Source organism: Gigantopelta aegis, unplaced genomic scaffold (assembly GCF_016097555.1).
Source record: "Gigantopelta aegis isolate Gae_Host unplaced genomic scaffold, Gae_host_genome ctg4666_pilon_pilon:::debris, whole genome shotgun sequence".
NCBI classification, from domain to species: domain Eukaryota; kingdom Metazoa; phylum Mollusca; class Gastropoda; order Neomphalida; family Peltospiridae; genus Gigantopelta; species Gigantopelta aegis.
Window position 1 is genome coordinate 1 of NW_024533979.1, and position 52,964 is coordinate 52,964.

The window sequence follows — 52,964 nt, forward strand, 5'->3', positions numbered from 1 at the left end:
TAAATCAGGTAACAACATGACATTTCTACAACATAGCTGAGTATGTTGGATCAAATTAAAACAAAGATTCTTATATAACGGCATAGACATACAGGCTCCCATTTTTGTAGGGGAGCAGGCTTTTTGCCCAAATGAAAATGGCTGAATCTGAATAATAATATTTATTCATATTACCATTACTATTAAAAAAGCTATATAGGGTTGCAAACAAATAACTACACATTTATATAGATTACAACAAATTGTACGACTTTACGAAAACACGGCCGCATCGGAAACTGTCCCTAGATCTTACAGGGATGTTGTTGTGCAGTCTACACCGCCATGTGCGTCACAAAATACCCAGCGTGAACAGTCCAGCGAACGTGACAGGAGACCTACAGCGAAAAGACAGCGTGCTTCTTCTACACCAACATCGGATCACCATCACGCATCTGGACCATCGGATACCGGTGACAATGCAGTATAGGGACTCGCGGGGGGTGGTTTATCTGTACTATCTTGGAACGTGTGTAGGTCTTTAAATAACAAACTGCAAGATGTGGAATTTTTAGACATCATTTGTAAATACGATATTATTTGTTTATTTGAATGCTGGATAGATTCTAATGATATAACCATACCCAATTATATTACATGCAATATACCTAGAGAGCATGGCAAAGGAGGAGGAATAGTTATTTTCATCAGAGACTCTTTAAAAGATTGTTGTTTTTGTATTGAGAAGGTTTGCGACAGCATTGTTATACTGAAGCTTGTAGCTAATGTTTATGTTGGAAGAGATACTTATATTTTTATTAATTACATCCCCCCTATCAATAGTACATATTATAACAACAATGATGTTGATTTATTTCCAGTGCTTGAAGATAGTATAGCTAGATATATCGAGTTAGGTAACATTATAGCTATTGGTGACTTTAACAGTCGTACTGGGACTGGTTCTGACTTCATTGAAAATGATAGACTATCTGAATTCTCAGCACATATATTATCTAACGTTGTAGAATACATACCTGATGCTGATATCGTATCACGTTTCAATGAAGATAAAACAATAAATCAGTTCGGCAGGAAACTTTTATCTTTATGTAAAACTAGTGGTCTACGGATTTTAAATGGTAGACATTCTGGAGATAGAAACGGAAATATAACATTTTATAATGCTAATGGCTCTAGCCTTATAGATTATGTACTTATAAATGAATCTTGTTTTGAATTAATTGAACAGTTTGAGTCAGGTAACTTTAATTGTTTTTCGGACCATTCGCCAGTTTGTTTTACAATATACTACCCTGTTGTAGAAGAAATTAATTATGTACCAAATGTAAAAGAACAAACGCATTTTAGTGTAAAATGGAATGATGAAAATAACCAAGAGATTGTTCTCAAAATTGCGGAGCGTATGGATGCTTTATTAAATATATGTACCATAAAAGAAACCAGTCATGAAAATATAAATACATGTGTAGACAAATTTACAAATGAATTGAATAACATTATTTTACCTTATTGTTCCATTAAGACTTACAAAACTAGTACAACAGAGAAAAGATCATCTAAGACCAAACGTGAAGATAAACCTTGGTTTAACGAAGTTTTGAAACAACGATACAATGAATACAGAAAAGCCATACGAAATTTTAACGTTAACAAAACTAATGACAATCGCATTGAACTTATTCGGGTAAAAAAAATATACAAAAAATTAGAATATAAATTGAAAAAGAAATATAAATGCCAACAGGGTAACATGTTGAATTATTTAAGAAAATATAACCCTAAAACGTTTTACAAATATTTCCAAAAAAGAAAACAAAATAACAGATCGGAGTTGAGTAATGATGCATTTTTCAACCATTTTTCTAATCTGGCTGGTACCGAACCTACCACTAACCATGAAGTAGATGAGTTCTTATCGAGTTATGATACACACACTAGTCAAACATCATGTACTGCATTAGATCATGAATTTAATTACCTTGGTATTTTATTTTATTATAACGGAAAATTTAGTAGGACACAAAAAAGAGCAGCGGAACAAGGTCGTAAAGCTTTATTCTCAATTCATAACGTATGTAAAAATAATTATTTTAATATTGAAACAATGCTATCGGTATTTGATACGTATGTCAACAGTGTTCTTAGTTATTGATCGGAAGTATGGGGTTTCCACCCTGGCCAAGACGTTGAAAAGATTCATTTACAATTTTGTAAAAAGTTACTGGGTGTACGGAAAGGGACATGTAATGATTTTGTATATAGTGAATTAGGAAGATTTCCATTGTATATTATTAGAAAACTAAGAATTTTTAAATACTGGATCAAACTACGTAATACTAATAACTGCATATTAATGGCTATATATGAGGAAATAGATCAGCTTGATAACAATTGGTTAATGGATGTTAAACAGGAACTAAATGCACTTGGTTTAAATTATATATGGAGTCTAACGGAAGTTGATAATAATACTTACAGTGTAATTAAGAAAAGATTGTGTGATGTGTTCAAGCAACAATCTTACAATAGAATAACAGCAACGTCAAAAGGTAATTTGTATAAATATATATTAACTGAATTTAAATTGCAAAGTTATCTTACAAAACCGTTGGACGTTACACAATTGAAAGAAATTACAAAATTTAGACACTGCGCCCATAAATTAAATATAGAATTTGGTAGATACAGAAACATTGAAAGATCAGAAAGATTATGTACAGTATGTATTACAAATGAAGTAGAAGATGAGTACCATTTCATTCTACAATGTCCAAGATACAATGATATAAGAACACAATTTATAAAACAATATTATTATAAACGTCCAAGTGTTTTCAAGCTTATACAACTTTTAAGAACTGACAATAATAAAGATCTTAATAACCTTGGGAAATATTTACAACGGGCAAATAAGGTAAGAAATGAACTAGTGGAATAAAGACGTAATGCTAATAGTGATGTACAATGTAGTGCATCATACATGTGTATCCCGGTAGCACCTCAAGTGTTTAACAGTTTCTCTTATGTAATACCGACCTATATCTTTATGTGATATAAGTCAGCAGTACTGTGATACTTTGTATTATATATGTCTATAATGTTAAATCACTCTCCACCATTATCCTGTACATTATTGTGTACATATCTGTATAATATATTTATATAAATATTGTTTGTATGATGCTGATGAGTTGTAAAACTTAAGGCAATAAAAGGAACTTGAACTTGGAAAAAAAAAAAAAAATAGCGCTACTGTTGGTCATAAGAAGCCCCAACGCTGTACTTGTAGACTGCGTAACCACTTTAATAGTTATATGAAAATCAAACGAGTGTATTTATCTATAGTGTTTAAAACCATATCGCCACATTTAAAACAATAACAGTATCTAGATATAGATGGAGTTCGGAAATGTACAACTTGCGTCAGTGCAGTTGCAAATCAGATTAATTTTCAGCCAAAAGCACAATATCATCTGCATAAGTCACTAATCACATCAATATAACATCATTATCAATACGAACACCAGTTCTAATACCTTTTAAAGCAAGGGCTTGGCCATTTATGAACAGATTAAAATATGTTTAACGACACCCCAGCACAAAAATACACATTGGCTATATTAGGCGTCAAACAAAGGGACATATATGGATATATTTACATCAAGAATAAAATGCATATAATAATGTAAAACTACAGTGTAAAGAGCTGTGGGGAAATGCATAATACAATACAATACAAGCATCATTATAGGTATATTCTCAAATTCATGATAATTAAGGAGTGTCTGTTATTTCCTTTACGTTCATCGGGGTATGAACAACAACGAAAATATCATCCACATAGTGTATGCATCAGCGAAGCAGTTCGCACATAACTTTGAAAGTGATTTTTGTCTGTTCATAACCCTAAGAACGTAAGAGAAATAACAAACATACTTAGTAATAATAACATTAAAATATCATATTTTATTTTGAATTTGTTTTTGCTTCATAAATAATAACGCTCCATGATAAAAAAACAACCTAAAATAAAGTGATGTCATCAGATATCATGTTCACTGACCAAATTATATCATTATTTTCCAGGTAAATGAGACGTGTACAGACGACAGTGTACTCGAAACTAATTAATTGGACATAAACACGAAAACCAAGTTAATCAAATACGAATTCTAATACAACTGTCATATAAGCCTTTTTCCCTTTGGTTAATTTTCGTGATAAATTAGACAGTAGATTACGCTGTCATGGGCAAATTCTGTATAAGGAAGCCACAATGATGACCGCGTCTTATATATTCTCGGTCTACACTAATGGTTTTCTATTAATAGTGTTCCATATTTTTAATTCTATAGCCACGACATGCTACAGAGTGGATCCCATTTATGGTGTCCTGTATGCTGGAACGATGTCAGTGACACGTAAAGGAATAAAATGTCAGCAATGGTATCAACATAAGCCTCATAGACCAGTCGCGAAATATCTAAACGATGCTGCCTACTTTGTAGACAAAACTAGAGTTGGTGCATCAAATTATTGTCGAGGATTTATGACCTCGTCTTCACCACCCTGGTGTTACACAATGGATCCTGCAGTTCGTGTTGATATATGCCTGATAGAAAAATGTCAAGGTATTAATTAGGTCATATACAAAACTAAGAACAATGTGTCTAACTTACTTTCTGACCCTTTGTCTTGGCATCTTTATCTGTATCCATATATCCATCAATTAATTATTCATCTATCCATGCATCCACCCATTCACCTCCCACCCGCCAACATTCATTCATCCGTTCTCCCACCAATCCATTTATCCACACCCACCCATCCATGCATCCATCCATCACCATGCTTGCAAGCACGGAGGGCATGTCATTATAAATATACGGAATATGTTTAATTTTCTGGAAACAAATAGGTGATACACCATTGGCCATGTTTTAAAGGCATCTCCTTCAATAGTTTATAGTGATCACAATGTTGATAACAGAAATGTGTGTGAGCATCATGCGATTTGCATTGGAGTGTTCCAAGTAACATATTCTATAGTCATACTATTATTGTTTACGGGAATATCAAAACCAATGTTCTATGTTACATACAGATGAGACGTGCACATCCACTGAATTTGAATGTCCAGACGGCCGGTGTATCCCTCAACACTGGAAGTGTGACCAAACACCTGATTGTTCTGATGGATCAGACGAGCAAGGTTGCACAGGTCAGTCCAGGGAGTTGCTTTATTCTGAACCCTACTTGTTGATGCTGTAATGCATGAACCTGCAACTAGTCTGATATGGTTTGGGTGCATGGGTTTTCCTATAATATATACCCATGAATTTTGTACACCAGTCAAAGGGCATTTTTAATGATATAGTTTTCTATAAAGTATAGGTATAGATATAAATATTTGTTTTCTGCAGGTCGCATAAAATCACCAGAATGTGTTTTTTTTCTTATTCATGCACGATATATATTATGATTAAAAATTATACCAAAAGTAGATAATAGAAGTTACAAATTAAATTAAAGTATAGTTTATCACATATTAAAAGACTATATATATATTTTTTAAGTAACAAATGAATTTCAAAAACAATGAATGTCTTATGATATAAATAATATTCCTCACCCTTTGATTATGTTTTGGGGGTGTACAGGCCTTCATTGCATGACCCCATTAACGTTGAACGTCCAAGTTACATAATAATGTGTGACGTCACTCCAGGGCTTGACTAGCCAGAGTTTTGGAGACGTATCTGCTCTGGTACATGTTCGACCCCAAGCTGACACGATGGACCAGAAAACGAAATATCTGTGTATGAAACCATTACATTTTTTTTTCTTTTTTGTATTACCGATATGTGGATACTGTTTCAAATATTCTACAATAATAAATCATTGCGTCGTGTATGGATGCACAAACATTTCTGTGAAAGGTGCTAAAACTATAGCCTCCGCCCCACAGTGAACGCCCTTTTCATACTGTGCAATTTACTACACGTTATTTATTTCTGAGCTGAATGATTTGTAAATTGCACACAAAAATATATAGGGTTTTTTGGGGGGTTTTATTTTTTATTTTTATTTTTTTTCCTATTTCCAAAACACTTTAATTTACTTCTTACGTCAAACCAAACTAAAGTTATTTACACAAAAATTTTTTTTTTATAGAATGATGCAATCTTATTAAAATTACCTCTACTGGTAATAGTTATTAACCAGTGGATCTAATTGTAATGAGATTGTAGAATAATGGAAAGGACTAGCATTCACGAAATACCAATACAGGCAACAGGACATTCAATGTCACATTGTTTACATCGCGAGACTAACTTGCAAAAAACAAATTGACAATCGTAGCCCACAGGAAAGGTCCATACAAGTACGAACCTGCAGCGATAATATTTTAAACAAAGACTATGATCATCACTATAAATGTGAAGTGGACGTCATGGTTTTTAAAAAAAGCAACTAGAAATGCGAGTCGGCCTATTTCCAGCCCGGACCCCGAAAGTAACTCGGAGACTAAAACAGAACCCGTATGTTAATGCCGAGGTGTATATTGTTGATACACCCCAGCATTATGCATCTAAATATGTCAAGAAAAATAAATGTAGGACAATTGTTTTTTTTAGGAAAAATTACATATTTCTTCTTCGGGCCGTACATAACGAAATCTGTATTTACAGTCCGAGTAAGGAACCGTCTGTAAGTGAATACATATGGCATATACAATTATGGGATTTGGCATGAGGATACATCACAGTACGATGTATTTAAATATGTGAAAAAAGTGTAAATTTGTGTGGTCAAAAAGTAACGTTTGTTTTATTTAACGACATCACTAGAGCACATTGATTTTTTATCTTATCATTGGCTATTGGACGTCAAACATATGGTCATTCTGACACTGTTTTCAAGAGGAAACCCGCTATCGCCACATAGGCTACTCTTTTACGACAGGCAGCAAGGGATGTTTTATTTGCGCTTCCCACAGGCAGGATAGCACAAACCATGGCCTTTGTTGAACCAGTTATGGATCACTAGTCGGTGCAAGTGGTTTACATCTACCCATTGAGCCTTGCGAAGCACTCGCTCAGGATTTGGAGTCGGTATCTGGATTAAAAATCCCATGCCTCGATTGGGATCCGAACCCAGTACCTACCAGCCTGTAGACCGATGGCCTAACCACGACGCAACCGAGGCCGGTAATTTGTGTAGTTACATGCAAGTAATCCAGGCTTTTGCAAATTTGACCCAATATTGGTTTTCTTTAAATAAAAGAGCATTTACGAAAACGTAGATACAAATATACAAAAAATGAACAGGCGTGCAAATAATACCATGAAAATAAGGTTCTACTTGAGTGCTCGGCTCTCTGAAGTCAAAGAACTAGAGCCCCCCCCCCCCCCCCCCCCCCCCCCCCCCCCCCCCCCCCCCCCCCCCCCCCCCCCCCCCCCCCCCCCCCCCACACACACACACACTAGTGGACCTTTATTCCCCCATTCCATCCATAACACACGATGTATATAAAAGGTGATGGTGTGTGTCTGGGAAAATGTAACAAACATTCTCTGAAGATTGTGTTAAAATTACCAAATGTTTGATATCCAATTGCCGATAATTAATTATTAAAACATTTATCTTCCTTATTCTTTTTTTCCCTCAAGTATTATTCTAATTCACCATTAATATCTATTATGGGGTTTTGGGTGGACCAGTATTGATTTTATGTTAAAGTTAGTTCATGCAAATCGGACAGGTACATGCTTCGCACAATTATTGCACGTACGTTACACTATTTACCATCAATTAGTTAGGTTCAGTTACTTTATTAAATTTTGAATATGCAGTGAAGTTTATCACTGTTGTTCAGACTGTATGTAGAATTAGGAATTAATTATGTGAGTACTAACGATTCACAGAAATTTGATAATATGTCGATGACACTGGCTTTTCACTAATTCTGCATGTACGTCCATTACACGCCTTTGGACTACCATTCCACAATTCCTGTTAAGAAAACATAGTTATAAGTGGCCTAATATAAAACTCTAACTAATGGTTAAATGAAGTCATTAATAACATTTCCGATTTTGATTTACTGTCTTACAGTTTAGTACTGTATTCGTTCAATGTGTAAATCAGTCACACTGGGATTGCCTATGGTGGGAATGGCTGACAAATTATTGCACAAACATCTGGATGTACGAATGAATGAATGAATGAATGAATGAATGAATGTTTAACAGCACCCCAGCACGAAAAATGCATCAGCTATTTGGTGTCAAACTATGGTAATGTAAACAAATAAAGTGATGATCAACATCAATATAAAAATTCAAGAGTTAAACAACAACACAGTGGGCAAAAATACAAAGATCACAGATAGATACTGACTTTTACTCAAAATTTCAATTGCATCTCGAAGAATACAAGGGGATTTGTACTGTATTGGCCATTCTTAAAGAGAATGTTACACCCCTGCACCACGGTGTGGTTACAGCACGCGCAGGGGCTGGCTGTACGAGTTTCAACACTGTCTAACTGAATATTGTATATATTTGATTGTTTTCAGCTTGTTCGGCAGAAAAGACAGAATGCCAGAACACCGGTAAACTGCGGCAGTTTGAGACGGACTCTGGTCAGTGCTGTGATTGTCCACCAGGGCTTACTGGACCTCACTGTGAAGGTAATACTGTTCTCAAAACAAGTATCTATCTATGGTCCATTCAACGTATTTAACCTTATAACATTCGGCATGCATTAGCACCACTACTAATAGTAACAAAATACCTTCTTTTCTAAAGCTATCACAGATTTAGCAATGTTGTATTCACAACATACAATATCACTGCAAATATGTTTGCTTATACGGTGAACTCAATATACTGTCATGGAAGATATAACACCTTAATAATGACGATGTTCCTATTTATTCAGATTGCGATCCGTCAGAAGTTGTGTGCTATAACAATGGTACCCTGATATCACAACTGCAGGATGGCAACTGTCAATGTCAGTGTACCCATGAATACACTGGAGCCCGCTGTAAACAGTCAACTGGTAAATGTGCACACTACAATCTCTCTTTACTGCATGTTTGTATTAACTAGAGTAGATTTTGCTATTTTCTTTCAAGAAATTGAGCGTACGTTTTATGAAACAATGATACACTTATTTAAATCTTATTTAAGTGTTTGTTTAACTTTAAAAAAAAAACCTAAACAAAATTGTCAGTGACTATGTTGTGCTACTTTTCGGTAAATGTTAGTTCTATTATGTTATATTTAATTACCGATGGTCAAATTTAAAATAACAATGACCTGTTTTACTGCACTCATGGTATGGTAATAATTTTTTTTTTTTTAGATACATAGCAGTTTACGATAACACAGAGTAAGGTGTACTTTAAACTGTACATTTTAAGGTTTATTGGATAAACATGTTTTAATTTTTACGACAAAATAGTTATCTCAGCCGGGTCTGTATCTCTGCACAGCATATAGTCGAAGGGACATTTTGACAAAATCGTGATTTCATACATCACGTATCACTGAAAACAATAATTATACCAGGTATTTAAAGCACAGTTTAAAATTTCATATCAAGTATTATTCCTTCTACTCTTGTTGATTACATTTAGTTAATTTTAATATAAATGCCTTGACATTGTTATCATCTCTTTTCTTTGTTATATTTCATGTGAAATTTTGTTGTGTGAAGTTTCATAGAATGTTAACTTACATGTATGTACAATGGGTAAAAGTAGTAATTTGTCTTGGTATAATAATGACCGTGACCATTCGCCTTTTCAATGGCAAATTATGTACTGCAATTGATAATTAGTTTTTGTTTTATTTTATAGAAAATGGAAGTTCTACAGAAAAATTTCATGCCACGGTATTCCCAAAATTGGAAAGATGTCTTACTGACCCTATTGATATCACTATGATTGTAGATGGGAACATTCTGAAGGGCTCAACACCAAACAAGAATGAAATTGTGCGCTCAATAGAGAAACTACTATCTTACTTTGGTAATGACCGAGTTGGGTTGTTAACCTTTCATACTAACAAGGTTATACAAATCAATAACAACGTGTATACTACTGACATAGCATTCATTCAATCTCTGCAAAGAGTGAAAATTGAAAGTGGCAATTTCACCTTAGCAGATGCTCTAGGTGAAACTCTAACAACACAAATGACACTGACCAATGGGAGGAGACTAAATGGAATAGATATTGTTATAGTTATAGCCTTCGATTTAGAGAAAACGGAATTTGATTTGGCAGCTAGCAAAGCTCGTGTCCTTCATGAAAATAGTATCCGTGTCATTGCCATACCATTACATAATGGCACAGATTATACACAGGTTGCTGGGGACAAAGAAAACGTGTTACAGTTTGATATGCTGCGAGACAGGACAATACCCGCGTTTGGACAAACAACTGCACTTTTAATTTGCAAAGGTTTGTATTTACAATAATTGTCTTTTTTTACATACTATTTAGGATACTATAAATGTAGTATGTTAGGGGTGATGTAAACCTGAAACACTGAAGAATCACGCCTCAGTAGGACACAGACTAGTGTCTGTCATGGGAATGTTATCTTTACGTTCTGTTCCTACCGGGAGGTGTGTGTGTGTGGGGGGGGGGGGGGGGGGGGCGTATTGTAACTAAAACTGTTTGCTACATATGTACATACTGCACATCTCTCATTTACTTGCCTTTGATTACCTTTCATTTAGTTGTAATTGCGGAAGTGTTCCTGAGCTATACCATATAATAGTAATAATAATAATAATAATAATAATAATAATAATAATATTAAAGTAAACAAAACAAAACAGCTTCTTTACTTTTTGAAGTGTTACTGAGGTACTACTACTACGGTTACCACTAATAATATTACAACTACTACTGCTAGTATTACTACTAATACTACTACTACCACGACTACAACAACTATTACTACTAGTACGGCAACTACCACAACTCTAACAATAACCATCACCATCATCATCACTAACATGTTTTCTCAAATTATCAAATACAAAAGCAGCAACATTCCAAAAAATAAATCAACATTTTATTTCCATATGTCTGTGACTGTCAAAAACATTTTACTGCAATTGGTTTAGTTTGTGATTCAACGTGGACTTTCTACAAAGGCCACTGCTACAGACTTTATGCAGCAGAGGAAGGGGAGACATCGACCAATGTTTATGGTTACAATGGTATTCACTGGATGCATGCACGAAAGAAATGTTCTGAACAGAGCAGCCATCTTGTATCCATCAGTGATGCAATGGAAGAGACATTTCTGATAAAGAATATTATAAAGATAGAAGGCGACATTCACATTGGTGAGTAAACATGAAATACTAGTTTCTGCTTTTCTCGAATAACAGTATATGGGGAATGTCAAAAAATAATTGCGTGTTCCATCAATAACATGTCTTATCAGACATACATGCAATATTGACGTCTCACTGACAGCTTGGTGAACACGTCCAAGTGTGTGCACGAAATCGTCATTGAAAAGAGTTTCGCAAATGACATATGGGTAATTTTGATTTTATTATCACGGCACAGTCGCGAAAATATAAAATAAAAGCCCGATCGTGAATTATTTTAGTCGCGAAAATATTTGCATATACGGAAGTCAGATATTTAGGTTTAGGTTAGTCATTTTAGAAGCCAGTTTTCAGTTTTCAAATATCCATAGTTTATACAGAGGCCTTGACCTTAAGTTTTTTCAGTGGTAGCCCACCGGGCTACCAGGTTATAATATCTAGTAGCCCTTAGTAAAAATTGGTAGCCCCACAAAATTCTTTAAAAGAAAAGAGAAAAATGAAAAATAATTTATTTTTATTTAAACGTTTTAGGGTGGGTTTTTGTAAATTATGAGCAAATGGACAAAACAAAACAACCGACTTGTTTGGTACGATTCCAGAAATACACAATAGTATTTATTATTATTATTATTATTATTATTATTATTTATTGTTTTAGGCCTGAAAAAAAACTTAAGGTCAAGGCCTGTGTAACACTATTGGTCAGATAAATTTAATCTAAGGCATATGCATGTAGTATTATAATTCTTACATATACAGAAACAAAGAATGAATAAATGAATGTTTAAGACACTCCAGCACGAAAAATATATTGGCTATTGGGTATAAAAACTAAGGTAAATAAAAAAATTAGAGGGGGACACGGGCTGTATTGTAACTAAAATTGTGTCCTGCATCTGTACATTCTGTGTATCTCTCATTTAATTGCCTTTGGTTGCCTTTCATTAATTTGTACTTGCTGAAGTGTTTCTGAGCTATACCATATAATAATAATAATAATAATAATAATGATAATAATAATAATAATACAGTAAACAAAACAAAACAAAACCGCTTATTTACTTGTTGAAGTGTTACTGAGGTACTACTACTAATATGTCTACCACTAATAATAGTAAATTTAAAAAAATGAAGTGATGAACAAAATCGATATAAAAATTCAACAGTTAAATTAAATCACAGTGTAAAAACATGTGCTCAGAAATAAAGTTTAAAAGAAATTTAAATATATTTTCCAACTAAAACGTATTTACGAACCTTGCACTTGCACAGTTATCTTCCATCAGTACATGGTTTGACTTTAATGTTATGTTACCACCCTCTGTGGCGTCGTGGTAGGCCATCGGTCTACAGGCTGGTAGGTACTGGGTTCGGATCCCAGTCGAGGCATGGGATTTTTAATCCAGATACTGACTCCAAACCCTGAGTGAGTGCTCCGCAAGGCTCAATAGGTAGGTGTAAACCACTTGCATCGACCAGTGATCCATAAATGGTTCAACAAAGGCCATGGTTTGTGCTATCCTGCCTGTGGGAAGCGCAAATAAAAGATCCCTTGCTGCTAATCGGAAGAGTAGCCCATGTAGTGGCGACAGCGGGTTTCCTCTCAAAATATGTGTGGTCCTTAACCATATATCTGACGCCATATAACCGTAAAATAATGCGTTGAGTGCGTCGTTAAATAAAACATTTCTTTCTTTCTTTACTATTATGTCATCACCATTCACGAATCTACCAATCAGGTTCTTGTAAATTGATCTCTGACAACTATGGGATATTGCTGGGTGGGTGGTGTATTTGCTACCACAATTCGCACACAGTGTTCTCTATAATCGATATGTTTTCGAATAAATGACATTCATTTCTGTCTTTTTGCGTTTTTATATATTGTAGGGCTCCAGCGATCTGGCAACACTTTTCCGAAACATTATCAAGGCATGTATAGGTGGACTGACGGAAAACCACCAACTTTTCTGAAATGGTAAGGATTTGTAAGATTTTTCTAAAGAAGATACATTGATTATATTTTACGACATTGATTATTAACTGAACAACATTGAAAACGCACCACCCAAAAATGTTTGGATTTCGAAAAGTATACCTGAGCAATAAATATGTTCGTTGTGAACAGCAATAGATGGATGATTGATAATGACAACAAAAAAGGATGCACAATCATTGATTAGTTTTAATTCATCTACGTATGAAAGACACGTGGGGTCACAATGAAAAGTCAATAGCGCGTATGACAACCATCTGCAGCAACACAAGCCATGCATCATCTTCTCATCGACCCGATAAGTCTGCGAATAGCTTTTTGGGGGATAGCATTCCACTCCTGCTGTAGGGCGTTTTTCCGTTCTCTAGGGTTATTCATTTGTGGATGACGTGAGGTGGTAAACCCAAATGCTCTAGTGGTGCCGTTAAACTACCACTTCTAAGGACTGCCCGACGCGAGGTAGTGTATTTAATTTTAGCGCGCTGAATGATGAATGGTTATCACTGTTTACATCCGGCAAGTGTTGGTATCTTGTGTTGTCAGTCTCTGGCAGAAAGACGAAATGATTGAAATAGGTATAAAAAGGAATTCTCGTTCTACACTATCTGATAGCGCATTCACAAGATTATTATGAACTGACCTATTTCGTCGCTTCATCCCGCGAACACACCCACACCCACACATATATATGGTTTAAATGACAGGCTTTGCCAATGTCTCGGTAGCTCAGTCGTTAGCGTAGTCGACTTGAGCGTGAAAGGTACGTCGTTCATATCTCATGTGGTAGAAATTTTTTTTCTATTATTATTTTTTAAATTAGTTTATTTATTTATTTATTTATTTATTTGTTTGTTTTTATTTTATTTATTTATTTGTTTATTTATTTATTATGTTCAAGCAGAACCCAATACAAGCATCCTCTAATAACCCTGTGTGGACGGGACGTAGCTCAGTGTTCCCTTGATGTGCAGTAGGTCTGGGATCGATCCCCGTCGGTGGGCCCATTGGGCTATATCCAGCCAGTGCTCCACAACTGGACAACGACCGTGGTATGTGCTATCCTGCCTGTGAGAAGCGCAACTAAATGATCCCTTGCTGCTAATCGGAAGAGTAGCCCATGTAGTGGCGACAGCGGGTTTTCTCTCAAAATCTGTGTGGTCCTTAACCATATGTCCGTATAACCGTAAATAAAATGTGTTGAGTGCATCGTTAAATAAAACATTTCTTTCTTTCCTCAATCAATATCTGTGTGGTCCTTAACCATATGTCCGTATAACCGTAAATAAAATGTGTTGAGTAAATAAAACATTTCCTTCCTCGTAAAATAAAGATTAATTGAATACAAATATTTATTTTTAGTATTTTCTTTTAGCCATAGGGAAAGAAAGACATATTTGTCTCGAAGAAAGGAATGTTTGTTAAGAAGAAAGGCATATGCGTTAAGGAGAAGAAAGGAATATTTGTTAAGGAGAAGAAAGGAATATTTGTTAAGGAGAAGAAAGGGATGTTTGTTAAGGGAAGAAAGGAATGTGTGTGTGTGTGTGTGTGTGTGTGTGTGTGTGTGTGTGTGTGTGTGTGTGTGTGTGTGTGAAACATCCCCAACCCACTGCTTTGAAGAAAGAACGCGTGACTGCAACTCAACCCTCCAACCTAACCTATGATCTTTTAACTGTATTTTAAACACAAGTATTTCCCTAGAGTACAAGCCTTTTTACAGGGCTTTTTAATTACCAAATGGGTAAATACAGTGGTCGATCTAGGATCGATCCCCGTCGGTGGCCCATTAAGCTATAGCCAACCAGTGTATTATGTCTGGTATATCAAAGGTCGTGGTATGTTCTGTCTTGTACACACAGCTCTTGCTACTATAAAGTAGCGGTAGAAATATCCAATCACAAATCTAGTCACAGAGTAAAAAACACAAAAAACAAACGCAATGGTTTGGTTTTTCATCTTTTTATTTCTAAATTACAATCACTGGTCTATCTAGAGACAACTACAAATGAAATGGACACACATTGGGTTACATCGAGAGGCCTTAATGGCGACATGCGAATAATATGAGTGTTCATTTCTCTTCATCATCGTCGTCCTCCTCATCGTCGGTATCGTCGTCGTCTTGTTCATCCAAATATCCGCCGATCCATGAACGATACTGATTTAATTTAGAACGAATCTGTGGTCTCACATCTTTGTCTGGCTTCACAAACTGTAAAATTTTCCTGGTGTTCGGACCTTTGTCAAAGTAATGCATATATGTCAGAAAGCGAGAGTACGTGTCTTTAAATAACTTCCATTGCAATGTCTTCATGTTTCTTTCAATGGCATCTTGGGACATGTTTTTTTCTTCGTAGCGTTTCCTCTTGCTTTGGAGATAGTCACGATTGATGTCGAATTCACGTTCCACCATGAGACGAATGCCTTCGTTTTCCAGGTCGGGCGACGGCTCTCCATTTCCCTTTTCGCACGTTTTCACGTGTCGCTGCAAGTCGCTTCCGTCTTTAAAGACCAGACCACACGTATCGCAAGACTGCATCCTCTTGACTTTTTTCAGATAGGGTTCTACCTCATCATCTTCTTCTTCGTCGTCACTTTCGTAGGCGGGTATGCCTGGTAGTTTTCTCTTGAATGCGCCCCTTTGCATAATTTGCAGGTAGAGCTCTTTCTTCGACAGTTGTTGCACGTCTTCTGAGACATTCGCCGTTACGCTCGTGCTTTTATACCATTCGGACGGCCCCGTCTCTAAACCATTAGGCCGAAGACGCCAATGTTCGGGTGTGGTCGGTTTCAAGTCCACCAAGAGATGTCCGTAGGGCCTGTGGGTAGCTTCCTCAAACTGATGCATGAAATGACTAGTGTTTTCCGGATACATCTGCCGTGCCAAAGTCAGAACTTGCTGCTTGTCGATGGGGTTGTTGAACAGCGCTAGATAATGGCAGTTTCTTCTCTGTGTCGGGACCTTGCTGTGATACAGGTTCTGGTTGATAGCGATGACGGATAAGTTTCTGTGATGACTTCCTGCTGTGAACAGGTCGGTGATCCTTGAGTCTTTATTAGCCATACACATCAGGTCGTCCAACACAATGAGATTTCTGACTCTGGGATCCAAATAACGATCCTTTTCCAAATTCTCAGGTATACCTTGAACAAATTTCACTCGAGCAACCTTTTTGATCATATCATAGAGGGGTTGCCATCGTTTGTAGAGCCAGATGACGCGCTGGGAAGGCGGCTGGATTTTACCATCTCTCAACAATTTGTATACCAAATATGTCTTTCCACACGACGTGGGTCCCGACACGATCATGGTGAAGGGATGTAGCAATCTTAGGGGATGCTGCTGCTGCTGTGGTGGTGCTTGTGGTGGTGGCTGTTGCTGTGGTGGTGGTGGTGGTGGTGGTGGCTGCTGCTGCTGTGGTGGTGGTGGTGGTGGCTGCTGCTGTGGTGGTGGTGGTGGTGGTGGTGGTGGTGGTGGTGGTGGTGGTGGCTGCTGCTGTGGTGGTGGTGGTGGTGGTGGTGATGGTGGTGGTGGTGGCTACTGCTGTGGTGGTGGTGGTGGTGGTGGTGGTAGACCTTTAGCATGTTTTTGTTGAAAATGTCTTAACATGGCGTCTCTCCTCGAGAATGTGATACCACATTCTGAACATGCGCTCTGCATGACGACTCTAAATGAAATGACGATATCTGACCCACATAGTTCCTTTTATAGCTTATTTAGAAATGCTTCTGCAGTTTCGGGGCTTTCCAACCTGTACCACTTTGTTGTTGTTGTTGTTGTTTCCGTTTCAGATCGGCTTTGGCTGGCTCTACCACTTGTTGTGTTGGGGAGACCATGACGACTTTGGGTGTCGGGGACTTGTTCTGTTCCTCTTTTTCTTTTTTCCACGTGGGATCGTAGAGTTCTAGACATCGATCCACACTGTACATGATCTGACTTTTCACACCACGTTGCACTGGAAAATGAGGTTGAAGTTTACCTTCTGCCTGCAGTTTATAGAAACGGGTCCACTTATCCACGTCGGGTACATATAACTTGTACTGGTCTGACATGTTGCTCCTCTGAAAGTTCTACCTCAAATGACGAGTTTTCCAAAACTATTTCACTTATATACCTTATGACGCATAAAGATATGGTACAGGAATGTTTGAATGTGTGTGATACGTATGGCCAGTGTCCCTCCTCCCAAGCACAAATCTCATCGTGCGAGCTCCCAAAAAACATTGTTACCAAAATATTACCCTTTACCAGTGTTACTACCATAGGGACACGTCCAGAGACTCATGGACCCAGAACATAAATAAGAAAGCAAAACCTGTTATTCACGGTTATATTCACAACATACAACATGAAAACATAGCACACAAGTGTCTAAAACATTTAATGTCTGAACAGGTTGTTCACATAAGGATATCTTGGAGAGAGTCTGTAATGTTCCATCACTGGGTCGTCTGTCTTCTTCCATCGGTAGACGCGAAGTCCGCAACAGTAACAGGTGATGGCATCGTGGTCTCCCGTGTAGTAGAAACCGGCCTTGGCAAGTTCTTTTGGTTTTTGACGTAATTGTATGGGCCATCGAGCATACGTCAGCATCCGGGCATAGAAATGTCTCATTTCGGGACGATGACAGAACACGTAACGTCTCGAATAGCAATCTTCCTCACAGGCAGCATCTGTTTCACAGGCAGCATCCGTCTGATCTGTGGGTTCATCCACGAGTTCGCCATCTTCAGTTCCAACCCCAATGTCACGTGTAGCATCCGTTTGATCCGTATAATGAATACTCTTCTTCTCCTCATCTTGTTTGGTAGTCACTCTTTTGATTGTATGTCTTTCTGAACATTTGCAGACCAAGACGTCGTCCTCGTCGCTACTGCTGCTGCTACTAACACTGCTCGAATATCGGATTATCCTGATGTCATTTTCTTCGTACCAGAATATCTTCAAACTCCAAAGCAAAAATAGATCTCGTTCACAGAACTTTCGGCAAGTGAATGACGCTACTAACAAAACATCCCTTTTTATATCTAAATACGAGCCTACATAGGTCAAGACCAGTCGTAAGTAGGCCAAGGACAATAGTCTGGGGGACAGTCCAAGGGCACAACGGAACAAGTCTAAGTAGGTCAGGGCATGACTCATACCAAGGCCAGACACCTGCCAAGTATGCCAAGGGCGGTCCATGACTCACACCAAGGCCAGACACCTGCCAAGTGTGCCAAGGTCGTTCTTTCTTCAAAGCAATGGGCTGGGGATGTTTCACACACACACACACACACACACACACACACACACACACACACACACACACACACACACACATTCCTTTCTTCCCTTAACAAACATCCCTTTCTTCTCCTTAACAAATATTCCTTTCTTCTCCTTAATGCATATGCCTTTCTTCTTAACAAACATTCCTTTCTTCGAGACAAATATGTCTTTCTTTCCCTATGACTAAAAGAAAATACTAAAAATAAATATTTGTATTCAATTAATCTTTATTTTACGAGGAAGGAAATGTTTTATTTACTCAACACATTTTATTTACGGTTATACGGACATATGGTTAAGGACCACACAGATTTTGAGAGAAAACCCGCTGTCGCCACTACATGGGCTACTCTTCCGATTAGCAGCAAGGGATCTTTTAGTTGCGCTTCCCACAGGCAGGATAGCACATACCACGGTCGTTGTCCAGTTGTGGAGCACTGGCTGGATATAGCCCAATGGGCCCACCGACGGGGATCGATCCCAGACCTACCGCACATCAAGGGAACACTGAGCTATGTCCCGTCCACACAGGGTTATTAGAGGATGCTTGTATTGGGTTCTGCTTGAACATAATAAATAAATAAATAAACAAATAAATAAATAAATAAAATAAAAACAAACAAATAAATAAATAAATAAATAAATAAATAAATAAATAAACTAATTTAAAAAATAATAATAGAAAGTTTTTATCTACCACATGAGATACGAACGACGTACCTTTCACGCTCAAGTCGACTACGCTAACGACTGAGCTACCGAGACATTGGCAAAGCCTGTCATTTAAACCATATATATGTGTGGGTGTGTGTGTGCTCGCGGGATGAAGCGACGAAATAGGTCAGTTCATAATATTAATTAAGCATAGGCTATTGGATGTGAAACATACTTCTGACAGTTTTAGAGAGGAAACCCGCTGCACTTTCCCATTAGTAGCAATTTGGGATCCTACACCATCCCTGTCAAGGCTAGGCGACGAATCACACACCAAGTACGTCAAGGCTATGACTTACACCAAGGTCGCACACCTGCCCAGGTATACCAGTCACTGCCTTCTAAGTCGGTCAATGCTAAACAAATCGGTCAGGGCCAGTCCAAGGACATCAGTACCAACCTAAGTCGGTCAGGGACACGGGCGAGCGTTCACCCTAGTAGACCACACCACTATGACTCACACTTGCCAAGTACACCAAGGTCAAGGTCACGGAAAGTAGGTCATGGGGGTGAACAGGCCCTTATACTACTGATACTTTTCAGGGGCATTGGGTACACATAGAAGAAACCCTTCCCATTCATCATTAGGGGATACATTATATTGTATAATATTATATCAAGATACATGTTTTGTATATTTGTTGTTTTCAACCTAAGACAAAACAAAATATATTTGTAGTTAAATGTATCATCAAATTATTCAAAACATAACTCTAAAATCACTCTTGGATAAAACCATAGCAATGACGATGGCAGTTACATTGTAGCAAACCAACGTATTGTGTTGGCAGAGGAAGAAGGCTTTTAAAAATATAACTGTTTTCAGGAGGACTGATAGAGAGTCATGGCAACCAGATGGTGCTGCAGCTGAATCGTGTGTGGCTTGGACAAAGACTTCTGATCTCTCATGGTGGAAGGACGTTGGGTGTGGTGACGCTATTGGCAAAGGGTTCATCTGTGAAACGGAAGCAAGAAACAATACTGAACAGATGGGTAAGTTAAGATTTTTTCTTGTCATAATGCTAAAACTTTTTAGAAATGAAACAAAGACTTATTGTAATTGGAATTTGTAAGTTCACGTTTTAATGTTAAATATGTTGTATAAAAAGGTCCTTGGTGTTGTTTTTAACAGTTGTCTTTGTTGTTTTAGCCTTATATTCTAAGTATGAATACTCTAAATTATGAATGACACAACTAGAAATGTATTGAAATTACCAAAACTGTAATGTATAAATGCATATGAATTAACCTACATCCTTTACCATCCCCAAATCTCTATCGTGTATTATGTGTTTGAATAAATATACTTATTTTATTGAATTGTATATAATGGTTTATTCCACATTGTGATATTATAAAATGCATACTTACAAACAACAGTTAGTCCAATTGGCCAAGCGCCGACGCATGTACCATCCATAGATCGGCTCTTAAGATGCCGCAATGGTGAAATCATTTGGGAATCTCGGAAGTGTGACGGACATCCTGACTGCTTAGACGGAAGTGATGAACAAAGCTGCGGTTAGTTGTAGTTGTTTTTTGTACTTTCAGATATACGTGGAATAATCCTGAATTAAAATATGAGAAAACATTATCTGAAACCAAGCAACCAACTTACAAACTATATAATAATACACATACATGTCTTGAAATAATTTTAGTAATCAAATTGTTGTTAAATGTGCAGCTTCACTTTGTATTGACAAGCGGACTAAAACATAATATTATTATAGGCATGTCACATATGCTTTTCAAAACAAGTAGGGGAATTTAAAATGAAAATGTTTTTTGCCGATGATTGGAACAGAGATCAGCCTTCAAAAATGACTGCACAGAAAATAACCGTCCATGGCTGCACAACCTAACACCCAATCACAGCCACAATTGTGTAATTACAACACACAGTAACCTGTACACGCGGGTAGTGAGTGATTCACAAGTTTGACATACCACAGATACGTCGATAAATCGGTTTGAGTGAAAACTTCTGTTCATTTTGCTGAATCTCATGATCAATTAACACTTGTTCTTTGGATGTTATGCATCGTTTGTCTTTGAATTAGTGATGTGGCGTCTATGTTGTGAAGAACGCCTTGGCACTATTGGCATGCTTCAATCTTGTAGAATTCAGCGTGATGTAGCCAATATGTTCAGTGTTTCGCCATCTGTGATCTGCAGACTGTGGAACAGATAGCAGCAGATCTACAATGTTGATGATCGACCCCGTTCAGGGCGTTCCAGTTCAACCACACGAGATTCTGATCCATCAGAACCCAGGCTTTATGACATCGAGCTCAAACAGCGAAGCAAATCGTTGCACTGTTACACCAGGCGACAGCTCACACGATTACAAATCGTCCACATGCAGCTGATCTGCATGCTTGGCGACCAGATATTGTGTTACCAATAAAAAATCGGCACATAATAAACAAATGCCAATGGCGTACACAGTGGAATCGTCGATGGTCTTCTGTTATGTTTTTCGATGTGTCCAGATTCATTGATTCATTGATTCATTGATCTGGATTTCTTGTATAGGCGTGTTCGCTTTTGGCGACGTCGAAATCAACGCCAAGTAAACATCAACGTCAGACCACATGACAGATTTGGTGATGGTTCAGTTATGATGTGGGTAGCATCACTATGACTGACAGAACATCACTCCCTATTATTCAAGGGAAGGTCACTGGTCAGCAGTACCGGGATAACATACTGCCACCGACTGATGTCCTGTTTGCTTGCTCGGGCCGCCCATGCACATATCGCACACGACTACATTTACAGCAAAACGTTACCAGAATGTCATGGCCAGCAACGAGCCTTGATCTTTTACCCATAGACCACGTCTGGAACATGATCGGGAGACGTGTACTGCGACGTCAATCGTCACCGGCTACTTTAGCTGAACTTAGCCAGGTGCTGCAAGAGGAGTAGTATAGACTTACTTGGAAGATGGATACATAGCATGACACATCGAATAAACAAATTTTTTTACGCATCGTGGGGACAGTATCCATTATTGATCAAAAGTGGTGAACGATAACCTTTTAGATCCCATCCCTGTCTTGCTTCTAAGTCGTTTGTATGCATATAATCTGATGCCATATGAACTGTTGGTTGTCATTTCGTCCCAATTCCCTCATTATTATCATGCATCTATTCCTAGACAGTGATACATCGTGATACTTCATTAATTGGCTGCTATTTCCTACATTCCCTTGCTGTTTTTGAAGAGTATATATTTAAGAAAATAACCTGTAGGTCATTAAGAGAACTAAATGTTTTAATGTGTAAGTGGCTTTGTTATTATTATAATGTTCGTAGTTGCACACACTGACAACACGTTAACCCTCCTGCCTTCATACACATGTATACCAGTTGTCATGATATATTTGTTCAAAGTGTATTCGTCTTGTTATATAGCAATTGTGTGTTATCAAAGTAAAGCTATGACGTCAAATGCAGACGTTTTTGTTGACAGACATATTTGTATTGATAAAAATAAAGCAATGTTTATAATTTGCCCATTTCCGGTAAGTATACACACATAAAAATACCATGTAACTAAAAGTACTATTTCCGTAAGGCACTTTTTTAACATACATAAACATCCCTGTATCTCCAAATTTTGACAATGAATTTTACTCACCTGCTAAACGAGACATTGTCGGCTGCTACTAGTGGAATAAATACAAGATAATCGGACCACCCCTATGTCAATCTATTTCTATGGATGTCCAAATGAGTCCCCTGTCCTTATTGTACATGCACTGCATACAATTATATTGGGTCAGAATTAAACGATGTTCAAGTGCATATAACATCTTAAAATAATATCTATACTATAATAAAGTTAAGCGCCACCTACATCATATGTGAATACTATTTTGGCTTGAATGGAAAATTAAAAATACATTTAACTTGTGCTACAAGCAATGATGCATTTGTGCACCTTTCAATCTGTAATTCATGTGAAGCCTGTTAACGTCCCCTAGGGTGCACGACTTTTGTTTGTCGTTTTTCCACCGTCTATAATTCTAAAAAACATTTACATTTTCAATTGAAGTTGTGAAAGGAAAAGGCGGAGACTATCTACTGATGAGAGATGGAGAAAAATTGGAATGAAAAATGGAAGGATGCAAGACAGCTAGGGTATCACCATAGCGTTATCACTAGATTGGTACAAAAACCAGCCCAAACCAATGCCGTCAAGGACCGTTCAAGGTCTGGAATGAATGAATGAATGAATGAATGAATGAATGCATGAATGAATGAATGAATGTTAACGACACCCCAGCACGAACAATACATCGGCTATTGGGTGTCAAACTATGGTAATGGGTTCAAGGTCTGGAAGACCAAAAACAACATCTGTCCGTGAAGATCGAAATCTGCTAAGACTTGTAAGACGTACCCCCTTCACCAGTGCACCTGGAATACCAACAGACGACTCTCCGTCCAGACGGTTAGAAATCGTCTCAAGGCTGCGAAATATTGTGCTCGTAGACCTCTTAAACGTCCTCGGTTGACTGATAGACATAACCGTGAACGTTTGATGTCGTGCAGGAATCGAGTAGGGTGGAAACTGGCTTCTTGAAGAAGGATCCATTGGTCCGATGAGTGTAGGGTGCTATTGTGGGTTACTGACGGTAGAGTTCGTGTTTGGAGACAGGATAAGACTAGATTTGCTCCTAAACACGTTTAAGCTACCCTTCAAAGTAGTGGAGGATCAGTAATGATGTGGGGATGTGTTTTATATGAATGCAAACTGGATCTGGTGACCTTGCAAGGAACGCTAAATGGGAAGAAATATTGCACTGGTATCCTTCATCCCATCGTAGTGCCGCATTTCGACAACCATCTCCTAAGAAGTCAACTTGTGTACATGGATGACAACTCTCGACCTCACAGATTCCTAGACAGTGATACATCGTGATACTTCATTAATTGGCTGCTATTTCCTACATTCCCTTGCTGTTTTTGAAGAGTATATATTTAAGAAAATAACCTGTAGGTCATTAAGAGAACTAAATGTTTTAATGTGTAAGTGGCTTTGTTATTATTATAATGTTCGTAGTTGCACACACTGACAACACGTTAACCCTCCTGCCTTCATACACATGTATACCAGTTGTCATGATATATTTGTTCAAAGTGTATTCGTCTTGTTATATAGCAATTGTGTGTTATCAAAGTAAAGCTATGACGTCAAATGCAGACGTTTTTGTTGACAGAAATATTTGTATTGATAAAAATAAAGCAATGTTTATAATTTGCCCATTTCCGGTAAGTATACACACATAAAAATACCATGTAACTAAAAGTACTATTTCCGTAAGGCACTTTTTTAACATACATAAACATCCCTGTATCTCCAAATTTTGACAATGAATTTTACTCACCTGCTAAACGAGACATTGTCGGCTGCTACTAGTGGAATAAATACAAGATAATCGGACCACCCCTATGTCAATCTATTTCTATGGATGTCCAAATGAGTCCCCTGTCCTTATTTTACATGCATTGCATACAATTATATTGGGTCAGAATTAAACGATGTTCAAGTGCATATTACATCTTAAAATAATAACTATACTATAATAAAGTTAAGCACCACCTACATCATATGTGAATACTATTTTGGCTTGAATGGAAAATTAAAAATAAATTTAACTTGTGCTACAAGCAATGATGCATTTGTGCACCTTTCAATCTGTAATTCATGTGCAGCCTGTTAACGTCCCCTATGGTGCACGACTTTTGTTTGTCGTTTTTCTACTGATGAGAGATGGAGAAAAATTGGAATGAAAAATGGAAGGATGCAAGACAGCTAGGGTATCACCATAGCGTTATCACTAGATTGGTACAAAAACCAGCCCAAACCAATGCCGTCAAGGACCGTTCAAGGTCTGGAATGAATGAATGAACGAATGCATGAATGAATGAATGAATGTTAACGACACCCCAGCACGAACAATACATCGGCTATTGGGTGTCAAACTATGGTAATGGGTTCAAGGTCTGGAAGACCAAAAACAACATATGTCCGTGAAGATCGAAATCTGCTAAGACTTGTAAGACGTACCCACTTCACCAGTGCACCTGAACTTAGAAACCAGTGAAATACCAACAGACGACTCTCCGTCCAGACGGTTAGAAATCGTCTCAAGGCTGCGAAATATTGTGCTCGTAGACCTCTTAAACGTCCTCGGTTGACTGATAGACATAACCGTGAACGTTTGATGTCGTGCAGGAATCGAGTAGGGTGGAACTTGGCTTCTTGAAGAAGGATCCATTGGTCCGATGAGTGTAGGGTGCTATTGTGGGTTACTGACGGTAGAGTTCGTGTTTGGAGACAGGATAAGACTAGATTTGCTCCTAAACACGTTTAAGCTACCCTTCAAAGTAGTGGAGGATCAGTAATGATGTGGGGATGTGTTTTATATGAATGCAAACTGGATCTGGTGACCTTGCAAGGAACGCTAAATGGGAAGAAATATGGCACTGGCATCCTTCATCCCATCGTAGTGCCGCATTTCGACAACCATCTCCTAAGAAGTCAACTTGTGTACATGGATGACAACTCTCGACCTCACACAGCAAGGGTGTAGTGGAGTTTCTTCAACAGTAGGCCATACAGACTCTACCATGGCCAGCTTGCTGTCCGGATCACAACACCATTGAACACTTGTGGGACATTCCTGGACGTAACATTTGTCAAAGGAATCTACCGATTCAAAGCTGTTTTAAATCAGGAATGGGCGTTGTTCCCACAACAAACAATGCATTGGTTAATTCGTAGCACGAGGTGTGGGGTACAAACAGTGATCAATACACATGGATCCTACATATGCTATTGCGTGATTGGTGGTTCTAGGACATCTTGATTGTACCTTTCTGGAACATTGTTTTTTAATTCCGCCCATACAGTGAGGATATATATATATATATATATATATATATATATATATATATATATATACTCTTCAAAAAAAGAAACGCAAAAGGGTACAAATGGGTTATAACTCCGATTTTATGTTTCCTACCGGTTCATGCTTTGTGAATATAAGGTCATTGCATGTCCCAAACACATTCCCACGGTTACATTCGATAAAACGCAGCTACTGTACAATAAAGTTCCAAAATGTGAATATTCGCAAAAACGCAGCCACGTGCAAACCATGTCACCACTGCACGTGCGTTGTCTGCACGTGCAACATGAACACCGACAGTATAAAAAGGGTGTTCGCTTGCCTGGCCTCTGTATCTGGCCGACAGTTGACAATCCAGGACATGCCACGTCTCAGTGAACCGCAGAGAAACAGTGCCATCGGCCGACTAGACGCAGGCGAATCCAGAACGGCCGTTGCCAGGGCATTCCATGTGTCCCCAAGCACCATCTCCAGACTGTGGGACCGTTACCAGCAACATGGATCAACACGTGACCTCCCTAGATCCGGTCGACCACGGGTCACTACCCCCGGGCAGGACCGCTACATCCGGGTACGCCACCTTCGGGAACGATTGACTACTGCCACCTCCACAGCCGCAGCAATACCAGGTTTGCGCAGGATATCCGACCAGACCGTACGGAACCGCCTACGTGAGGTAGGAATTCGTGTCAGACGTCCAGTTCGAGGTGTCATCTTAACACCACAACACCGTCGACTCCGACTGCAGTGGTGCCAGACAATGGCCTCAACTGCGATGGAGACAGGTGTGGTTCAGTGACGAGTCCCGATTTCTGCTCCGACGTCATGATGGAAGATGTCGCGTGTATAGGCGTCGTGGTGAACGTTATGCGGCAAACTGCGTGCAGGAAGTGGACAGATTCGGCGGGGGTAGTGTCATGGTGTGGGCAGCCATCTCACACACTGGCAGAACTGACCTGGTCCACGTGCAGGGCAACCTGAATGCACAGGGCTACATTGACCAGATCCTCCGGCCACACATCGTTCCAGTTATGGCCAACGCCAACGCAGTGTTCCAACATGACCGCCAGGCCTCACACAGCACGTCTCACAACGGCTTTCCTACAGAACAACAACATTAATGTCCTTATGATTTGAACCCAATTGAGCATCTATTTGACGAGTTGGACCGACGCCTCCGACAGCGACAACCACAGCCCCAGACCCTGCCCGAGCTGGCAGCAGCCTTGCAGGCCGAGTGGGCCACCATCCCCCGGGACGTCATCCGTACTCTGGTTGCTTCAATGGGCAGGCGGTGCCAGGCAGTTGTCAACACACGCGGAGGCCACACCCGGTATTGACACCAGATGACCTTGACCTTGGTGGTGTGTCCTATCACTTACTCACAATGGACTAGAGTGAATTGTGAACAATCCTGCAACATTTGGTAATTATCGGACTCACCATTCAATAATTAAATCAATTCTCCAAATGTTACGACAATGTGGTTTTGCGTTTCTTCTTTTGAAGAGTATATATATATATATATATATATATATATATATATACTCCTCTAAACCAGACATCTTTGGTAACAAGTAAAATACAGCCAAGGTAGCACTGTCTAGGAATAGATGTATGATAATAATGGAGTAATTAGGAAGAAATGACAACCAAAAGTTTATGTTAGCAGCATATTGTATGGCTGCAAACAACCTTTAAACGAGATAGGGATGACATGTGGAAATTGAATGTTCATGTATTTTAATCAATAATGGGTAATGACCCCACAATTCGTCAAACATTTGTTTATTTGATGTGGCATGCTACGTATCAATCTCCCAATGACGATTTGAGGAAATCTATTCCACCCCTCTTGCAGCGCCTGGTCAAGTTCAACTAAAGTAGTCAATGGCCATTTACGTCACCATACACGTCTCCCTATCATTTTCCAGATGTGCTCTATGCGGGACAGGCCAGGGCTCATCGTTGGCCATGGCATGCTGGTAACACTTTGCTGATAAAAGTAGTCAGTTACGACATGTTTGTGGTGGGCCCCAAGCATTGTCATCTTGAAACAAACCATTGACCAGCAAGGCGAGCAAACAGGACAAAATCGGTGCCAGTATATTATCCCGGAGTGCTGATTAGTGATCCTCCATTGAACAATATTAAGTGGTGTTCTGTCAGTCACAGTAATGCAACCCCATATTATAACTGAAACACTACAAACTCTGTTGTTCACGTTTGCTTGGCGTTCATTTTGCTTTCGGCAAACGCGAACACGCCTATTCTGGACTGTCAAACATTATTACTCAAGACCATCGACGATTCACCCAGTTTCGGCACTGTGCACACCATTGGCGCCTATTTCCACGTGGTAATTCGTTAACGTTGTCACAACACGTAGTCGCCGAGCATACAAATAAGCTGCATGTAGATAATTTCTAATCGTCTCAACCGTCACTCAGACCCCAGTAGCCTGGTGTAACTGTGCAGCAATTTGAGTCGCAGTTTGAGCTCGTTTTAAAAAATATGGGTTCTGATGAATCGAACCTGAACTCGTGTGTTAGACCTGGGACGCCCTGAAATGGGTCAGACATCAACATTTTGGGTCTGCCGGTATCAGTTCCATAGTCTGCAGATCACAGATGGCGAAACATTGAACATTTTGGCTACATCATGCTGAATTCTACCAGTTTTAAGCATGTCAATAGCCATAAGGCATTCCTCACGTTTTAAATACCACATGACTAATTCAAAGACAAACATCCAAAGAACAAAGGTTAATTGACCATGACATTCGGCACAATTAACAGTAGTGATCACTCAAAAAGATGTATCAGCCGCTCTGTGAAGTGTCAAAATCGCGAATGACTCCCTACCCACGTGTAGACGTTATTGTGTATTGCATGTGCACATTTCCGGCTGTGTGTGGGTGCTAGGTTGTGCCATGAACGTTGTCATCTTTGAAAGCTGATTTCTGTTCCAATCATTGGTAATGACATTTGCATTTTGAATTCCCTATCATTTTGTAAGTGTATAAAATTATATCAAAATATGGAATTTGAAACACTGAGAATGCACATTTACATAAAGATAATAAACGAGTTACTGGTTATTAAAAAAAAGAAGAAGTTTTATTTAACAACACACTCAACACATTTTATTTACGGTTATATTGCGTCAGGCATATGGTTAAGGATCACACAGATATTGAGAAAGGAAACCCGCTGTCGCCACTCCATGAGCTACTCTTTTCGATTAGCAGCAAGGATCTTTTATATGCACCATACCACAAACAAGGCAGTACATACCACGGCCTTTGGTATACCAATCGTGGTGCACTGGCTGGAACGAGAAATAGCCCAATGGGCCCACCGACGGGGATCGATACCACACTGATCGCGCATCAAGCGAGTGCTGAACCACTGGGTTACGCACGATCCCTTACCAGTTATTATGTAATTTATGTCCCGAGTGGAATAATTTTCAGTTGACACGGGCTTTAGTGAGTCACAAATGAAAATTATTTCACGAGGGACATAAATTTAATAATACCTGGTGCCGAGTTTGTTATTCCATTTATAACCTGAGCTATTTTTCTCTAATAGCCTTTATTTTTAACACACATGCACTTTCATAGATAATTTTCTAAAACGTTATCTCTATTCTGGTGCAAAATCTTTTATGAATTGCGTTAAAATGACATTTTTTAAAATAAATTTAACACGAAAACAGACAGCCGTAAATGCAAACTCTTTAAACTACATGAGGTCATTGCGTCTGTTTGCCAAATCGTGATGACGTCATATTTAATACCGACAAGTTCATTGGTTTGTAAGCATCAAACCATCCAGTAGTATTGTTCGTTAGACTAACGCATGAGAAATTATGATTGTCCCCGTTATGAGTGTCTGCTGGTGCAATACATATAGGATAGTTTATGTGTTTTGTCAGATATGATTTATATCTCATCGAGTGAAGTTTTCTATTTATTGTATAACATTTGGTAATTTACCTTTATTTTTAAAATGCCAGAAGCAAAATAGCTCCGGCTTTCTTACAGTGAAGATAACACTTTCTAAGATATTTAACTAAATGCTATATAATAACTTACTTTCAAATGCAAGTTAACGTATATAACAATTATCTCTTGTAGAAAAAAAAAACCCTAATGGTGACATCATGGCAAACAGTAACTTTTATCCATTAAATGCGATTCTCTTTTAGGTGATGTATGTGCCGACACTCAATATCGTTGTATGTCAAATGGCATGTGCCTTTCGTGGGATTTCTACTGTGATCAGATCAGCGATTGTGTGGATAAAAGTGATGAAACCATGTGCTGTATGTATTCTATAAGTGATCGTATAAGTTATTGGTTTGGTTTCTGTAGGATAAAATATTCCTTGCTGCTATTTAGTAGGAGTAGCCTAGGTGTTTTTCCTCTTTAACTTCCTACATTAAATTTCGATGTAACCAAATCTAGATATCAAATAGCTTTAGCTTAAAAATTAATTGAAGTATTATTGAACAGACCTTATTTTCTTTCTTTCTGGGTAAGGGTGTAGCCCGTTAGTAAGACTGTCACTTGAAATTGTTAGAAAGTAAGAGAAATCAATTACATGTGATAGAAATAAGAAGAAATAAGTTAAAGGGCAAACTCATTCGATCTAGAGCAAAATGGATAGAAGAAGGTGAAAAGCCCACTAAATATTTCTGCAATTTGGAAAACTGAAATTATTATAGTAAATTTATCTCTAGACTAGAATTAGATGATGGCAATGTAGTGACGGAACAAAATAAAATTTTAGAAGAAAAATTATACTCAAAAAGAAACACACGAAAAACGAGAAATATTACAAATATTAATAATATTGTTGTAAATAAATTAACAGATGCAGAAGCGGAAGAATTAGAAGGAAAAATTGAATACAATGAGGCATTGGAATTTCTTAAAAACATAAAACATGAAACATGACAAAAGTCCTGGCTCAGACGGTTTTTCAGCTGAAAGTTTTTTTGAATAGACCTAGGCCATTTCATTATTAGATCACTAAATTATAGTTATGAGATAAGAGAAATATCTAATACACAAAAACTAGGTATCATTACGTGTATACCAAAAATAAATAAACCCAAACAGTTTTTTAAAAAATTGGCGCCCAATTACCTTACTAAATTGTATATATAAGATAGCTTCAGGACGTATTGCTAACAGAATAAAAAATTTAGTAGATAAAATTATAGCTAAGGATCAAACCGGTTTTATTAAGGGTAGGTACATACATATGTGTAGGTGAAAATATACGATTAATATATGATATAATGTATTATACTGAGGTACAAAAATACCAGAAATGTTGGTATTAATTGATTTCGAAAAAGCATTTGATTGAGTTTCCTGGGGTTTTATTGAACAAACTCTGGATATGTTTAACTTTAAAGGTTCAATTAAAAATTGGATCAAAACTCTTTATAATAATTCAGTGTCACGTATATTACAAAATATTTTTTTGTCCGAGAGTTTTAAATTAGAAAGAGGTTGTCGACAAGGTGATCCACTCTCTCCGTATATTTTTATAATTTTAGCAACACTAATTAGAAACTCTAATGATATTAAAGGGATAAGTATAAATGGAGAAGAAAATGTTTTATCTCAATACACAGACGATACTACCTTTATTTTAGACGGATCTCCCTAGTCCCTGGACAGTACTTTAGCAATACTAGATATGTATGCTGATGTTTCTGGCTTGAAAATAAATTATTCAAAATCACATATTATTTGGATAGGAAGTAAAAGGTTTTCAAAAATGGTTTTCCATCCAGTAAAGTGGAAGCTAGCTTGGGGTGCTGATCAGTTCACGTTATTAGAAGTAACATTTATGCTGAGTATGGAACAGATGGTTGCTCAAAATTACGAATCTAAAATTTTGGAAATGAAAAATTTGATAAATCAATGGTTAACACGGAAGATAACAGTTTTGGGTAGAATCACTGTCGTGAAAACACTAGTAATCTCCAAAATCACTAATTTATTAATTTCACTACGCAACCCCCCAGAGAAGTTATTAAAACAAATAAATACTATGTTTTTCAATTTTATATGGCAAAACAAACCAGCTAGAATTAAAAGAGCAGTTTTAGTGCAAGATTATAAATATGGTAGACATTACAAATTTTGCAATAGCATTAAAACTGACCTGGATTAGAAGGCTATTGATATCGAATTCAAAATGGGCAACTCTCTTCTATTCTTTGACTGGTTTAGCAATAAAATATTTAATAATTTATGGGGATCACTTTATTCAATTAAAGAAAAGACAAATAAAAAAACTCATTTTGGAAAGATGTACTAATTAACTGGATTTTACTGTAACGTAAACAAACATTCGTCAATACAGAAGACATTATACATTTGGTATAATAACAATATTATTATAGATAAAAAGCCTGCAGTATATAGAAATTACATCAAAAAAGGGATTTTATTTATACAAGACTTACTTAATAACCAAGGACAGTTTATAGAGTATGACACTTTCAGCTTAAAGTATAACATAAAATCAAATTTTCTAGAATTTGCTTCTTTATTATACAAGTTTTTATACGCAAGAAAACTACTTTTAAAGCGGCATTCCCTGGAATATTTTGTTTATTATTTAAGCATTTAGAACAGAAAATCCCATTACGTTTGGTGCATATAAGACGCCGCACTCCGAATTGGTTTCACTACACTGGCTTTTCCAAGTTAAAAATGAACCCAGTATTTTGAAAGTGGAACACTTTTGGCGGGCGCCAACTGGGCCAAAAATAGTACGGTTCGGCTATTGTTGCATTACAAAAACCGAGCGGATTCTAGCAGTCAATTCCTAGCAGCCAATTACGCTAGCAGCCAATTTCAGCAGACACTCATGGCGACGTTCTAAACATCGGACTCGGACGCCTTTCGATTGTTACCTGTATTTCACACTTTAAACACACTGTTATGCTAATTTTTATTATTCACTACAACTTAAGAATTTTAGAGTTTTAAAGAGTATCTTTATATAAAAACAACACAAAAACAAAATAACAACCAAGACTCATTTTCACAGTCTTATTGTTACTAATATCCGTATAAATACAACTTAACCGTTTTATTAAGCACTTTTATAATATCTGAAGTATTACTTTAAAAATCCTTCTGTATTACGGTAATATAGGATGTCCAACTAGTTTCGTATAGACTACACCACAACACACATTATAAAAGGCGTATGAGTCCGGTGTTTAGAACGTCGCCATGCGTGTCTGCTGAAATTGGCTGCTAGCGTAATCGGTTGCTGGGAAGTGGCTGCTAGAATCCGCTCGGCATTACAAAATGGCGAGAATTGTTCAAACTGGCTAGTAAGCATTTGACGATATGCGTTAATGACGACAACTCGCGAGTGAATTAAAAGTGCAGTTATGCTTGTATTTGAACTTAGAGCTTGACTGTATACGATTGAAACCAGACACTGCAGCTTTAACATCCAAACAGTTGGCGTTCCAAAGCATCCCATTTTACCAGTTAAAATAAAACCCTTTTTGAAAAATAAATTTGGAAGTAAAGAAATCTATAAACTACTCAACGACACGAATATACTTCCTATTTCGCAGATTAAATACTCTGCTGAAGGATTTGGTTTTTCCCCTTGAGAGTGGGCGAAGTGTTATAGCATTTAAGATTTTGAAAGACCCAACGCTGTTATGGTTCCAATACCAAATCCTACATAGAATTACAGCAACGAATACTTTCCTATATAAAATAAAATATGTTGATTCAAATCTCTTTAATTTCTGTCATCGCCAGCCAGAAACATCGGATCACTTGTTTTATGCTTTCCCCAAAGTCGTCGAACTCTGGAATCTTATAGAACAATGGTTGCAACAAACAAGTGAAGACTTCCAGTTTGACAAAACTATGATTTTATTTACAAAACAAAATTCAGAACACCACACTCAATAAAACTGGTTTCAAACATTATATTGAAGATAAGCTATTATTAGAAAAATATATGTATTACAAGAATTGTTTACATAAAGAATTCGACGAAAACTGGGAATGTTGGTTAAGATTTTTGGAAAATATTTAAACGGCCAGCCTTTGTTTTTATATAAAAAAGACTATGGTTGTTTGTTTTACAATGTTGCTGGTTTGGAGGAAATACTTATTTCAGTTTTCTTCCCTTTCTCTCCTTGCTCCATGGTATATTCTATGTATAATTGCTATGTACGGTAATGATTCGGGGCCCCAACCCTGACATAATCTATTGTTTTACTGGGGCAATAAACATTTATTTAAAAAAAAGACTGTCACTTGATGTGCCATTAATTTAATAATGACCCCCCCCCCCCCCCCCCCCCCCCCCCCCCCCCCCCCCCCCCCCCCCCTACCGGACTACATCTTGTTCCAGCGAGTACTGTCCTGCCTGCGGGATGGCGAAAATAATGGAAAAGAGTATCCCCTGGGATGTCCAACCCCATATAACGTAAATTAAGTGTCGTGTGTCTTCTTAGATAAAACATTTCTTTCTTTTTCTTTATTATAAAGTTGAAGAAGATGGAATGTTACTAGACATGAAGTGTGTTATTTAAAAAAAATATTACGATTTGCTATTTGAAAGTTCAGTTAAATATTTTCTCTAGCATGCATCTTCCACACTGAATATTAGTAACGCGGGAAACATTCATTTTATTAAATGGGTTTAGGTTATATTACTAATTTTTTTCTAAAACATTAATTCCGGAATGTGTAATCGTATGTGCTTTGTGCAATAGGTTCAGATGTCCCAATGAATGCATTACAAAAATATAACTACATTTTGTTGCAGTTCCGAAGCCGTGTGATAATGGCGAATGGCGTTGTTCTAATGATCAGTGTATTAACAGCTTCAAGGTGTGTGACCTCACACCTGACTGCCGAGATGGATCTGATGAACTCAACTGTAGTAAGTACCTTCATACTATTTGGCGGGAGAATCTGCATATTAAAAAATGCTAACATTTATATAAAACATGCTATTAAATTCTAACACTGCATCAACTAACATAATATTAAAAACAATTACAATATCCTTTTTGATACAAGTTTGAAATCAAATACTCGAGTTGTTAAGGAGCGGGACGTAGCCCAGTGGTGAAGCCCTCGCCTGATGTGTGGTTGGTTTAGGATCGATCCCCGTCGGTGGCTACATTGCGCTGTTTCTCGTTCCAGCCAGCTGGTGTAACAAAGGTCATTGCATGTACTATTGTGTCTGTGGGGTGGTGCATATAAAACAATTCCTTACTCCTAATCGAAAATAGTAGCCCATGAAGTGACGACAGCGGGTTAGTTCTGTCTGTATATGTGTGGTCCTTAACCATATGCCTGACGCCATATAACCGTAAATAAAATGTGTTGAGTGCGTCATTAAATAAAACATTCCTTCCTTCCTCAAAGATGCTAAATTAAGCTGTTGTGCATATTTCATTCATACTTTTATTCAATATATGCAGTAGGGCATATTTCAAAATACAAGTTTTGGTGTCATATCGAATTTGAATCTTTGCCATTGTATTCATTTTAAGTCATTCACATTAGGAAGTAATGTAATATAGTTTTGTATAAGGCAGGAGCAGCTCCATTAGATGCATGTATAACAAATTCCTTAATTAACCAATTTTGACTTGAAGTTTAAATAGGTTTGGGTTGGGCATTGATAGAAATCACAGCTGCCACCGTAACAGAATCAATGTAACATTGTGATCTTGATTAACTAACTTACTTCTCTGATTAACCCTTTCGTCTATAGGTATTTTAGTTTTGGTGTCAGATGGAAATTATATTTTGGTTTCGGATGGGAAAAAAATATCATACATTTCATTAGTATAATTTTAATGAATACGTTATACCACACCCAGATATATATTTTAAAGTGATTATACTTCATTAAGCAATGACAGTTATGACTCTTAAAGAGATATTCCTGACATTAGAGATATTTAAACATATTCCAGCTAATGGTAGACATGTCCCCGGCTGGCAATGCTTTTAACGAATAAAACTGGATATTAATAACATTTTCTTCCATATATTATTAATATATGTACATTCTATGTTTCTGGTATTTCTAATATTTATAACAGCTTAAACATGATTAAAGAAAAAATATGTACAAAATTACTGAAGTTGCTTTCACCTGTGTATAAAAAAGAAGAGTTAAGCTATGTAGAATTTTATTGTATATTATTTTGTTAAAAAAGTGACAAAATTGAGATTCATGCAGTTATAAACGTTGGTTTTTGAAGTGAGATGATTTTATTTTATTTGGACCAACCCAAGCATTTATAATACAATAGTATTTGCAGATTGGAATTATTTCAATATATTGTGTATTGAAACTCTTACTCTGTGCAATTAGGATATATTAATATTAATATATATATATCATTATATTGTACATAAAACATTTCTCATGTATAACCAGAATACATGTTTACAGTAAACTAATGTGGATTTTGCCTTTACATAATTGTTTTTGATTACGAAAATGAATCTGCTATCAAATATGTTAGTAATATGTCAGTATGCGTGTGCTTTCAGAAACAATTATTTTTTAAAAGATAAATAAAAATGTTTAGACATAATTTATTTAACCACATACAAACTACAAATAGTGTTATATCAAAATCATTTGTTTATTAGTAGGACAAGAAGTTAAATTGTAAACAAAACTGCATTTTTGTTTTACATACATAATATGTAACGGATATAAATACCTGGAGATAGTTTGGGAGGACACATTTCATAAGATGGCCATTATCTTGTGTATTATATTTTTTAGACAGTTGTAAAGGATTTCGTTGTACGGACGGCACCTGTATACCCTACAGCTGGCAGTGTGATGGAATCGTAGATTGCCCAGGAACCCAGAAAGAAGATGAACTTAACAGTATTTGTAAAGTTCTAATATCAAGTGATATATGTAAGAATGCATTCCACATAATAAAGCTTTACGAAGCTTTGTAAATTGATACATACATTTGCCTTCACATTCACACATTTTATTTTTAGGGGTGGGGTGAACTAGATGTCAGAACACGTATAGCAATGCTTTCAGCACTATAGTGCGTACTTGTATGGCGGTCATTGCCCCATATACTGACTTTCAGAAAGGGTTCTGATATTTATAGAGTGCAGGAGACCCTGTGTGAGTGGTCCCTATGCATTATGTACCAAAAACTTGGTTTATTCGACTACTTAATACACACCGTTCGGCAAAAATCAATTTTGGAAAATTCGGCCCAAAATTTATTTTTGCCCTTATTCACCAAATATTTGGGCCAAGGACTAAAGTAAATGTTCCTATAATTCGCCCACGTAGGGCGTACATACGATACATACATTTGCCTTCACATTCACACATTTTATTTTTAGGGGTGGGGTGAACTAGATGTCAGAACACGTATAGCAATGCTTTCAGCACTATAGTGCGTACTTGTATGGCGGTCATTGCCCCATATACTGACTTTCAGAAAGGGTTCTGATATTTATAGAGTGCAGGAGACCCTGTGTGAGTGGTCCCTATCCATTATGTACCAAAAACTTTGTTTATTCGACTACTTAATACACACCGTTCGGCAAAAATCAATTTTGGAAAATTCGGCCCCAAAATTTATTTTTGCCCTTATTCACCAAATATTTGGGCCAAGGACTAAAATAAATGTTCCTATAATTCGCCCACGCAGGGCGTACATACGATACATACATTTGCCTTCACATTCACACATTTTATTTTTAGGGGTGGGGTGAACTAGATGTCAGAACACGTATAGCAATGCTTTCAGCACTATAGTGCGTACTTGTATGACGGTCATTGCCCCATATACTGACTTTCAGAAAGGGTTCTGATATTTATAGAGTGCAGGAGACCCTGTGTGAGTGGTCCCTATCCATTATGTACCAAAAACTTTGTTTATTCGACTACTTAATACACACCGTTCGGCAAAAATCAATTTTGGAAAATTCGGCCCCAAAATTTATTTTTGCCCTTATTCACCAAATATTTGGGCCAAGGACTAAAGTAAATGTTCCCATAATTCGCCCACGCAGGGCGTACATACGATACATACATTTGCCTTCACATTCACACATTTTATTTTTAGGGGTGGGGTGAACTAGATGTCAGAACACGTATAGCAATGCTTTCAGCACTATAGTGCGTACTTGTATGGCGGTCATTGCCCCATATACTGACTTTCAGAAAGGGTTCTGATATTTATAGAGTGCAGGAGACCCTGTGTGAGTGGTCCCTATCCATTATGTACCAAAAACTTTGTTTATTCGACTACTTAATACACACCGTTCGGCAAAAATCAATTTTGGAAAATTCGGCCCCAAAATTTATTTTTGCCCTTATTCACCAAATATTTGGGCCAAGGACTAAAGTAAATGTTCCTATAATTCGCCCACGCAGGGCGTACATACGATACATACATTTGCCTTCACATTCACACATTTTATTTTTAGGGGTGGGGTGAACTAGATGTCAGAACACGTATAGCAATGCTTTCAGCACTATAGTGCGTACTTGTATGGCGGTCATTGCCCCATATACTGACTTTCAGAAAGGGTTCTGATATTTATAGAGTGCAGGAGACCCTGTGTGAGTGGTCCCTATCCATTATGTACCAAAAACTTTGTTTATTCGACTACTTAATACACACCGTTCGGCAAAAATCAATTTTGGAAAATTCGGCCCCAAAATTTATTTTTGCCCTTATTCACCAAATATTTGGGCCAAGGACTAAAGTAAATGTTCCTATAATTCGCCCACGCAGGGCGTACATACGATACATACATTTGCCTTCACATTCACACATTTTATTTTTAGGGGTGGGGTGAACTAGATGTCAGAACACGTATAGCAATGCTTTCAGCACTATAGTGCGTACTTGTATGGCGGTCATTGCCCCATATACTGACTTTCAGAAAGGGTTCTGATATTTATAGAGTGCAGGAGACCCTGTGTGAGTGGTCCCTATCCATTATGTACCAAAAACTTTGTTTATTCGACTACTTAATACACACCGTTCGGCAAAAATCAATTTTGGAAAATTCGGCCCCAAATTTATTTTTGCCCTTATTCACCAAATATTTGGGCCAAGGACTAAAATAAATGTTCCTATAATTCGCCCACGCAGGGCGTACATACGATACATACATTTGCCTTCACATTCACACATTTTATTTTTAGGGGTGGGGTGAACTAGATGTCAGAACACGTATAGCAGTGCTTTCAGCACTATAGTGCATACTTGTATGGCGGTCATTGCCCCATATACTGACTTTCAGAAAGGGTTCTGATATTTATAGAGTGCAGGAGACCCTGTGTGAGTGGTCCCTATCCATTATGTACCAAAAACTTGGTTTATTCGACTACTTAATACACACCGTTCGGCAAAAATCAATTTTGGAAAATTCGGCCCCAAAATTTATTTTTGCCCTTATTCACCAAATATTTGGGCCAAGGACTAAAGTAAATGTTCCCATAATTCGCCCACGCAGGGCGTACATACGATACATACATTTGCCTTCACATTCACACATTTTATTTTTAGGGGTGGGGTGAACTAGATGTCAGAACACGTATAGCAATGCTTTCAGCACTATAGTGCGTACTTGTATGGCGGTCATTGCCCCATATACTGACTTTCAGAAAGGGTTCTGATATTTATAGAGTGCAGGAGACCCTGTGTGAGTGGTCCCTATCCATTATGTACCAAAAACTTTGTTTATTCGACTACTTAATACACACCGTTCGGCAAAAATCAATTTTGGAAAATTCGGCCCAAAATTTATTTTTGCCCTTATTCACCAAATATTTGGGCCAAGGACTAAAGTAAATGTTCCCATAATTCGCCCACGCAGGGCGTACATACGATACATACATTTGCCTTCACATTCACACATTTTATTTTTAGGGGTGGGGTGAACTAGATGTCAGAACACGTATAGCAATGCTTTCAGCACTATAGTGCGTACTTGTATGGCGGTCATTGCCCCATATACTGACTTTCAGAAAGGGTTCTGATATTTATAGAGTGCAGGAGACCCTGTGTGAGTGGTCCCTATCCATTATGTACCAAAAACTTTGTTTATTCGACTACTTAATACACACCGTTCGGCAAAAATCAATTTTGGAAAATTCGGCCCCAAAATTTATTTTTGCCCTTATTCACCAAATATTTGGGCCAAGGACTAAAGTAAATGTTCCTATAATTCGCCCACGCAGGGCGTACATACGATACATACATTTGCCTTCACATTCACACATTTTATTTTTAGGGGTGGGGTGAACTAGATGTCAGAACACGTATAGCAATGCTTTCAGCACTATAGTGCGTACTTGTATGGCGGTCATTGCCCCATATACTGACTTTCAGAAAGGGTTCTGATATTTATAGAGTGCAGGAGACCCTGTGTGAGTGGTCCCTATCCATTATGTACCAAAAACTTTGTTTATTCGACTACTTAATACACACCGTTCGGCAAAAATCAATTTTGGAAAATTCGGCCCCAAAATTTATTTTTGCCCTTATTCACCAAATATTTGGGCCAAGGACTAAAGTAAATGTTCCTATAATTCGCCCACGCAGGGCGTACATACGATACATACATTTGCCTTCACATTCACACATTTTATTTTTAGGGGTGGGGTGAACTAGATGTCAGAACACGTATAGCAATGCTTTCAGCACTATAGTGCGTACTTGTATGGCGGTCATTGCCCCATATACTGACTTTCAGAAAGGGTTCTGATATTTATAGAGTGCAGGAGACCCTGTGTGAGTGGTCCCTATCCATTATGTACCAAAAACTTTGTTTATTCGACTACTTAATACACACCGTTCGGCAAAAATCAATTTTGGAAAATTCGGCCCCAAAATTTATTTTTGCCCTTATTCACCAAATATTTGGGCCAAGGACTAAAGTAAATGTTCCTATAATTCGCCCACGCAGGGCGTACATACGATACATACATTTGCCTTCACATTCACACATTTTATTTTTAGGGGTGGGGTGAACTAGATGTCAGAACACGTATAGCAATGCTTTCAGCACTATAGTGCGTACTTGTATGGCGGTCATTGCCCCATATACTGACTTTCAGAAAGGGTTCTGATATTTATAGAGTGCAGGAGACCCTGTGTGAGTGGTCCCTATCCATTATGTACCAAAAACTTTGTTTATTCGACTACTTAATACACACCGTTCGGCAAAAATCAATTTTGGAAAATTCGGCCCCAAAATTTATTTTTGCCCTTATTCACCAAATATTTGGGCCAAGGACTAAAGTAAATGTTCCTATAATTCGCCCACGCAGGGCGTACATACGATACATACATTTGCCTTCACATTCACACATTTTATTTTTAGGGGTGGGGTGAACTAGATGTCAGAACACGTATAGCAATGCTTTCAGCACTATAGTGCGTACTTGTATGGCGGTCATTGCCCCATATACTGACTTTCAGAAAGGGTTCTGATATTTATAGAGTGCAGGAGACCCTGTGTGAGTGGTCCCTATCCATTATGTACCAAAAACTTTGTTTATTCGACTACTTAATACACACCGTTCGGCAAAAATCAATTTTGGAAAATTCGGCCCCAAAATTTATTTTTGCCCTTATTCACCAAATATTTGGGCCAAGGACTAAAGTAAATGTTCCTATAATTCGCCCACGCAGGGCGTACATACGATACATACATTTGCCTTCACATTCACACATTTTATTTTTAGGGGTGGGGTGAACTAGATGTCAGAACACGTATAGCAATGCTTTCAGCACTATAGTGCGTACTTGTATGGCGGTCATTGCCCCATATACTGACTTTCAGAAAGGGTTCTGATATTTATAGAGTGCAGGAGACCCTGTGTGAGTGGTCCCTATCCATTATGTACCAAAAACTTTGTTTATTCGACTACTTAATACACACCGTTCGGCAAAAATCAATTTTGGAAAATTCGGCCCCAAAATTTATTTTTGCCCTTATTCACCAAATATTTGGGCCAAGGACTAAAGTAAATGTTCCTATAATTCGCCCACGCAGGGCGTACATACGATACATACATTTGCCTTCACATTCACACATTTTATTTTTAGGGGTGGGGTGAACTAGATGTCAGAACACGTATAGCAATGCTTTCAGCACTATAGTGCGTACTTGTATGGCGGTCATTGCCCCATATACTGACTTTCAGAAAGGGTTCTGATATTTATAGAGTGCAGGAGACCCTGTGTGAGTGGTCCCTATCCATTATGTACCAAAAACTTTGTTTATTCGACTACTTAATACACACCGTTCGGCAAAAATCAATTTTGGAAAATTCGGCCCCAAAATTTATTTTTGCCCTTATTCACCAAATATTTGGGCCAAGGACTAAAGTAAATGTTCCTATAATTCGCCCACGCAGGGCGTACATACGATACATACATTTGCCTTCACATTCACACATTTTATTTTTAGGGGTGGGGTGAACTAGATGTCAGAACACGTATAGCAATGCTTTCAGCACTATAGTGCGTACTTGTATGGCGGTCATTGCCCCATATACTGACTTTCAGAAAGGGTTCTGATATTTATAGAGTGCAGGAGACCCTGTGTGAGTGGTCCCTATCCATTATGTACCAAAAACTTTGTTTATTCGACTACTTAATACACACCGTTCGGCAAAAATCAATTTTGGAAAATTCGGCCCCAAAATTTATTTTTGCCCTTATTCACCAAATATTTGGGCCAAGGACTAAAGTAAATGTTCCTATAATTCGCCCACGCAGGGCGTACATACGATACATACATTTGCCTTCACATTCACACATTTTATTTTTAGGGGTGGGGTGAACTAGATGTCAGAACACGTATAGCAATGCTTTCAGCACTATAGTGCGTACTTGTATGGCGGTCATTGCCCCATATACTGACTTTCAGAAAGGGTTCTGATATTTATAGAGTGCAGGAGACCCTGTGTGAGTGGTCCCTATCCATTATGTACCAAAAACTTTGTTTATTCGACTACTTAATGCACACCGTTCGGCAAAAATCAATTTTGGAAAATTCGGCCCCAAAATTTATTTTTGCCCTTATTCACCAAATATTTGGGCCAAGGACTAAAGTAAATGTTCCTATAATTCGCCCACGCAGGGCGTACATACGATACATACATTTGCCTTCACATTCACACATTTTATTTTTAGGGGTGGGGTGAACTAGATGTCAGAACACGTATAGCAATGCTTTCAGCACTATAGTGCGTACTTGTATGGCGGTCATTGCCCCATATACTGACTTTCAGAAAGGGTTCTGATATTTATAGAGTGCAGGAGACCCTGTGTGAGTGGTCCCTATCCATTATGTACCAAAAACTTTGTTTATTCGACTACTTAATACACACCGTTCGGCAAAAATCAATTTTGGAAAATTCGGCCCCAAAATTTATTTTTGCCCTTATTCACCAAATATTTGGGCCAAGGACTAAAGTAAATGTTCCTATAATTCGCCCACGCAGGGCGTACATACGATACATACATTTGCCTTCACATTCACACATTTTATTTTTAGGGGTGGGGTGAACTAGATGTCAGAACACGTATAGCAATGCTTTCAGCACTATAGTGCGTACTTGTATGGCGGTCATTGCCCCATATACTGACTTTCAGAAAGGGTTCTGATATTTATAGAGTGCAGGAGACCCTGTGTGAGTGGTCCCTATCCATTATGTACCAAAAACTTTGTTTATTCGACTACTTAATGCACACCGTTCGGCAAAAATCAATTTTGGAAAATTCGGCCCCAAAATTTATTTTTGCCCTTATTCACCAAATATTTGGGCCAAGGACTAAAGTAAATGTTCCTATAATTCGCCCACGCAGGGCGTACATACGATACATACATTTGCCTTCACATTCACACATTTTATTTTTAGGGGTGGGGTGAACTAGATGTCAGAACACGTATAGCAATGCTTTCAGCACTATAGTGCGTACTTGTATGGCGGTCATTGCCCCATATACTGACTTTCAGAAAGGGTTCTGATATTTATAGAGTGCAGGAGACCCTGTGTGAGTGGTCCCTATCCATTATGTACCAAAAACTTTGTTTATTCGACTACTTAATACACACCGTTCGGCAAAAATCAATTTTGGAAAATTCGGCCCCAAAATTTATTTTTGCCCTTATTCACCAAATATTTGGGCCAAGGACTAAAGTAAATGTTCCTATAATTCGCCCACGCAGGGCGTACATACGATACATACATTTGCCTTCACATTCACACATTTTATTTTTAGGGGTGGGGTGAACTAGATGTCAGAACACGTATAGCAATGCTTTCAGCACTATAGTGCGTACTTGTATGGCGGTCATTGCCCCATATACTGACTTTCAGAAAGGGTTCTGATATTTATAGAGTGCAGGAGACCCTGTGTGAGTGGTCCCTATCCATTATGTACCAAAAACTTTGTTTATTCGACTACTTAATACACACCGTTCGGCAAAATCAATTTTGGAAAATTCGGCCCCAAAATTTATTTTTGCCCTTATTCACCAAATATTTGGGCCAAGGACTAAAGTAAATGTTCCTATAATTCGCCCACGCAGGGCGTACATACGATACATACATTTGCCTTCACATTCACACATTTTATTTTTAGGGGTGGGGTGAACTAGATGTCAGAACACGTATAGCAATGCTTTCAGCACTATAGTGCGTACTTGTATGGCGGTCATTGCCCCATATACTGACTTTCAGAAAGGGTTCTGATATTTATAGAGTGCAGGAGACCCTGTGTGAGTGGTCCCTATCCATTATGTACCAAAAACTTTGTTTATTCGACTACTTAATACACACCGTTCGGCAAAAATCAATTTTGGAAAATTCGGCCCCAAAATTTATTTTTGCCCTTATTCACCAAATATTTGGGCCAAGGACTAAAGTAAATGTTCCTATAATTCGCCCACGCAGGGCGTACATACGATACATACATTTGCCTTCACATTCACACATTTTATTTTTAGGGGTGGGGTGAACTAGATGTCAGAACACGTATAGCAATGCTTTCAGCACTATAGTGCGTACTTGTATGGCGGTCATTGCCCCATATACTGACTTTCAGAAAGGGTTCTGATATTTATAGAGTGCAGGAGACCCTGTGTGAGTGGTCCCTATCCATTATGTACCAAAAACTTTGTTTATTCGACTACTTAATGCACACCGTTCGGCAAAAATCAATTTTGGAAAATTCGGCCCCAAAATTTATTTTTGCCCTTATTCACCAAATATTTGGGCCAAGGACTAAAGTAAATGTTCCTATAATTCGCCCACGCAGGGCGTACATACGATACATACATTTGCCTTCACATTCACACATTTTATTTTTAGGGGTGGGGTGAACTAGATGTCAGAACACGTATAGCAATGCTTTCAGCACTATAGTGCGTACTTGTATGGCGGTCATTGCCCCATATACTGACTTTCAGAAAGGGTTCTGATATTTATAGAGTGCAGGAGACCCTGTGTGAGTGGTCCCTATCCATTATGTACCAAAAACTTTGTTTATTCGACTACTTAATACACACCGTTCGGCAAAAATCAATTTTGGAAAATTCGGCCCCAAAATTTATTTTTGCCCTTATTCACCAAATATTTGGGCCAAGGACTGAAGTAAATGTTCCTATAATTCGCCCACGCAGGGCGTACATACGATACATACATTTGCCTTCACATTCACACATTTTATTTTTAGGGGTGGGGTGAACTAGATGTCAGAACACGTATAGCAATGCTTTCAGCACTATAGTGCGTACTTGTATGGCGGTCATTGCCCCATATACTGACTTTCAGAAAGGGTTCTGATATTTATAGAGTGCAGGAGACCCTGTGTGAGTGGTCCCTATCCATTATGTACCAAAAACTTTGTTTATTCGACTACTTAATACACACCGTTCGGCAAAAATCAATTTTGGAAAATTCGGCCCCAAAATTTATTTTTGCCCTTATTCACCAAATATTTGGGCCAAGGACTAAAGTAAATGTTCCTATAATTCGCCCACGCAGGGCGTACATACGATACATACATTTGCCTTCACATTCACACATTTTATTTTTAGGGGTGGGGTGAACTAGATGTCAGAACACGTATAGCAATGCTTTCAGCACTATAGTGCGTACTTGTATGGCGGTCATTGCCCCATATACTGACTTTCAGAAAGGGTTCTGATATTTATAGAGTGCAGGAGACCCTGTGTGAGTGGTCCCTATCCATTATGTACCAAAAACTTTGTTTATTCGACTACTTAATACACACCGTTCGGCAAAAATCAATTTTGGAAAATTCGGCCCCAAAATTTATTTTTGCCCTTATTCACCAAATATTTGGGCCAAGGACTAAAGTAAATGTTCCTATAATTCGCCCACGCAGGGCGTACATACGATACATACATTTGCCTTCACATTCACACATTTTATTTTTAGGGGTGGGGTGAACTAGATGTCAGAACACGTATAGCAATGCTTTCAGCACTATAGTGCGTACTTGTATGGCGGTCATTGCCCCATATACTGACTTTCAGAAAGGGTTCTGATATTTATAGAGTGCAGGAGACCCTGTGTGAGTGGTCCCTATCCATTATGTACCAAAAACTTTGTTTATTCGACTACTTAATGCACACCATTCGGCAAAAATCAATTTTGGAAAATTCGGCCCCAAATTTATTTTTGCCCTTATTCACCAAATATTTGGGCCAAGGACTAAAATAAATGTTCCTATAATTCGCCCACGCAGGGCGTACATACGATACATACATTTGCCTTCACATTCAAACATTTTATTTTTAGGGGTGGGGTGAACTAGATGTCAGAACACGTATAGCAATGCTTTCAGCACTATAGTGCATACTTGTATGGCGGTCATTGCCCCATATACTGACTTTCAGAAAGGGTTCTGATATTTATAGAGTGCAGGAGACCCTGTGTGAGTGGTCCCTATCCATTATGTACCAAAAACTTTGTTTATTCGACTACTTAATGCACACCGTTCGGCAAAAATCAATTTTGGAAAATTCGGCCCCAAAATTTATTTTTGCCCTTATTCACCAAATATTTGGGCCAAGGACTAAAGTAAATGTTCCTATAATTCGCCCACGCAGGGCGTACATACGATACATACATTTGCCTTCACATTCACACATTTTATTTTTAGGGGTGGGGTGAACTAGATGTCAGAACACGTATAGCAATGCTTTCAGCACTATAGTGCGTACTTGTATGGCGGTCATTGCCCCATATACTGACTTTCAGAAAGGGTTCTGATATTTATAGAGTGCAGGAGACCCTGTGTGAGTGGTCCCTATCCATTATGTACCAAAAACTTTGTTTATTCGACTACTTAATACACACCGTTCGGCAAAAATCAATTTTGGAAAATTCGGCCCCAAAATTTATTTTTGCCCTTATTCACCAAATATTTGGGCCAAGGACTAAAGTAAATGTTCCTATAATTCGCCCACGCAGGGCGTACATACGATACATACATTTGCCTTCACATTCACACATTTTATTTTTAGGGGTGGGGTGAACTAGATGTCAGAACACGTATAGCAATGCTTTCAGCACTATAGTGCGTACTTGTATGGCGGTCATTGCCCCATATACTGACTTTCAGAAAGGGTTCTGATATTTATAGAGTGCAGGAGACCCTGTGTGAGTGGTCCCTATCCATTATGTACCAAAAACTTTGTTTATTCGACTACTTAATGCACACCGTTCGGCAAAAATCAATTTTGGAAAATTCGGCCCCAAAATTTATTTTTGCCCTTATTCACCAAATATTTGGGCCAAGGACTAAAGTAAATGTTCCTATAATTCGCCCACGCAGGGCGTACATACGATACATACATTTGCCTTCACATTCACACATTTTATTTTTAGGGGTGGGGTGAACTAGATGTCAGAACACGTATAGCAATGCTTTCAGCACTATAGTGCGTACTTGTATGGCGGTCATTGCCCCATATACTGACTTTCAGAAAGGGTTCTGATATTTATAGAGTGCAGGAGACCCTGTGTGAGTGGTCCCTATCCATTATGTACCAAAAACTTTGTTTATTCGACTACTTAATACACACCGTTCGGCAAAAATCAATTTTGGAAAATTCGGCCCCAAAATTTATTTTTGCCCTTATTCACCAAATATTTGGGCCAAGGACTAAAGTAAATGTTCCTATAATTCGCCCACGCAGGGCGTACATACGATACATACATTTGCCTTCACATTCACACATTTTATTTTTAGGGGTGGGGTGAACTAGATGTCAGAACACGTATAGCAATGCTTTCAGCACTATAGTGCGTACTTGTATGGCGGTCATTGCCCCATATACTGACTTTCAGAAAGGGTTCTGATATTTATAGAGTGCAGGAGACCCTGTGTGAGTGGTCCCTATCCATTATGTACCAAAAACTTTGTTTATTCGACTACTTAATGCACACCGTTCGGCAAAAATCAATTTTGGAAAATTCGGCCCCAAAATTTATTTTTGCCCTTATTCACCAAATATTTGGGCCAAGGACTAAAGTAAATGTTCCTATAATTCGCCCACGCAGGGCGTACATACGATACATACATTTGCCTTCACATTCACACATTTTATTTTTAGGGGTGGGGTGAACTAGATGTCAGAACACGTATAGCAATGCTTTCAGCACTATAGTGCGTACTTGTATGGCGGTCATTGCCCCATATACTGACTTTCAGAAAGGGTTCTGATATTTATAGAGTGCAGGAGACCCTGTGTGAGTGGTCCCTATCCATTATGTACCAAAAACTTTGTTTATTCGACTACTTAATACACACCGTTCGGCAAAAATCAATTTTGGAAAATTCGGCCCAAAATTTATTTTTGCCCTTATTCACCAAATATTTGGGCCAAGGACTAAAGTAAATGTTCCTATAATTCGCCCACGCAGGGCGTACATACGATACATACATTTGCCTTCACATTCACACATTTTATTTTTAGGGGTGGGGTGAACTAGATGTCAGAACACGTATAGCAATGCTTTCAGCACTATAGTGCGTACTTGTATGGCGGTCATTGCCCCATATACTGACTTTCAGAAAGGGTTCTGATATTTATAGAGTGCAGGAGACCCTGTGTGAGTGGTCCCTATCCATTATGTACCAAAAACTTTGTTTATTCGACTACTTAATACACACCGTTCGGCAAAAATCAATTTTGGAAAATTCGGCCCCAAAATTTATTTTTGCCCTTATTCACCAAATATTTGGGCCAAGGACTAAAGTAAATGTTCCTATAATTCGCCCACGCAGGGCGTACATACGATACATACATTTGCCTTCACATTCACACATTTTATTTTTAGGGGTGGGGTGAACTAGATGTCAGAACACGTATAGCAATGCTTTCAGCACTATAGTGCGTACTTGTATGGCGGTCATTGCCCCATATACTGACTTTCAGAAAGGGTTCTGATATTTATAGAGTGCAGGAGACCCTGTGTGAGTGGTCCCTATCCATTATGTACCAAAAACTTTGTTTATTCGACTACTTAATACACACCGTTCGGCAAAAATCAATTTTGGAAAATTCGGCCCCAAAATTTATTTTTGCCCTTATTCACCAAATATTTGGGCCAAGGACTAAAGTAAATGTTCCTATAATTCGCCCACGCAGGGCGTACATACGATACATACATTTGCCTTCACATTCACACATTTTATTTTTAGGGGTGGGGTGAACTAGATGTCAGAACACGTATAGCAATGCTTTCAGCACTATAGTGCGTACTTGTATGGCGGTCATTGCCCCATATACTGACTTTCAGAAAGGGTTCTGATATTTATAGAGTGCAGGAGACCCTGTGTGAGTGGTCCCTATCCATTATGTACCAAAAACTTTGTTTATTCGACTACTTAATACACACCGTTCGGCAAAAATCAATTTTGGAAAATTCGGCCCCAAAATTTATTTTTGCCCTTATTCACCAAATATTTGGGCCAAGGACTAAAGTAAATGTTCCCATAATTCGCCCACGCAGGGCGTACATACGATACATACATTTGCCTTCACATTCACACATTTTATTTTTAGGGGTGGGGTGAACTAGATGTCAGAACACGTATAGCAATGCTTTCAGCACTATAGTGCGTACTTGTATGGCGGTCATTGCCCCATATACTGACTTTCAGAAAGGGTTCTGATATTTATAGAGTGCAGGAGACCCTGTGTGAGTGGTCCCTATCCATTATGTACCAAAAACTTTGTTTATTCGACTACTTAATACACACCGTTCGGCAAAAATCAATTTTGGAAAATTCGGCCCCAAATTTATTTTTGCCCTTATTCACCAAATATTTGGGCCAAGGACTAAAATAAATGTTCCTATAATTCGCCCACGCAGGGCGTACATACGATACATACATTTGCCTTCACATTCACACATTTTATTTTTAGGGGTGGGGTGAACTAGATGTCAGAACACGTATAGCAATGCTTTCAGCACTATAGTGCGTACTTGTATGGCGGTCATTGCCCCATATACTGACTTTCAGAAAGGGTTCTGATATTTATAGAGTGCAGGAGACCCTGTGTGAGTGGTCCCTATCCATTATGTACCAAAAACTTTGTTTATTCGACTACTTAATACACACCGTTCGGCAAAAATCAATTTTGGAAAATTCGGCCCCAAAATTTATTTTTGCCCTTATTCACCAAATATTTGGGCCAAGGACTAAAGTAAATGTTCCTATAATTCGCCCACGCAGGGCGTACATACGATACATACATTTGCCTTCACATTCACACATTTTATTTTTAGGGGTGGGGTGAACTAGATGTCAGAACACGTATAGCAATGCTTTCAGCACTATAGTGCGTACTTGTATGGCGGTCATTGCCCCATATACTGACTTTCAGAAAGGGTTCTGATATTTATAGAGTGCAGGAGACCCTGTGTGAGTGGTCCCTATCCATTATGTACCAAAAACTTTGTTTATTCGACTACTTAATACACACCGTTCGGCAAAAATCAATTTTGGAAAATTCGGCCCCAAAATTTATTTTTGCCCTTATTCACCAAATATTTGGGCCAAGGACTAAAATAAATGTTCCTATAATTCGCCCACGCAGGGCGTACATACGATACATACATTTGCCTTCACATTCACACATTTTATTTTTAGGGGTGGGGTGAACTAGATGTCAGAACACGTATAGCAATGCTTTCAGCACTATAGTGCGTACTTGTATGGCGGTCATTGCCCCATATACTGACTTTCAGAAAGGGTTCTGATATTTATAGAGTGCAGGAGACCCTGTGTGAGTGGTCCCTATCCATTATGTACCAAAAACTTTGTTTATTCGACTACTTAATACACACCGTTCGGCAAAAATCAATTTTGGAAAATTCGGCCCCAAAATTTATTTTTGCCCTTATTCACCAAATATTTGGGCCAAGGACTAAAGTAAATGTTCCTATAATTCGCCCACGCAGGGCGTACATACGATACATACATTTGCCTTCACATTCACACATTTTATTTTTAGGGGTGGGGTGAACTAGATGTCAGAACACGTATAGCAATGCTTTCAGCACTATAGTGCGTACTTGTATGGCGGTCATTGCCCCATATACTGACTTTCAGAAAGGGTTCTGATATTTATAGAGTGCAGGAGACCCTGTGTGAGTGGTCCCTATCCATTATGTACCAAAAACTTGGTTTATTCGACTACTTAATACACACCGTTCGGCAAAAATCAATTTTGGAAAATTCGGCCCCAAAATTTATTTTTGCCCTTATTCACCAAATATTTGGGCCAAGGACTAAAGTAAATGTTCCTATAATTCGCCCACGCAGGGCGTACATACGATACATACATTTGCCTTCACATTCACACATTTTATTTTTAGGGGTGGGGTGAACTATGTGAGTGGTGTCTATCCATTATGTACCCAAAACTTTGTTTATTCGACTACTTAATACACACATTTCGGTAAAAAATCAATTTTGGAAACTTCGGCCCCAAAATATTTTTTTCCACTTATTCAATTATTTCGAAGGGGTCGGTGAACTAGATGTCAGACCACATAAAGGGTTCTGATATTTATATAGTTGTATACCCTCTGTGAGTGGTCCCTATCCATTATGTACCCAAAACTTTGTTTATTCGACTATTTATGACTAACCATTCGGCCAAAAAAATATTTGGAAAATTCTGCCCCAAAATTGATTTTTTGACTTATTCACCAAATATTTGGGCCAAAGACTAAAATAAATGTGCGTATAATTCGCCCAGGTAGTGCGTACATACGATACATACATTTCCCGAGAGAGAGAGAGAGAGAGAGAGAGAGAGAGAGAGAGAGAGAGAGAGGAGAGAGAGAGAGAGAGAGAGAGAGAGAGAGAGAGAGAGAGAGACAGAGAGACAGAGACGGAGAGAGATAGAGACAGAGAGACAGAGACAGAGAGGGAGATTGACTGACTGTGTATTTAAAATATTGAGTAAGGGTAATACGCATCTCATATGTTTCCATGAAGAAATAAAATATCTAACGTGATCTTAAAATCGTTTCGTGTTATAAAATATTAATCAAATTTTCCTGTATCAAAATGC

The 52,964-nt window shown here is 38.1% G+C and overlaps 1 protein-coding gene across 1 annotated transcript; it reads left to right on the forward strand.

Moving 5' to 3' along the window:
- Positions 1 to 4,450: 4,450 nt before the first annotated feature.
- Positions 4,451 to 37,254, forward strand: LOC121392843 (low-density lipoprotein receptor-related protein 2-like; the record flags this gene model as incomplete). The annotated part of the gene is made up of 12 exons (XM_041523909.1): positions 4,451 to 4,634; positions 5,108 to 5,224; positions 8,585 to 8,698; positions 8,950 to 9,072; positions 9,875 to 10,480; positions 11,155 to 11,379; positions 13,261 to 13,348; positions 20,176 to 20,342; positions 20,730 to 20,870; positions 30,494 to 30,610; positions 35,122 to 35,238; positions 37,114 to 37,254. Coding segments are annotated over exons 1-12 (2,038 nt in total), but the record flags the coding sequence as incomplete, so codon positions are not given.
- Positions 37,255 to 52,964: the final 15,710 nt, after the last annotated feature.